The sequence below is a fragment of the Prionailurus bengalensis genome, chromosome A3 (assembly GCF_016509475.1).
Source record: "Prionailurus bengalensis isolate Pbe53 chromosome A3, Fcat_Pben_1.1_paternal_pri, whole genome shotgun sequence".
In the NCBI taxonomy this organism is placed as follows: Eukaryota; Metazoa; Chordata; class Mammalia; order Carnivora; family Felidae; genus Prionailurus; species Prionailurus bengalensis.
The window spans coordinates 38,261,389-38,333,477 of NC_057354.1; positions in this window are offsets into that span (position 1 = coordinate 38,261,389).

A 72,089-nucleotide genomic window follows, 5' to 3' on the forward strand; every position below is an offset into this window, starting at 1 on the left:
TGTGGCCCAACACTGTAATGCCCCCGATTTAGAATCCGAGAGACCACCAAAGAGCCTATACAAACGCACGAGGGTTTATTTGCAAGCTGGAGCTTGGGCCCAAGTATACCCGACACAGCGGAGCAGGGACCTTGGACCCCTAGGTTAAAAGGCATAGCAGTTTTATAGGGGCCAGTGGCCAATGAGATTGTAACACACACAGAAAGTTGCATAGTCATGTCAGTCCACACGCAGGTGGCCAACTGAATTACAATTTACCCTATAGTAACTGTTTGAACTAGCTTATCACTCTGGTCAGAATTGGCGCGCAAGTTTGGCAGGCAAAAGGCGGGGTTTACATTCTTTGGCGGTTAGGGGTTCCGTATTCCTATATGAGCCGGTTTCCAGTAAGGGTGCGCTCAGCGGCTTGACTAGAGTGGGGGAGTGTCTTAAGCAATAAGTAGGTCATGTGGGGGTTATACATGAGATGGTGGGTGTAGCACAAAATGGAGTTAGTCTTGCTCTACTTGTCCAGGGGTAGGGGATTTTTGTTAAATTCCTTGGGTCCCACAACACAAGATTTATCTGGAGAATGTTCTGTGTGTGCTAAAGAGGAATATATGTTCTGCTGCTGTTGGATGGTCTGCATGTATCTGTTAGATCCATTTTGTCAATAGTGTTGTCCAGGTCTACTGTTTTCTTATTGTATATTCTCTCTGGATGACTTATCCAGTGTTGAAAGTGGGATATTGAAGTCCCCTCGTATTACTGAGTTACTATTTGTCCCACCAGTTGTGTTAATATTTCAGGATCTTTGGGGATACAGACAAGAGTATCTCCCACTGGGTCTCTGGATTGGCAGTACTGTTGGTAGACGACAGTTGGGAGGAGCTGGAACCAAGTCCCGGGGATTGTAGACAGCTGAGTCCCTGGATCTGCAGGACATCTGACAGACTATTGCTGTAAAGAGTCTAGAGCTCAGTACAAGGGCACTTTCAGCTGTCTTTTTCTAAGGAGAAATAGAAATTTTCCTACTAATGTATCAGAGCTCTTTTATATTAATAGCTTTAAAAAACATGCCTTAGAGAATGATACATGTTACAAGTATTTTTCTCAGTTTGAATTTCATCTTCCTTGTATTTCATATTGTATTTGTTTTGAACAGATAACACATTTACATATTTCAAATATTGGAACAATATATTCACATTATGGATTAAGAAATCTCACTTCTACACTCACCCGTGTCTACTCCACTGCCAACTCCCTCGTGGGTAGCCATTTTCATCATGTTTTATGTATTCTTTAATTTTTATATAATTGCAAGCAGATACACATATGTATTATTTCCTCTTTCTTAACAAAAAGTAGAATTCACCTGCAATATTCTTGCTTTTTCTTTTTCACTTGGAAAAACATCCTGGATATTTTTCCATATTAATAGAAAGGAGTCTAACTGTTCTTTTTTTATAGCCATGTATTATTCCTCTGCTGGGATGTGACATACTTTATTTCATATAATTTGTAGTGATGGACATTTGTGTTGTTTCTAATCTTTTATTGAAAACAAAGTTGGCAATGAATAACCTTGTAACTATATTATTATTTCATATGTGAGCAGATGTATGTATGTGATAAATTCCTAGATGTGAGATTGTGAGACAAAGAATAAATGGTTTTGTAATTTTGACAAACGTTGCCAAAATTCCTTGCATACTAGCTGTGTATTCCCACTAGCAATGTATGAGACTTCCTGTGTAGTCCAAATTGTGAATTATTACCATATGATGAATAAAAAACGGCATCTTACTGTGGTTTTAATTTGCATCACACTTTTCATGAGAAACGGGTATGCACATGGTTTAAGGACTATTTGTATTTCTTTTATTCTGATTACTGGTATGTATCTTTTCAGAGCTTTGCCTTCTTTTCTGTTGGATTGCTGTCTTCTTTATCAACTTTAACAATTTCTCTATATATGCAGGTTTAAGCTCTTTGTCTTCTATATGAGCTGACAATTTTTAAAAACAGGCTCTGCTTCTTTTGATGTTTCTTATTTTCTCATGTAAGACTACATTTTAAAAAAATTTATTAACACTATTGACTTTGATGTCTGCTGGTTTTTAGGTATATTAAAAAGTTCTTCCCGACTGCAAATTTAGAAACAAATTTACCTATATTTTCTTTTAGTTTTTTCTAAATATATGCTCTTTTTGAAGTTTATTTTAGTGTACTAAATCAAGCATGGAGCTAATGCCATTCTTTTTCTGATAGCTACCCAACTATACTAGTATCATTTGCTTAACAAAAAATAATCTTAGTTAACATACTAACTTCAGACATAATCATATACTAAATACTACCTGTTTCAGATGCTAAATACTACATGTATCATATACCTTAATCATATACTAAATACTACATGTATTTGAAATAATTTCTGGATCTATTATGTTCCATTCAATTGACTCATCATGTGCCAATGTTGTACTCTTTCATTAGTGAGGTTTTATATCACATCTTTATTTTGAGTAGGCTTGGTCCCCTTCACTGCTTTTCAGATTTAGAGATTTCCTGAATATTCTTGCTAGTTTATTTTTTTCATGTAAATTTGGAATCAGTTTGACTTGTACAAAGGAAAAAAACAATCTGTTGGCATTTTTAGTGTGGACATGTTAAATTTATAAATTGACTTAGGGAGAATTGACCTCTTTTATCGATAATTCAGAATCTAAGTATTCCCATTTGCTTATGTCTACTTTTTTTTTTTTTTAAGTCTTATGTTAATGTTTTCCTCCTATATAGTTTACATGTTTCTTACTAAGTTTGAACTTGGTGCTACTGTAAACAGAGCCTTGTCTTTTATTATGTATTCCTACTGATTGTTATTTGTATCTATGAAGGAATTCTATTTCTTACATTTATTTTATAATCTGATATCTATCTACATTCTTTATTGCTTGGTGGTATTTTCAGTTGATTCTCTTAGGTTTCCTAGATATTCAATCATATCACATAAACATAATGATAGATTTACCATCTTCTTTTTTTAAATTTTTTGGAAAGTTTCTTTATTTATTTTCAGAGAGACAGAAACAGTATGACTCAGGGAAGGGCAGAGAGAGAGAGAGAGGGAGAGAAAGAATCCAAAGCAGGCTCCATGCTGCCAGCACAGAGCCTGACATGGGGCTTGAACTCATGAAACTGACATCATGACCTAAGCTGAAATGAAGAGTCAAGAAGTTTAACCCACTGAGCCACCCAGGCACTCCAGTTTCTCACCTTTTTGCATATGGTTTGCTCATCTAAGACAGCAGACAAAATGAGGTGGGGGGATTACATCCCCACCCAGCATATAAGAGAAGTGTCTATGAGAACATACAATAAAACTGAGGAATACCAGAAGCATGGGGAGGTCTGGCAGAAGACCAAAGTCACACACTGGGTAGGATCCAATAATTTTTTTAGTTGTTCTCAGTTAAGGGACAAGTCCTTCAGTACCTGGGTTAGTGTTGGGGTTCATAGAAAGGGCCAGCAAGCTCTATATTTAAGCATTTATTTTCTTTGGAACCTAGTACATAAATATCTTTTAGAAATAATCCATAGATATTTGGGGAAAATATGTATGTAACTTCATTTATTTTACTTTTTATTTTATTTTTTTAATTATTTTACTCAAGTCATATGTTTTCTTATTTGTTTTAGTGTCTGCTTTATCTATCAAAAATTAGAGAAGTGTAATAAATCCTGCCACATCTATTGTGCTTTGGTGTGTATCTCTTCTTTCCTCACTTGGGGCTGTATCTATTTTGATGTCCTGTTCTCCAGCACAGGTAGGCTCATGAGAATTCTGACTTTTATAAATAAGTCTCCTTGTACTGTTTTTATGCTTCCTGCCTTGCATTTTACTTTGCTTAATATTATTATTGTTATTGTAATTCTCTGGTTAGCTTTGTGCATCACCCTTTTTTTTTTAACTGTTTTTGAATTATTGTATTTTATATAGCTATCAGTTGTAGACAGTGAATAGTTGGGCTTTTGCTTCATGACCTATCTGTGAATGCTTAAATTTTAGTATTTATTTGTGTTTTTGTCTCATTTTTGTTAATTGTCAGGATTGACGTGTTTATTATGTTTGGCAGCTTTCTGATTCTTAATTTTCTGCTTCATTGTAGTTTCATGTACTTTCTTTTATTTGCTGTATGCCTTCTGTTTCATTTGACTCTATCTTTTCCTCTTTTTAAAATGTTCATTTTCTATGATATCCCTCAAGGTTACATTTAAGATTTCCAAAAACATTCTTCAACCTAAAGTTTTTTATGCATCAAAGTTGAGAACAAAATAATAAACTCTGATTTCCTTCTATGCGAGAAAAGTAACCAGGCACTTTTACATTGCTCTGTTTCGCATTCTGCAACACTCATGCATTTATTTTTATGACATATACTCTCAGAGCCAGATAATTATAATCAGACCATATTTAAATACTGAAGTATTATCTTCAAGAAGACAAATTTGAAATTGGCATTCAATTGTATGTCCGAGTTTTTCACAACTTTATAAGCTATTCAATTTTAACTTGTCTTGGTAATCAGCACCCGTAATTGTATGCCATGACTTTCCCATTCTTGGATTGTTGATTCTTACTTCTCACTCAGCTCTTTGTTTTTGTGGGGTTTTTTTTGTTTTTTTTTTCAGCCAGCTATTTGAAGCTGATAGTCAAGTCATTTTTTCAAGGAGAGAACATAGGCATTTTGTATTTGAGCACTTCAATAAGTAAGAACATGACTTTTGTAGATTATATGCATTAAATAAAGAGTAGCTCTAAATTATAAATTGGATAACAAACTTTTCCTTACAAATTGTGTAGATGTGATTGCATTACTTTCTGTCATTTGATGTTGCATCGTAGAATCTCCACCTACCCTGAATTTGTCTCTTTGCAGGAACCTATTATGTCTCATTGGTAGTTGCCACAGATATTTCTTGTAACATTTAGTTAATTTTTTCAATATTTGTTGACTTTTTTTTAAATAATTTTTTTAATGTTTATTTATTTTTGAGAAAGAGACAGACAGAGCATGAACGAGGCAGAGAGAGAAGGAGACACAGAATCCAAAGCAAGCTCCAGGCTCCAAGCTGTCAGCACAGAGCCCCACAGAGGGTCAGAACTCACAAACCGGGAGATCATGATCTGAGCCAAAATCAGATGCTTACCCAAAGGGGCCACCCAGGCACCCCTGTTAGTTGACTTTTACCTAATGTGTCTTAACATATTTCAGTGCTTTTAAGCAAGTTGGTTTGTGGGGTAAAAAATATATTTTTATATTATTTTTATTTCTTCGTTTGCTTTGATTGACATTGTTTCATCCTCATGGACACCTTCAATTGTTAGGCTAATTCTCTGTTTTAAGTTCTGTCATTTTTTGTCTTTTCATCTTAATTTCTTTTTCTTCTGCCTCTGTGTTCTTAAAAAGCATCTCCAATTTATCTTCTGTATTACTTGTTTTTTTAAAAAAAAGTTTATTTATTTAGAGAGAGAGAAAGAGAGGGCATGAGTAGGGGAGAGGCAGAGAGAGGGGGAGAGAGAGAATCCCAGTCAGGCTCCACACTGTCAGCACAGAGCCCAACTTGAGGCTCAATCTCACAAAATGTGAGATTGTGATGTGAGCCTAAATCAAGAGTCAGATGCTTAACCAGCTGAGCCACCCACGCACCCCTCCGTATTTCTTGTTTTTAGATTCTAGTCTGGCTTGAAGTCATTCAGGAAATAGTTTCAAATTATGATGTCTACTGGCAGCCTGGAAACAGAAAATGTGGATGTTCATGACTGGGTCAAGGGCATATTCAATATTATAATTCACTTATGTGCCCTTTTCCATTACCAACATATTGTGCATCCTGTAAGCAACAGGTAGAAACCTAGTCAGAAAAATCAAATGGGAAAAGCTTTGTTTATTTTGGGGGATTTTATGCTAAATACATAGACCATCTAACATCTTGTGATACATTCATCTGCAAATGGTTTCTTAATAGCCACACAACACCCTTGGGTGTATCCAGCATTTAGCCTCCTACAATATTATTCATGAAGTTCTCCATGAACCAGTACTTACACATCAAATAAAAGATAAGTATAAATACTGCACAAATTTAGAGAATAGAGAATACAGATGGCAAATCTTATTTCTCACAATTAAGCAAATTCCATTCACAAAAACACCACCAAGAATATGATACAAAGGACATCTTCAGACAGTCCTATCTCTAAGTAAGGAAATGCAATACATAACAAAAGATGCTGTCTTGATAAAGATGCTGTCAGGCTTCTTCATAGCATCGTGGTCCTCTCACTCACATACACCAAAGACAACTTGCAATGAAGCCATATGATTCTTTGCCTGCCTGCCTGCCCACAGGAGTATATTTGACCCCAAATCCGGGCAAGCCTTGAGAGTTAATGACTACAGAAGCAGCCCTCAATCAATGATGGAGGAGGATTTGGTGGACAGATTCCCCAGCTCCCTCACCCTTGGGGAGAAACCCCCTTGGTGTATACGACACTACCTCCCAAGGTTCTCCAACATGAAGTATTAAGATAGTCATAGTAGCAACTTCTTTACAAGCCCACTCTATTAGCTGCCTTCCTTTCTCTGTTTCATTATTTTTTTATTTTTTTAATGTTTATTTATTTTTGAAAGAGAAACAGAGCATGAATGGGGGAGGGGCAGAGACAGATGGAGACACAGAATCCAAAGCAGGCTCCAGGCTTGGAGCTGTCAGCACAGGGCCCCCCTCACGGGGCTCCAACCCACGAACCACTATATCATGACCTGAGCCAATGTGGATGCCCAGTCAACTGAGCCACCCAGGTGCCCCAGATAGATAGATAGAGAGAGAGAGAGAGAGAGAGAATCCCAAGCAGGATCCACAATGTCAGTGCAGAGCCCAATGTGGGACTTTAACTCATAAACCATGAGATCATGACCTAAGCCAAAATCAAGAGTTGGATTGAGCCACCCAGTCACCCCAACCTTTATCTGTTTTAACTCTTCAGTCCTGTACCAATGTTTCCTGAGATCACCACTGCAATAAATTATGTGCCCTGCAATTGTTTCTCAGTCTGATTTTTGGAGAATGCAAACCAAAACAGACTCCAACCAGAAACACAAAAACAAACAGGGGAAATATGGTGATGCCTTTAAACCATATGGTCAGTAAAACTTTCCTTTGAGCTCCACTGATTTAAACATACCTAATAAATAACATTTTTAAGGTTTTCTCCTCCTTTGGTGTTCAGGAAGATATTATAGTTTTGTGATTTTGGGTTTTTTTTTTTCTCTTTCTTCCTTCCCAAAGGAGACATACAGGCCACGTGTGTGAAATTCCCTGAACTCTGCTTCTCCCCTCCTGTTCTCAGGTCCACAGCTATTGGACAGGTTGTTTTGCTCAAATCCCAGCAAAATTCCTCAGGGGTGGTAAGGTAGTCGTGGGGTGATGTTCTTCCTCCACATTGTCTCACCACATTTGAATGTATGTGGTGGTTCCAGAATTTTTCCTCCATTCCTGCTTAACAGTGGGTTCAAAAACATCACATTCACTCTAATATTTGGTCTTTTCTCTCTCTCAAATGGTCTCCATATTCTACTTGCTGAAAATTATTTGTTCCTTCTTCAGAATGCTGCTGCCCACAGGATGCCAAACATTCATGCTTAGTAGCTACTCCTTAGGGTTCCCTATGCTTCTCTTCAGTACTTCCCAAGACTCAATTGTATTTGTTCCCAAATCTGGTATGTCCAGCCATACTTGTTACTGTAATTGCTATAATATGTCTTTCAATTGTTATGTAAAACAGTGAACTATGAATGATAAAAGAAAAATTCTTGTTTCTGTGACAGCAGAGTTGACTCCTTCAGAAAGACACAACGGGAGGGGTGCCTGGGTGGCTCAGTCAGTTAAGCGTCCTACTTCAGCTCAGGTCACGATCTCACGGTCCTTGAGTTCGGGCCCCATGTCTCCGTGAGTTCAGGCCCCGTGTCGGGCTCTGGGCTGATGGCGCAGAGCCTGGAGCCTGGATCCTGCTTCAGATTCTGTGTCTCCCTCTCTCTTTGCCCCTTCCCTGTTCATGCTCTGTCTCTCTCTGTCTCAAAAATAAATAAAACGTTAAAAAAAATTAAAAAAAAAAAAGAAAGACACAAAGGGAAATTGTTTTTTAAAAATGTTCCATTTGAGGGATGCCTGGGTGGCTCAGTCAGTTAAGCATCTAACTTTTGACCTCAGATCAGGTCTTGATCTCGGGGTCTTGATCTCAGGGTTGTTGAGTTCAAGCCCCATGTTGGGCTCCACACTGGGCAGGGAACCTATTGAAAATAAATAAAACAAACAAGCAAACAAACATTACATTTGATTTAGAGATGTGTGAGAAAACTGTAAAAGATTGGAAAATAAAATTAGATATATATGTGTCTGTACATATACACACACATACACATATATGTCTTCTGCGTTCATATTTGCTTTGCAAGTGTTGAGAGTTTCTTTCTTCACCTTAAAGATACAAAAGCTGGAATTCTTAGATTACTGGATAATTGACCTTGGATGCACATTAGAATCACCTTGGAAACAAAAAATGTGTGCGCTTACCCTGAGAGATTCTGACCCTATTCGTCAAGAGTGATGCCAGGAATCAGGCATTAGGACTTTTTTTTTTTTAATATAATTTATTGATGGAGCACCTGGGTGGCTCAGTCAGGTGAGTGTCCGACTTCGGCTCAGGTCATGATCTCACAGCTCATGAGTTCAAGCCCCACATCAGGCTCTGTGCTGACAGTCCAGAGCCTGGAGCCTGCTTCGGATTCTGTGTCTCCCTCTCTGCCCCTAACCCACTCGCATTCTGTCTCTGTCTCTCTCAAAAATAAACACACACACACACACACATATATATATATATATAATTTATTGTCAAGTTGGCTAACATACAATGTATCCAGTGTGCTCTTGGCTTCAGGAGTAGCTTCCCATGATTCTTCTCTTACATACAACACCCAGTGCTCATCCCAACAAGTGCCCTCCTCATGCCCATCACCTATTTTCCCCTTCTCCCACCCCCTTCCCCTATCAACCCTCAGTTTGTTTTCTGTATTTAAAAGTCTCTTATGGTTTGCCTCCCTCTCAGTTTGAAATTATTTTTTCCTCTTCCCTTCCCCCATGGTTTTCTGTTAAGTTTCTTAAGTTCCACATATGAGTGAAAACATATGATATCTGTCCTTCTCTGAGTGATTTATTTCACTTAGGATAATACCATCCAGTTCCATCCATGTTGTTGCAAATGGCAGAATTTCCTTATTTCTCATTGCCAAGTAGTATTCCATTGTATATATAAACCACATCTTTTTTATCCATTCATCAGTTAATGGACATTTGGGCTCTTTCCATAATTTGGCTATTGTTAAAACACTGCTATAAACATTGGAGTGGAGTACATGTGCCCCTATGAATCAGCATTCCTGTACCCTTTGGATAAATTCCTAGTAGTGCTATTGCTGGGTTGTAGGGTAAATCTATTTTTAATTTTTTTGAGGAACCTCCACACTGTTTTTCAGAGTGGCTGCACTAGTTTGCATTCCCATCAACAGTGCAAGAGGGTTCCCATTTCTCCACATCCTCACTGACATCTGTTGTTTCCTGAGTTGTTAATTTTAGCCCACTCTGACTTGTATGAGGTGGTATCTCAATGTGGTTTCGATTTGTATTTCCCTGATGATGAGTGATGTTGAGTATCCTTTTAGTTTGCCTTTTAGTTTTGTTGATTGTTTCCTTGGCAATGCAAAAGGTTTGTCTCAATGAGGTCCCAATAGTTCATTTTTGCTTTTATTTCCCTTGCCTTCGGAGACGTGTCGAGTAAGAAGCTGCTGCGGCTGAGGTCAAAGAGGTTGTTACCTGTTTTCTCCTCTAGGGTTTTGATGGTTTCCTGTCTCAGATTTAGGTCTTTTGTCCATTTTGAGTTTACTTTTGTGTATGGTGTAAGAAAGTGGTCCAGTTTCATTCTTCTGCATGTTGCTGTCCAGATCTCCCAGTACCATTTTCTAAACAGACTGTCTTTTTTCCATTGCATACTCTTTCTTGCTTTGTCAAAGATTAGTTGGCCATGCATTTGTGCATCCAATTCTGGGTTCTTTATTCTATTTCATTGGTCTATGTGTCTGGTTTTGTGCCAATACCATACAGCTTTGTACTGGAGGCTAAAGTCTGGGATTGTGATGCCTCCTGCTTTGTTTTTCTTTTTCAACATTACTTTGGCTATTTGGGGTCTTTTGTGTTTCCATACAAATTTTGTGTTTCCATACAAATTTTAGGATTGTTGTTTTCTAATTTTGAGGAGAATGCAGTGCAATTTTGTTTGGGATTGCATTGAATGTGCAGATTGCTTAGGGTAGTATTGACATTTTAACAATATTTGTTCTTCTAATCCATAAGCATGGAATGTTTTCCATTTCTTTGTATGTTCCTCAATTTCTTTCATAAGTTTTCTATATTTTTCAGCATACAGATCTTTTACATCTTTGGTTAGGTTCGTGGTGCAATTGTAAATGAGACTGATTTCTTGATTTCTCTTTCTGTTGCTTCGTTATTGGTGTTTAGAAATGCAACCAATTTCTGTACATTAATTTTGTATCCTGTGACTTTGCTGAATTCATGTATCAGTTCTAGCAACTTTTGGGTGGGATCTTTTGGGTTTTCCATGTCATCTGCGAAAAATGAAAGTTTGACTTCTTCTTTGCCTATTTGGATGCCTTTTATTTCATTTTGTTGTCTGAATGCTGAGGCTAGGACTTCCAACACTATGTTAAACAACAGCAGTGAGAGTGGACATTCCTGTTGTGTTCCTGATCTCAGGGGGAAAGCTCTCAGTTTTTCCCCGTTGAGGATGATATTAGGTCTGGGCTTTCCAGATATAGCTTTTATGATGTTTGGGTATGTTCCTTCTATCTTGACTTTCTTGAGGGTTTTTGTTAAGAAATGATGCTGTGTTTTGTCAAGTGCTTTTTCTGCATCTACTGACAGGATCATATGGTTCTTATCATTTATTCTATTAATGTGATGTACACATTGATTGATTTGCAAATATTGAACCAGCCCTGTAGGACTTATTTTTTAAGGCTCCCCACAGGATCTAATGTGTAGTAAGGGTGCTAGAGGTATGAAAACTCTTATCATCTCTTGGAAGAGTGTCCACTCTAACATAGGATGCAAAGGACAGGACTCTACTGATCACTTGTCATCAATATTGCTGCATCAGTCAGAAATTACTGGCCATTCTTTCAGATTCTGGCAATAGGTTGTTTGTAGTCTAAGATTCTAGTGAAATTGAGTTTCCATCTTTTGCTTAATTGTTAGAGGAATCTCAGAATAACATTGCAGGAGAAGGGGTCAAATGGTTCTAGCCTGGTGACCTTTTAAATTAATGGCTCAGAATTTTTAGAAGTATGTTGATCCTAACACCTGTAACTAATGCTCCCTTGTTTTTTGCTATTTTTATTTTTCATTGACGTTATTTTTTCAAGGTTTAATTCTTTACAGTGCTTTTTACATCATAATTCATTATTGCTATGAGTACACACAATAATTATTTTTCACAAGTGTAAGAATAATAAGATGAATACATGTGTGCTTGCCATCCAGCTTAAGAAACAGAAAACTGTTGAAACTGCTGAAACCCTTCACCATTCCCTTACTTGTTTCCCTCCCCTAATCCCACCCAGAATTAACTCATTTCCCAAGTTTTGCACTTATGCTTCCCAAGTGAAATAGTTTTCAACATATATTGATGTATCTTTAATTATGCATTGTTTTGTTTTACACCTTTGATCAATGGATACATAGAAACTGATGTACCTTTTCTGGTACATCTGAGCCTTGCTTCTTTTATTCAATATTATGCTTTTAATATCCATCCATGTCAGTATGTTGATCTGTAATTATTTCATTCACACTGCTATATTGAATATCATTATGTGAATATACCTCAATGTATTTATCCATTCTATAGAATGGATGCTATATTAAAGTAGTTTGCAGTGTTTTGCTTTGCTAAACGATATTTCCATAAATACTTTTTAAAATTTTGCCTCGTGTAGTTAAGCAATAGCTTCCCTATTTGCCTAGTAATGAGATTTCTGGATCACAGCATAGTAACACCTTCTACTTTAGTGGATTGGTTCAAGGTGTTTTCTAAATTGGATCTAACAGTTTATACTATCCCAGCCAAATCGTGGTGCACTGTATCTTTTTGCTTTTCACTAAAATATGGGTTGTAAAATATTGCACCATGGATTTAATTTTATTTCCCAAACAATTATTGAAAATTACCATCTTTCCCAATGTTTAGTCCCAATTTATAATTCCTCTTCTATGAAATGTCCACTCATGTCTCTTGAATATTTTTAATTATGCTGGTTTTCTATTTTTAATGGTAAATAAAAGGTATTAGTATCTTGTAGATATTAATTCTTTGGGTTTTTTTTTTTTATATGTGTAAAAGTTTTCACACCAGCTTGTTATTTTCCTTTTTACTCTTATCAAGATGTTTTTGATGAACAGATGGTCTCAGTTTAGTATAATTATAGGGTTTTTCTTTAAGGTTTGCAGATTTATTTTTTGTCTTACTTAAGAAATTGCCCCTAACTCCAGGATAAGAAAGATAGTTTCATATTTTATTCTAAAAGTTTAAAGATGCACCTTTAATTTTAACATCTGTAATTCATACAGAATCAAATTTTGCCCGTGTATGGAGGTAGAAATCTATGAGTATCCGTTTCCAAATGGAGAAGTTGTGCCAGCTCTGTGTACTGAGTGATTCATTTTGTATGATCTGCAGTAACACCTCTGTCATAAAGTAAATTCTGTGCTTTATATCTTATCCTGTTCATCTGTTTGACTATTTTGTACTATCTTAATAACTCTAGTTTTATAGTCTTTGTTTCTGGTAGGATAAGTGACTTTGTCCTTTCCTGGAAATATTTTGATCATTCTTACACCAGTCCTTGGTCATAGAAATGTTAGAATTAGCTTGTTAGTTTACATGCTCACACACACAGACTTCTAGATTTTGATTAGAATTGCACTAAAGATAGATTCTCTAGATCAAGAATTGAAAAACAATAATCCACAAACGAAACTTGGCCTGCCATCTTCTTGCCTCAGTTTGCAAATAAAGTTTTATTGGAACACAGCAACATCTATGGTCAATAACCACTGTCAAGCTACAAAACAAAGTGGAATGGATGTGATTGCAATTACATGTCCCATAAAGTCTAGAATACTGTCTCATCCTTTATAAAGTTTGCATGTCCTTGATATAGATCATTTGAGAAAATAATTTTATTTTTATTTTGAAGTTTTATATCCAGGAACATGGTATAAATCTGGCTTATTAATTCTTCTTAAATACTGAAAGCCTTGTACATATGTATTTTTTATATTAGACAGAGAGAAAGAGAGAGAGCATGGGTGAGTGGGGGAGAGGTACAGAGGGAGAGAGAGAGAGAGAGAGAGAGAGAGAGAGAGAGAGAATCCCAAGCAGTCTCCATGCTCTGATGTGGGACTTTATCCCATGACCCTGGGATCATGACCTGAGCCCAAATCAAGAGTCAAATGCTCCCAGGTGCCTGATGTACATATTTTTTAGACTTATTATCAGATACTTTATATTTTCTGCTAGCAATTATAAATTGTATCTTTTAAAAATCATAATCTGTAATAGCTTATTGCTGGTGAATAGAAATGCAATTATCTTATTTATAATCATGTGCAATGATTTTATAGCCAGAGAATTTGCTAAACTGAATTATTAGTTTTAGTAAACCATCTATACTGTGTGTATTTTCTAGGTTCACAACCATATTAACTGTGCCTAATGCTTTCTCGATTTCTTCTTTTCCAATCCACATATAATTATAGTATCTTTTTCTTAGGGCACATGCTAGGATATATATATAAAACAATATAAAAAAACAAGTACTGATACTGACCAAGTCCATCTTCCTTCTGCTTTAAAAAGAAGTGCTTTAAATGTTCAATATTAACTAATGTGTAGTAGACTTTTTTGTAGATAAATCTAACAGATTAAGGAGTTCCCTTCCATGCTTATTTGCAATGAAATTTTATCATGAATCAATAAGGAAATTTAGCAAGAACATTTCCTGTCTCTGTTGAAATGATCATCAGAGCTTTTTTCCCCTTTCTTGTTTTAACCTTTAATTTGTTGATTAATAGAATTTGGTATGTGTTTGTGTGTGAGGGGTGTGTGTGTGTGTATGTGTGTGTGTGTGTGTGTGTGTGTGTTTGTGTGTTTTCAACATTTCATTTTTTGTTCTAAATTGGAAGGTATAGCATTTATTCATGTTATTTTAGTAGGTACTCTAGACATTTTGTCACTTATGGTTAACTTAAGAATGTCTAATATTAATACTTTTACCTAGTTTCTGAAAAATATAAAGACCTTGAAATATTTGAACCTGAATCAACCCCCATTTCCATTTATATTCTGTTGTAAGAACTCAAATTGGAATGAATTATTTTACTCTGTTCTCATAGATTAAGGTATTGTCATTAGTGTTTTGACACTTTCACGTTCGGTAATATTTACCCATATCTTAAACAATTTATTTATTCATCATATCTTCTTATAATTCCCTTCTTCCCAAAGACAATCTTTCAGAAGATTCATTAGTGAGGGTCTTTTAGTAATATGTTCAATTTTTGTTAGCTTTTAAAAGTTAGTCTTTATTTTGTCATCATTCTCAAAAGGTAATTTCAATGTGTAGAGAATTTTAATTGACAGTTATTCTTCTCTCTCAATGGTGTCTTGAAAATACCATTATTCACTGTATCTGGCTTCCACTGTTAATATTGAACAGTCAACTGCCAATCTAATTTCAACTTCTCTTTTCTCTAAAGTCGCTTTTATTTATTTTTTATTTTTTTTTTCTCTGCAATTTTAGTGTTACAGATCTAGGTAATAATGTGGGGTTTTGTTTGTTTGTTTGTTTGTTTTTAAGTACCCATTCTACCTGGGATTTACTATGTGTCATGAATTTAATGACTACTAGGATTTTATTAATTCTGGAAAATTGTCAGATATTGTATCCCAAATAACACCTTTCCACTATATTCTCTTTCTCCATTGAAAACATCTAACCATATGCATCATGTTAGCTTATTGCTTAACTTCTCTTGAAATTCTGTGCTGAATTCTAGATCATTTCTTCAAATCTGTATTCCAATTCACCAGTTCTCCATTTAGCATTATCTAAATCTATGGTTCCCAAACTGACTTTTGTCAGGTTACTGACTTGCTTTGGGGTGATATATTAAACTCACAGGAGCCACAGAATATTTTAAATATTTGAGGGGAACACAGAAAAACTCAACACTGTAGTAATAAGACACTGTGCTGCTACCTCAAGGTAAGTCAGTTTCAACATTCCATTCTTTGGCAGTTATTGTTATCAAAAGGAAGTACCAGAAACAAGAAATGAATCTGGTTGTGTCCAATCTGAATTACAGTTTGGAAAAGTTATGCAGTTCCCAACTGGTACACTTAATTCATTACTTGAAATGGTTATTTAAGAATGAAATATAATTGTTATTTTTTATTCAATTTATTCTTATTAATTTTGGAATTCCTACTAACTTCTTATGACAAGTACTTATTAAGTGTCTGAACCAAATGTAACTGTTTAACAGATGGAACTGTAGGGAATTTCTTTGGGCCTAGAAACACCTTGATAAAATTACTGAGACACTAAGATACTATTTCACCATGAAATGTGAAACCTGTGTTTAGAAACAGGTTTAGAAACCTGTGTTTATTCTGCTTCTCATTCTTTAGTTTTCAGTCATTATGTTTTGCTTTTCATCTATATAAATTTGATTTGGTTCTTTTTCAAAACTGCTTGTCCATCTAATATAATGTCTTGTTTCTTTCTCACATTTACCTATTCTATTTTTAATGAACTCTCTCTCTCTCTCTCTCTGTGTATATATATATATATATATTCTTCTAAGTACCTTGTAATATTTACATGTATCTAATATTTACATTTTTAGATGTTTAATTGTGCATGTGTGTGTATAGGATAAACATTATATAATATATAATATATATTAGTATATCAGTTATCTATCATTTTTTAAATTATTATTATTTTTTTCTAATGTTTATTTATTTTTGAGAGACTGAGAGAGACAGAGCACGAGCAGGGGAGGAGCAGAAAGAGAGGGAGACACAGAATCTGAAGCAGGCTTCAGGCTCTGAGCTGTCAGAACAGAGCCCAATGCGGGGCTCTAACCCACAAACCATGAGATCATGACCTGAGCCGAAGTCAGATGCTTAACCGACTGATCCACCCAGGTGCCCCTATCTATCATTTTTAAACTGGCTCTTAAGTGTAGTATCCCATTTCCCTGCACATGGTTGAGATTGCTTCACTATGTGCTGGAGTCTTTGGAGTTTATTCTGTGACAGTTGTTTGAGACCTAGCATGAAGTACATTCATCCACAGAGTATTGGTTTTATTCCTGCGTGGCTCAGAGAAGCACTACCATTTCTGGATCCCTTTAAAATAAATTCTTATCTTGGTATTTTTTCAGACAACATAGAGAGTCTGAATTTGGTCCATCAGGCTAGTAAGGAATGGTTTATGGTTAGGATTTCTCAAGGCATTTTTTTCCTCTACTTAGCAGCAAGTTTGAGACAATTTTCCTTACCAGTACTTTTTATGGGAGCATTTTTCTTTTCATACATCTAGTTTACTCTTCAAATGACAATGAGGTTTTTGGAGTTCTGGCCTTATTCTAGATTGAGTGATCTTTAAGTTTATCTTCCTTCCCACGTTAACATTAAGATAAATAGTTAAGATGAACAGAGAGCTGGAGCACCCACCAGTTTCATTATTCACTGATCCCTTTGGATTTCACCTTTTACTGTCTTGACCAATGAGGATTTCCCTTATTTTCCTGATAACTTAGAAATACAATTTAAAATTTTTAATTGGCTTTCCATGAGAAGGTGTTCAATGTGTTAATCCTTTTAAGTCATTATACTTTGGGAGATGGGGGAATGTTGTCTCTTCCTTGAAAGAAGAGGAATCCAGCCTAATGTGTACTAATGATGTTTATATCCCTTTTGGTTATCTTCACTTTCTATGTGGGAGTGGATACGATTCCATTAGCAACTCCTACTTTCCATGTGCATAATACCTGCTTAAATTCTAGACTGTAGTAGGCATTCATCTGTTTGGCGCTGCTGGATCAAGTTTCTCTGGTCATCTCAGAAAGTAATTGCATGTAATAGGGGTGATGATCATATGTTCCCATTGGTATATCCCCTGCATCTCTAAGCTAAAGATGGGAAACGGTGCAGACTGAGCTTCTTATCTAAGTCAAACACTGATAATTTCTTAATTAAATCCTATATAGAATTTCCTTCAGTTAGTGAAATCCTTAAACACAGAAAATATCATAATCTTGTACTTCTAAAACTATTATAATATCATTCCCTTCTTTTCTTTGGGAAGGGGCTATTTTAAAGAGGTTTTAAAAAGGAATTCTGGAGAAACCCATGAAGAATGATTAGCCTGACTTGACATAAACTCATGGGTGTGAATGTCAGTTTTGGGGGCCAACTGAGAGCTGACACCAGTTTTTTACTACATTTCTCTCTTGGCCAAAAGTTTGGGTCTTGTGAAAGGTACAGTGTACCAGCACCATGCTTCAGAGCATGAGATCCAGTCTTTGGTCTCAAATCCATCATCATACACCAAGCCATAGCATGAAAGAAGCTAGTTTCAGACATTTTATTTTATCCCATTAACAGTGCACCTAATGTCCACCTAATGGGACATTAACTCCTGATGAAGTTATGGGCCACAAAAGTATCCCAAATCTCTATGGTCTGGGGCATATCAGTTGGAAAATAGTTCTTTCACTTCTCCCAAATAGCTGAGCTTAACTAAATGTACAACAATTGGTGTACATTGAATATATTTTATTATTGCAAACAAAAGAAGAGTAAATAACTTGTGAGAGTTACTTTCTAGTAAAAATTTCTTCCAGAGCACTACTGAAGGATAGTGCAAAAAGGATAATGGTAGTCATAAATGCTGCATTCTCTTCACTATTAAGATACAAATGAAACAAGAAACAATATTATATCCAAAGCTAATAGGAGAAAAATAAAATTTTGGCAAAATAATGGTTTACGTTTTTACCTGTCTACAGGAAAATACTCAGGTTGCAAAAAAGCACTGTCTGCTAGAAAACACCAGAGTAGAAAGTGTATTTTAGGCACCACGAGTTGGAAAGAAGGGAAAGAGGATATAGTATAGCAAGAAAGCCACTATCTATATGGAGAATAGGATCTAACACCACAGAATCACTATATTTGTGTATACCATAAAAATCACTGGATATTAGATTTTCACACCCATTTTCAGAAGAGGAGATTGGGGCCCACAGATGTTATGTGTTTTGTCCAATTGTCAAGGCACTTTAAAGAATGGTCGTTGTGAATCCTATGCCAGAGGCTAAGACAACCTAGGTTAGAGTGACTGGCCGACTTGTTTGGATGCTTCATGAATGATCAAGAAATTAGCTTGTTGGCTAATCATAAGCTTGTTGTCTCTAATGAATTCAATTTAGCTAAATGAAATGCTGTCTTAGGAAGGAAGCCAGTTCTGTAGCAGCTAAAGTTGGGTGTGAAATAATAAAATAACATGAGAGTGAGTTTTGAAGGATACATAGACAAGGTTCCAAATGGTTTATTTGCTGGAGAAGACAAGAAGGAAGGGCACACAGGGGAATGATTTACACTGAATACAGATCCTAGTTCTGAATTAAATTCTCCTTTCAATGTAACCAAAAAGATATATACATTGAATACTTGAGAGACACATATTTGAACAAATACTGTTAGTGCCCTCAAAACCCTTATATTCTAGTATAATTAATGCTTAATACTTAATAGACTTGAATAGTTCCCCATTTTGTATGAGTGAGATAATACTTCAAAAGTGTTTAAAAGATAGCCAAGACAGTTGTGCTTCAGGAAGTAGGAATATCAATTTCCAAATAGCTCCACAGCACACCGTTTCTTGTATTTCTTTGTACATTTGCAGTGTTAGACAGGTAAATAACTTCTGTTCTTGCTGAGTGGCTAAAGGGAGAACAGCCAAATACAAATTCAATGAAGCTAAACAACTAATTTTACCTCATATTCTTACACCTACTTTGTTTTGCTCCCAAGTTTATAATGGAACTTATCTCTCCCTACCTAAGTGCTTTGACAAGCACTCTATCTAAATATTTTGATCAACACACACACAGCTGGGTTGAAAGACTTCTTATCACAGCACTCAACTCTATTTATTTTATTCTCTTCAATGACATGATGGAGAAAAGTGCATTGTAAATAAAAGTTAGAAACTAAAGAAGGAGAAAGACTATTTTTTTCTGTTGGTAAGAGTAGGGAGGGGTAGAAGGAAGAAGATGCTCCCTACACTGCTGCCTGCAACTTCTCTTTGTTATTGGGTTTTAAATTCCCTGACCAACACCAACCACAATTTCCTGAATTCATCAAGACCCATTCATATTCTGCTTTTCAATAAAACCTTTCCTGGTCATTTTCACCCTCACTTATCTCTCATTCTTTGAAATCTCTTATTAACAAGAAACCCTATGCCACCCATTTCAGCACTTAATTATAGGTCAAATTCTTTTCCCATTCTTTTTTGTTTGAGTTTTTTTCTATTAGTCTGCAATATGGATCGCATGATTCAATATGGAGTTCATCTCACCTTTGTTTGTATCATTACATACCAACATTCTGTCGGTCAAATTAAGTCATGTAGACAAGCCCATAATCAAGGGTCAGGAAAGCCGTTTCTTCCTCAGTGGGGTAGGGGCCTGCGAAGTCACAAGGAAAAGAATGTGAGTACAGGGAAGAGTGAAGAAGTGCAGCCTTCTTATTCAAGCTTCTGTATTTATCTCCTAATTATATAATCTTGGACAAGTCCTTTAACCTCTCCAAATTTCAAATTACTCATCTAAAAAATGGACACTGCCTTCTTCTTAGTCATAAGTTTTGATCAAATAAGATAATGAAGTAAAGCACCCAGCATCAAACCTGGTTCTTTCTCTACTTATAGCACTGTTATGTAAAGTATCTGATTGGTGCTATATTGACCTTTCTAACACTGAGAGCTCTCCAGCCAGAGAACAGGCTGCTTCAAGAGGTATGAAATAGTAACTAGAAATATTGAATCACAGGTTGGGCAGTAGAGGAGGAAAACTGCTCTTTGCCACATCCATGACAATATGATTCTTTCCACGTGATTCTGAGCTCTCTCCCGCCCTAAAAGCACAACATCCCATGTGTATATTTTCCCTTTCCCCCTTGAAGCTGGGGCTCAGATATATTGTGAGGTTCTACCAGTCAACCCCACTCCCCCTGTAGGTCTTTAAAAATAAGAAACACAAAGAGTGCTCTACAGACAGCCATAGCAGCAGTAGCCACTTCTGAAGCATCATTGACAGCAGTCTGAGTCATGGAGGTGGATGCAAGAAAGTCAGCCTGCTGGAAACAGCAATAGCAGCTGCACTAAATGTCAGCAGTGCATGCTTCCATGTTAAGGGCATAGCGGTAGCTGTTTTCTTCCACACTTGTATGGTTTGGGGATCACCCTCACCTACAATGCTCTAACTGGTTGTGCAGGGTTTCACATGCTATCCAGCATTCTCTTCCAAAATGTATTTTCCACCTAACTCATCTAGATTTTATCATAGCTTGCAGCTTAGAACACTTATTGATATGGAATTTGGAAACAAAAGTAGGCAGGTAGCAGAAGCAGGTGGTCATCAGACCCTCTAAGAAATTCAGAAAAGAAGAGATTGGTTTCTTGGCTTGGCTGGGGCTATTGGCAATGAACATCCAGTTAGTATTAAGGGATGGGCTCTGGCAAAGCACAGAGAAAAATTAATTTAATGCTCAAAGATGGTTACTAGGGATGAAGGCACAGCTTTAGGAGATCAATTGGCTACTTCCCTAAAATAGTATAAGAAGATTTAAGGACCAAAGGGTAAGGTATTGTGTCTGATGGTATTGGACTTGAGAAAAGAGATCAACAATGTCACATTTCTTACTTTCACCTCAAAATTTTGGCTGAAAACCAAAAACTTTCTTTCCCTGATAGAATCACCATTATTTCTATGATTTCTTTTCATCTCTTAACTCTTGTTACTCTAAGTCTGAAAATTAAAAGAGAAGTCTAATATTTGTGGTTGTTATATGACAATGCCTACTGAATTTGGGGTTTCATCAGGCCTTTTAGAACATTAGCTAGGGAAAATGAGAACTAGAATAAGGAAATATAGGAAACCTCAGATGATTTGTAAGATCCCAAATCCTCATTCCCTGTGAAGACTGCCTGGCTGACAGAAAGAACCTTGCACATATTTACACATGCTGTGGCCTCTCCAGCAAGTTCCCTTGCAAGGGGAAGTAAATTCTCCTATCATCTTACCCCATCTCTCATGGTCTCTAGATTTCAGGTAGAGTCAGATTCTAACATTTCTCAGGGCAACTTATGAAGCCAAATAAGGAAAGGAATGGCTACAAAGCCAACAAGGTGTAATATGCTAATTTCTATCAACAGAAGCTGGCATATAATTGTAAAAATTTATTACAATGATGTGAGATCAAAGAGAAAGAAAAAAATTTTTTGTTCTGCCTTATTTCATCAACAGTGCTGACTGTTCTGGAGATTCTGATTCACTGTGCTCATGTAGGTGCCAGGGATGCCAACAGTCTAGTGGACTGAAATCTGGACTCAAATGTTAAAGCAGATTTATCGTATGTGACCTATTGAACCCTGCCAAATGATGGCCCTCAGGAGAGCCCAGAAGGTTCTTTTTTCACCCAAGCTATGAAAGCTATAATAGCTTTCACCCAAGCTATTATTGAGGAAGATAACTTGTTTTGTTTGGGGAGGCAAATCATGCTCAGAGACTGAGTTTGTCTTTGCCAACAATTTATTTATTTATTTTTTAATTTTAATTTTTTAAATGTTTTTATTTATTTTTGAGAGAGAGAGAGAGTACTAGTGAGGGATGGGCAGAGAGAGAGAGGGAGACACAGAATCTGAAGCAGGCTCCAGGCTCTGAGCTGTCAGCACAGAGCCTGACATGGGGCTCGAACTCACAAACTGTGAGATCATGACCTGAGCCGAAGTGGGACGCTTAACCAACTGAGCCACCCAGGTGCCCTGCCAATGATTTATTTAATGCAGGTTTACTGTGGGAATTTCACAAGGCAATAGCATGCAAGATGTCTCTTGATAAACTAATAAAGAATATACTCTAAATCAATGATAATCACACTATTTTTCCAGGCAAAGGGAGATGAAAGGAATAAAGTTCAAATTTAGTTGAGGTTTTCCTTTATAATGAGTTGGTACTTGGGAGAGAGAGAAGGCTCAGCCAAATGGGAGAGAGGTGCCATTCACCTGCCAGGCAAAGGTAGAAGTCCCTTGCTGCAAGAGCACATTGCTAGGGAACAGTGGGACTGATGTTGATGCATAAACAGATTGACTTCTGGGGCCACTGCACAGCTTTCACCACTGCTGGTAAAAGATTCACCTTTACTGCACAGAGGGTAATTATCCCAAGGTCATTGTGGAGCTACTTAGAGCAGTAAAGTGCCTCCTTGCCCAAAGCAAACACACTTGGGTAATCCTCACAAACTCTTGGTATTTACAGTCAAAATATCCCCTTGACATAGTTGCTTCTTCATAGGTTTTCATAGATGAGCCCCGAGTGGGGCCCTTAACAGCTGAGCTACTGAGTCCTTAATGGTGAGGATAGATGAAATAATGACATCCTGACCCAGCTTACTTTATTCTTATATCAAAACATTTTTTTTGTCTTTGTCATAAACAATGGGTTAAATAAAACAAACCTCATTTAAGTCAAAACAAGTGGATTTGAAATAGTATCAAACCAATACATGACAGAACTACAGTGGATGAGCTTGAAGCACAGGGAGTTGGTGGAAGGAGCCATGGTTGAAATTGGCTTCCTTGATTCTGTTATATCAAGAGGTCGACTGAACAAAGGTTGAATGGCTACCATGCCAGGCAGCAGGTAATCCATCACTCTGATCCACAGCGCACTTTGAATGGTAGCTGATTCTATCTTGGGCTCCTTGGGTTTCAAACATTTGAACAATCTACCAAATTTGTATTTTTTTTTTGAAGAGAGAGACAGAAGAAGAGAGAGAGAAAGGGAGAGGAAGAAGGAGAGAGAACAGAAGGCTAATTTGATCCACAAATTCAGATTGTCCCACTCAATGCTCCGGCCCAAAATTGGTTGTCTTTCTCCACTTTATTCAACTTCTTCTCCTTTTTCTTCTTCAACAGTCAATAGAAAACAAAACAAAACAAAACATCCTCACAAACCTACAGAATAAGAAGTAAGGTATTCAGTTTTATTGGACTTTGATTTATCTTGAAAAATTGAATTAACAAAGATCTTTCTTTCCTTCAAGTTTCTATCAGCTCAAAGTGGGGCCTCACTACACTTCATCACTCTTAAGGACACAAGCAAGGTTTCCTCTCTGTGGAAGATTCTTTGCCTTATTTTGGAAAGGGAGACATAGAAACTTAGCTACGTTTTCCAGTTTTTATTTCTTTTCCATTTTTAACCCTAAGCGCCTTGAACATTGCCTAACTCAAAATAAATGTTTCTGGATGAATTGGTGCTTTGTAATATTCTGTAATTTTACTTGGGATGTTCCACTGAATTTTGAATGTAGTAGAGATGAACAGTGTACTAGATTGCAGCCTGGGAGCCATTACAGGAACTTTCCACCATACTAACAAATGTTCTTTCCTATAAGAGGAACAAATAGTTTTCCAGCACCCACACAGTTCAAGGCCTTCCAAATATGTTCCATAATCCCAATCTTTTTTTAAAAAAAAATTTTTTTTTTTAATGTTTTTATTTATTTTTGAGACAGAGAGAGACAGAGAGAGACAGAGCATGAACGGGGGAGGGTCAGAGAGAGAGGGAGGCACAGAATCTGAAGCAGGCTCCAGGCTCTGAGCTGTCATCACAGAGCCCGACGCGGGGCCTGAACTCACGGACCATGAGATCATGACCTGAGCCAAAGTCGGCCGCTTAACCGACTGCGCCACCCAGGCGCCCCTATAATCCCAATCTTTAAAACGACCTTCTAAAGTCAAGAGTTTCTAGGGCGCCTGGGTGGCGCAGTCGGTTAAGCGGCCGACTTCAGCCAGGTCACGATCTCGCGGTCCGTGAGTTGGAGCCCCGCGTCAGGCTCTGGGCTGATGGCTCAGAGCCTGGAGCCTGCTTCCAATTCTGTGTCTCCTCTCTCTGCCCCTCCCCCGTTTATGCTCTGTCTCTCTCTGTCTCAAAAATAAAAAACGTTAAAAAAAAATTATAAAGTCAAGAGTTTCTAGAATTTTTACCGTCTGAATAACCTCCTTGTGAGAGTCTTTGAGTTTGTGCCTATTGCCACTTTGGGTGGTGTGCCCAAAACCTAGTGCAGTTTTTCTGGTGCTACAAGACATCCCCCCACTTCCTTCTGGACAAGTCTTTATCAATGCAGAATATTTTAGGCCAGGTTTCTGGTAATCAGAGCCTGAGATGGTAGAATCACCGGTTCTGAAAGAGAACACAGTGGTTGCCCTATGTCCATTTTGACTTCAGTCTGTACTTTCTAAGTAAATTCTTCTTTGCATCTGGCTTATCTTCTAACTCAGGCAAAAGACCCAGCAGGCAAAGCATCCCCTGAAGGGAACCAAAACTACACCCTGAAGCAATAACAACTGTCCTGAAGCCAGCAAGCTGGTGGGTGACTGACCCCAAGACAACGATAGACCTGATCTTTACCACCCAGCTGCACTTACCCACCGGCCTTTGTCCCACATTTTCCTTACACAAATTTAGAAGTATTTTCAGCACATTGGAGACAACCTTTGGGACACTAGTCTGCTGTCTTCCCAGTGTTGGCCTTACTGAAATAAATTTCTTTCTTGTTTTACCACTACTCTCTCTGCATTTGGATTCTGTCAGCAGCTGGTGGCCAAATCTGGTGTGTTTGGAAACCCTGGAGCCAAGTGCTCTTGTGCCTTTGGGCCCCAGTTACAATTCCAGTGTGTGTTGGGGGAGGGCAGGGGGAAGGGGGCAGGGCTTTCTTACACCAATACGCAGTTCTGAGAATTTAACTCAATTTAGATACTCTCCACCTGGAGAGATCAACAGATTCCATAGGTTTGTGGCTCAGTTCCATAAGAATTAAGAATGTCCCCCCAGTCTCCCCACCTCAGACACCAGTTGCAAGCACTGGTTACCTGTATTTCTGACTGACTGACTGACTGACTGACTATAAACCAAAGGTGTCCATGATCTCCTCCTTGGGTTCCATTAATTTGCTAGAGGGGCTCACAGTACTTAGTAGATTGCCAGGTTATTATAAAAGGATATAAATCAGGACCAGCCAGATGGAATGGATGCACAGGGAAAGGTATGGAGAAATGGAGAGAGGCTTCTGTGTCTTCCCAAGGTGCCACTCTCCCAGCACATCCATGAGTTTACCAGCCCAGAAGCTCTGCCCTTTTGGGTTTTTATAAAGGCTTCAGTACATGGGCATGAATGATTAAATCACTGTTCATCCATGACTGAACTCAATCTCTAGCCTTTCTCCCCTCCCCAGAGGTGGGGGAGGGTGTGGATGGATAATGGAAGTTTCCCTCCCTCTAATCACCTGGTTGACAGTCTTGGCAATCTACCCCTATCCTTAGGAGCTTTCCAAAAGTCAACTCCTTAACACAATAGACACCTTCATCTCTCTCATCACTTAGGAAATTCCAAGGATTTAAAGACCTTTGTGCCAGAAGTAGGGATGAAAGCCAAATATAAATCACAATATCACACTTGTGGTCTCAATTGGAGTCCAGACTAATCACACAAGGAGCTCTAGAAGGTGAATTGCAACAGAGTGGTCCCACTCCCAAAACTAGGGGGCTCATCAGCCTCTTGTAATCGTAATTTCCTCAGTTATGGCTGCAGGCTACCTTGAAGAACAGTGTTACTTCTCCAGGCTCCTATCAACTGAAGGCAATTCTTCTCCAATGAAGCCAGGTCTGAGCTAGTAGCAGTCAACACTCACGTGCTAGTGGCGAGGACACAAGCCCAAGAAAGCAGATCTGGGCAGGGCACCACTTTTGTACAGGTTTGTTTTTTTACCCTCAGTGTAAAACATTACACTGCCCTCTATTAGGTGTCCTCTCATTACATTTTTCCCTTTTACCCGGCCTATCTGTATCATTTTAGATGCTACCATCCAGTACTCCCTAACCACCTGATTTCAGGTGAACACATGTTTGAGTTCTCATTAAAAATAGACTGATTCTGTCAGCAACATATGGTCTCTGAGTGTTCAATCCCATCTACTAAAGCCCCAATATCCAGAATGTCAAGATCAAACTCAGCTAATGTCTATTACTTTGAAATCAACGTTTTGCTTTCTTAGAAATTTCATACCTTTGAGGATAAAAGGTTTCATTGGTTCAAAGAAAATGGTTCTGAATTCCTCAGATCAAAAGATTGTCAAAGAAATGTTTGGGTTGCCCTCCCCATTCCCTATTTAAAATTTGCTTCCCAAGCATCTAGTCCATAAGCCGGCACAGGTTTTTTGGCTGACTTTTGTTTCTGATCAACAGCAAAATGAATCATTCCCTTCGTGGAAACCCTGAGTCCTCAATGCCTGAGAGGTTAATGCAGACAGGGTCTGCTTGCCCGAGGTCCACGCTGTACTTTCTGGCCACATGGATGGTTAATGCAATCAAGGATGAGATTAATTAAATTAAAAGTCTGCTTTTATTGCTCAGAAAATACAGCAAATTCAATAGTCTTTGACAGCCTGGAGCTGGAGGCTTGGCTCTAATGTGATCACTGCTACATGGGTGTAGCCAGACACAATGTCATTTAGGGAGGCAGGATGCTTCTGTGCCAGCTATACGCTGCCTCCACCGTAAATTTAGAAGCCTTTAGTGAGTGATCAACATAATCTGAGTTTACCTCCACAGGTACCTACCCAGGACTGAGCCCGGCACCTTCTGTTTTGCTTCTAAAAATACTTCAGTTAACTAGTCACCCTCTGCAATTAGCTTAGAGTCCCTGTTGTTCTGCTATGCTTAGAAAATTTAGGTACAAGCTCTTTTAATCTCGCAAACCCTGTCCCACTATGTCCAACATGAGGAATTGCCTTCCAAAAAGACAGGTGTGTAAAAATCTTTTCCCCTGGATGGTTGCAGGAGACCAGTCTATTCAGTAGCAATCACGAAGCAGATACAATACATGCCCTTTGCTATTACCCTTTGACCTAGGCTTTTGGTGGGGGTAGGGGTGGGGTGTGTGGATAAAGCAAAGACTTAAGAAACAGAGATACAGTTTTGATTTTTGCTTTCATAATTTATTCCTTATAGACTTTTGACAAATTATCTAATCTCTCTATACCTCTAAAGTGGGGCTCAAGATACCCACTTTTAAGACTCTGAAATTAAAAGTAATACAACTTGCAATGTAGCATTCATTGAAAGTCTGTTATGTTTTCTTATTTTTGTGATTAATGATCATCATTAACCCAAGTTACAGAGGCTCTAAATGATCAGGAGATGGTCCCAAGAATGCTCCATCTTTACCCTTTCTCCTATCAAAAATAGCCTCTTATGAAAGTAAATCATATCAGTCACATCCACCTTAGCCTGAATTCAGTCCTAAATGTGACTCCTCTCAGATTTTCAGACACATTTAGCTGGACCCTCAGTTTGGGTTGCACATTGGGATTGTCCAGAATGCCTGAGTTCTACCTCTAGCTGGACTCTAGTGTATTTTAATTTGTTTGGGGTGCTGCTTGGACAGAAGTATATCTAAAGGCTCCCTAGTGATTCTGCTGTGCAGCCAAGATTGAGAGCCACTGTACCAACCTATCCCCAGCCATGGAAGGAAAGTCTTTGGTCAGTGTTAAAGAGTTTCATGAAGGGCTGGAGGACCTGTAGGCTCTGACACAATAAGTATCTTCATGTATCAAAGAAGAAACCATTTTGGCCTGCTTTAAGAGTAGCTGTCATTTCACAAGCACTGAGAGGGAGCCCCATGAAAAAGATGTGTGATCTCCTAGGAAGGCAGCAGGTTAAGAATTCTGTTGTACTGCATGACTGTATCTAATGTGTGTGACCCCTGGCCCAGTGTGCATACACCTTGGTTGCCTAGTCAAAGTATATGGGCTGGCCCCAGGTGAGCTCTCCCTATAGCTCTGTAATTTATCTTTCCTTAGGCCTGTCTCCCAGTTAGGCTCTGAGCTTCCTGGGCACCAGGAATGTGTTTAACTTTTCTCAAACACACTTAAAACTTTTGTGAAATGGATTTGGAAAATTCCACTGAAGTCCAATTCAAAAACACTTGCTTCTAACCAAATTTAGAGTCCGATTAAGGGGAGGAAAGAAAAGTATTCCTCCTTTGAGTGTTTGCAGGATTCCAACCTGTCCCATCTTGCCTTAGGCAGAATGTCCCTACACTAAGAAGTTAGAGCTTAACATATGGATTTATTGAGTAACTGGTTTGTTTGGCTTTTTTAGAAAGAGACATTAAAAGGCTTTTTTAAAACTAGTATCTGTCAAAAGTTTCTTTATTTTCAGTGAAACTGAATCACTTGGGGCTCCTGGGGGGCTCAGTCAGTTAAGCACCCAACTTCTGCTTGGGTCATGATCTCACGGTTTGTGAGTTCAAGCTCCACATCAGGATGTCTGCTGTCAGCATAGAGCCCACTTCAGGTCCTCTGTTCCCATCTCTCGGCCCCTCCTCCCCCACTCAAAAATAAATAAACATTTAAAAAAATTAGAAAAAAAAGAATCTGTCCAACTACATAGGGATTATTGGCATTTTAGAACAAAAAGGGACCTTAGAAGTCTTGTCAATGAAATTGCCTCACTTTGTAGATGCGCAGGCTAAAATCAGAGATGCTGAGGAACTTGCTCAGGGCTGCCCAGGAATCTGCTAACAGAACAGGGCTCTGATAGAAGCCTTCTTGAAACCCTGTTCCTTGCTCACCCCATGGTATATACTGCAGATTATTTTCACATCTTTTGTCTCAAAAGGCAGGGGTTGGGGGAAAGAGAAAGCAGGAGTCCATTTTATTTATGGTATGATGCCAGGTTATTAAATCCCAGATAAACTTCTTTGAGAACTTCTCTTATTTTAAAAGACCTGAATTGTCCAAACTTTTCCCAACCTTCATAGCATACATCTTCTCTTTCCTTTTCTTCCTTGTTATTGCATCTGCCTGCAGAACGTGGCATGAGAGCACATGGGGAGAGAAGGTAGCTGTGATATAAACAGAATGATGGGGCTGGCTGCTTCTGAGCTCAGTGCTGATCTAATTGTGAGGCTGTGTCATTTCTGCCTCATCTCACCCTGTCCCCATCATTCTCTTTGGGTACATGGCCACATGTCCTTCTGAGGCAATTCTTCCAACTCCTGAAACAGATGGGGGTAGACTGGCCAAGGGATCTGCAGAAATTGATAGCCCCCTTGAATCAGGGAGTGAGCAGCAAGGCTCCTTCAGTGCCATCAATCAGCAGTCACTGGGAATAGAGAAAAGATTTTCCCTAGTGACTTAATCAGTCAGAGGGATGTTGCCTAGCTGATTGAGGGCAGCTGGAAAGTGAGCAGTTGTTTCTATTATAACTTGTCATCAGCTATTGGTCTCAATAGAGAAAATTGGGTCACAGCAGCTTGACCAAAGATCAAGGCAGGTGTTTTGTTTAGTTCCTTGGAGAGAAGCTGATTCGGGAAAGAGAGAATGAGGGCTTTCTTGAAGATGATCTGTTATTACATTTAATATGAAATTTATATCCTAGCTTTCACAGAGGATCCGGGGCACTGGGGCAGAGATAAGAACAAGGAATGCTACATTCCTGTATTGGGCGTGGGAGGAGGAAGGTAATCTTTGTCTTTGCCATCCTGTATTCCCAGCTCCTTCTGGCACCATTGCCTGGCCTGCTACCCCACCCATCTCCCCAGAGTTGCCCCCTTCTCATGGGCAGGCAGTCCTTCTCTGACCACTCTGTGCATGTTGCCCTGACCTTAGTCACTCCCCTATCACATCACCCTATTTTCCTTCCTTTGTATTATTGATCATCATTCAGAACCATCTTACTTTTAATTTCTTTACCTGTTCTCCACTTCAAGAAAGTAAACTGCATGAAGAACAGGGACCTGGTCTCACTCCATAGTTATCATCTTATCTTCTACCCATGGTGCCTGGAGGATAGAAGGTACACAATAACTATTTGGTTAATCATGTAATTATTTCATGTGTTAATTCTTTTTATTTTATTTTATTTACAAAAAACAATCTTAGGTAAAGAATGATCTTATTATCTTTTTTTTTTTTTTGAGAGAGAGAGAGAGAGAGAGAGAAGACACAAGTGAATGAAAGGCAAGAGAGAATCCCATGAGGGGCAGAGAGAGAGGGAGAGAATGAGAATCTCATGCAGGCTCCACACCATCAGCACAGAGCCCGAAGCTGGGCTAGAGCTCACCCAATGCCAGGGCTCGAACTCACAAACCATGAGATCATGACCTGAGCTGAAATCAGATGCTTAACCAACTGTGTCAATTCTTTTTAAATAGCTATTATCAGATTTGGTTGTATAAGCAAGGTTGAGATTTGCAGACCTAGGCAGACCTTGGAGTTCAGGTAACAAGAGGTCCATAATGCAGGAGAGCCATCTGGATTCAGACATTGGGGTAAGGAGTGGGCAGGAAACAGTGAGATATGGGGATAGCTTGGCATCAACTGGAAAAAACAAAAACAAAACTGGAAATTAGGCAAACTCATGCTTCTTTTCAGAAGGCTTCTCTCTTTATTTGTCCTTTGACAGCAAGAATGTATCCATAGGATTCACTAGTTTGAGGCTTGTCTTTGCTGTTCAGTGAAAATCCTGACTGGTAAACAAAGGAAGATAAGGAGGGAAGAAGAAATTCCTATAATGGGCCCTTGTTAGTCTTATGGCATTAAATAGGTTTCAGACAGACTTATATGTCCTGGGTTCATTGCCCTTTGTGAATGGTCACTGAAGAGGATTCACGAGAAAAGTTAATTAAAAAGTGTATACAGCACTGTTATTGAAATGAACTTGCACTTTAGAATAGGGCATTCAAGGCATCCAAGCAAATGCTCAACAATGGTGCAGGACCTTCAATGTAACAATGGCATTTCCTTAAATATTAAATACACCCTCCTCACTACCATGTAATAACTGTTAATTGGACACTTAGAATGTGCTACTTAAACCAGGGAAGACAAATCCTTGGGAGGGCATACTGTATGCTGGGAGATATCCAAAACATGAACATGTGTCATCTTTCCAGCATTGAGGGAACACAGCTGAAGTTTTGCATTTTTAAACTCATGAAAAGTTTAATTTTAATGATAAAACATGAAACATTCGAGAAGTACTGTGCTGGTGGCCAGGCCGTTTTAAGCCTCTAGTTCCCCCAACTCTTGCCCAGTACTTTCACTGTCATTTAGAAACAATCCACATTTTCTGTTATCTTTATCTATTTAGCATCTTTTTCCTTATGGATTTGGAATATCTACATATCCACCAATTATGAATGAGATGTTTAGATGCAACAACTATTCCATGTGTTTACTTGATTTCCGAGTGCTTGCCATTGGGATGAGGCCATGAAACAGGTTGGGTCAATGGATCTAAGTAGAAGTGGTGGATGTCCCCTCCCAGATGAGCCAGTTAAGACCTGATGTGTCTCCTCCTTCCCCTCTTTCTTTCTTCAGTAACCTGAGAAGTCACATGTTGAGATGGTGGAAGTAGAACATGCAGGGTGCCTGGATCTCTAACAGTAAGATGGGGGCAAGTCCCTATCAACCTGCCTCAGATTTTGCATAAGCCAGAAATAAATCCTCATTGTGCTAAACTACTGAGATTTCAGGATTTGTTTATTTTCATAGCGTAGTATAAGCTGTCTTTGTCTTATACTCCTTTCATAATCATTTCAAAGTCAAGGTGTCAGTTGAATGTGGTAATATTTGTTTTCTGACTGATCATGATTTTGGATGTTAGGTTGTTTGTAAAGTCAAACCTGTAAGATCCTGGTTCTGGACACAGGAGACTAGTGAGGTATGTTCATATGGTGCCCTGGTAGGAGTTTCAGTAGACCCTCAAACTAAACTAAGCTATTCTTTGCTTAACTTCTCAAACTAGACATTGCAATTCTTAAACGTTAATTTGAAATTTTATGGGTATTAAAGTTCTGGAGCTTTTTTTTTTCCCCTAAAAGAACAAAAGGAATTGACTGCAGTCACTGTTTGAACGCCCCATCTCAATGGAGTTGAAAGAACATGCAGACCTTACCCAATAACAAAGGGACCTAAATCATGCTCACATTGGTGAGAGTTCCAATCCATTCTATCGAACGCCTGCTATCCCCAACAAGAATATTATATTGCCTCTCATTTTAAATTGCATTGCAGGAGGCTGGCAAGAAACTCAGTGTACAAATCAAGGTTCAGATGAATACACTTGATAGAATGAAACTGAAATGGGGCAAAGGTCGGCAATTGTTAAGAGTGCAGCAGTGGTTTGGAAACCCAAGACCTTCAAAGATTTCACTATTCCTCAGACGTGATAATGCTAAATTATACACTTTAGGAAATGAACACAATGCAATAAAGCTTCCTATTGAGAAGTGAATTACTTGCTCATCTTCAGATGCTGTATTAACTCTTCTCAGATATAAGAATCCTCTTATAAACAAGGGCTGTGTCTTAAAAATTTATCTTTGCAGACTTTAACCCAATACCAGGAGTATACTAATAACAACAACTAGTATTTATAACCCTTAATACAAGTCAGTTTTACCATATACATCTTATGCATATTGGCTTATTTAATCCTCAGAATAAACTAATGGAGTAGGGGTTATTATTAGCTGCTGTTTATCAACAGAGAAACTAGAAACCTCAAGTATGGGGACTTAAAGTGAATTACCCAAGGACATATGTCTAGTGAACACTGGACCTGGATTTGAACCAGCTAGCCTGACTTTAGAGTGTGACATTAAACCATCATGTCCCAGTGTCACTCTTAAGAGTATTCATGAATGGAAGAAAGAAAGAATGAAGGAAGCCTGGATGATAAAGGGTGATGGAAGAATGATGGAGGGCAGTGAGGAGGATGAAGGGATATAAGAAGGGGGGGTTGGGTGGGTGAATGGAAAGAGGTATGGAGAGAGGACTGGATGGAAGGATGAAAAGTTCAGATGAAAGAAGGAATGGAAAACAGGATAGAAGCATGACAGATGGATGGAAAGGTGGCTGGCTGGATGGATGGGAGGAATAGATTTAACTAGAAGGATAGTTGGAGCAAATAGTAGTCATTTCCCCTCCATAATGGAATTTCCAATGTTGCTGTTAAGAAACTTCCTGACACCCACAAAATAAGATTCATGGGAAAGATGATCTGGCTTTTCTGAGAGCGATGCAGTTTGATTAGCATCTTTTCTCTCCCTCTCCCTTCATGTGCATATTGAACTGGTGCACTTTCTCCTGCCCAGGATTTCTTCCTTTAAGGTTACCCTGGATTTTCTTTTAATGGGTATTACCTTCATAAGTAGCATTTGCAGCCCCCAGGGTCTTGCCTTTTTGGTTTTCTGCAAGGATGTAGAAAAAGTATCTTCCAACACATCAGTCCAGGTTGTTTCAGAGTAAGATTGTACACCCCTCTGGACAGAGGTGTTGCTACTGAAATTTTCTTGTGAGAAAGGATTCTGCACTTAACACCCAGGCCCTTTGAATCCCAATTCAGTCTTTACTCCATCACCTGACACCACATGCTCAATAAATAGGTATACATTTTTATGAATGATATGGTATATCGTAGCCTGAACTACACCAGCACCCTACATGCTGCTTCCTCCAGTGAAACCAGCCCCAGAACTGCAAAGCTCATGCCCATGTTTGCTCACTCCTTGGAGCCCAGATGGACTCTAAACACTTCCAAAGCCATTCCAGAAACAGAGGGAATTCTGTAATTATGAAGTGAAATTTCTTGTCTTAGTTTTGGGGGGTGGAGAGAGCCTGAACAGCATTGAGGACCCAGAAGGCCTGATCATTCCTCCAAAGAAACTTTGATTTTCCTCCACAGAGCTGCCTGGAAGCAATAATGCAGGCATGCTCTGCCCGTCAGGTTTCTGCACTGTGAGTCCTCCAGGGACACCTCAAGCAGAGGAGGGAACCTGTGTGCACTTGTGGGGCGGGGGTTACAGATGATGTGGGCTTCTTAACTTTTTTTTTGTGCCTTGGAGCCCTTGACTGTGTGGTGAAGAATATGAACGCCCTCTTAGAGTCATCCTCTTAAATGTATAAAAAAAAATTCAAAGCACTGCAAAGGAAACCAATCATACTGAAATACAGTTATCAAAATATTTCTTAAAATTTGTGATGGAGCAAAAGATGACTTTTTCACTGCATGAATAACAAGATCCAGCTATAGATCTGATAACCACCATAACTTTGGAGTAGTGAAAAATGTAATGATTTCCTGAGATATGTCCAATTATGGGAAAGGGATATGAAAACATCTGTGATTTCTATTGGTGACAGAGTTACAGACACAGGCCTGCAGCATTGCCCTTGGTCATCATTGAAGGAAATGCTACACGGTTATAGGTTTCAGTTAAAGGTCATAGGTTAGTGACCATAAAGATGTCATTTTCTTTTTCACATCCAAGTTCATAGATCCCCTGAATTCCATTAATGGACTGAGGATGAGAAATCCTGGGAGTAGAAGCTTTCTTTTTTTTAAAAATTTATTTTTAATTTAAAAAATTGAATTATTTTTATTAAATTAAAAAATTATTTAAATTTATTTAAATTTATTTTTATTTAAATTTAATTTTAAAAATTAAATAATATACAATGTTATAGGAGTTCAACAACTCTATATATTACACAGTACTTACCACAACAAGTGTAATCATCTGTCACCGTCGTTATTACAGTATTACTGACTATATTCCCTATGCTATACTTTTCATCACTGTGAGTTATTTATTTTATAACTGGAAGTTTGTACGTCTGAATCCTCTTCCCCTATTTCACCCATTCTCCCACTCCCCTCCCCTCTGGCAACTACCAGTTTGTTCTCTATATTTAAGAATCTGGTTTTTTGTTTATTTTTTTGTTCATTTGTTTTGTTTTTTAGATTCCACATATAACTGAAGTCAGGAGCTTTCTTTTTGTTCATTTTATTTTATTTCTGATGATAAAATGTTCTCTGCGTCTATGTATATACCCAACTGAATTGAAATTTGAAAGCAAGGGCTCAAAAAAAAAGTAAACAGACATAATACCTATGTACTGAGAGATTTGTAGAAAAGAGGGAGGGACACCTTGATGGCTCAGTCTGTTTAGCATTTGACTCTTGATCTTGGTGCATGTCATGATCCAGGGGTTGTGGGATCGAGCCCTATGTCAGTCTCCATGCTGAGCATGGAGCCTACTTAAGATTCTCTCTCTCTCTCTCTCTCTCTCTCTCTCCCTCTCCCTCTCTCTCTTAAAAAGGAAGAAAAAAGAGGGAAACAGAGAATATGTTGGTTATCAAGTAAAGCTGCTTAGATTGATTGAGTTGGGTATTAAAGGACAGTGGTGTGTCTAGATAAATGTAATGATCAAATGAATAGTGTCTCAGGTTGTATTCTCTAAGAAGCAGACCATGAGACAAGAATCCAAGGACCAAGAGGACATTTGGAAGATTATCCCAGATGACATAGCAGGGAGGTAGGTAAAGTGAGACAGTGAAAGGGAGGAAGACAACAAAGGGTAGGCTATCAGCCAGCTACACTATGGGTGACCGGAGCTTAATCCTCCTGGGGGACTTTGAAACCCTGTGTAGACGTGCATCCAGGGCCATCTCCCCTGAGTGGTGAGAGAGCTGGTGTATTTACATAGCAATTTCCATTAGTCATCATTTGAAGGCTGCTCTGGTGGAAAGAGTGCATTCCTTCTAGTACGTCCCGTGTGCTGCGCAGGTGCCAAGGTAGGCTCCAGCAGGCAGAGAAGGTCTGGGGCAAGAGGTACAGGTGTTAAGGGTGGTAGTTAGACCATGTACCGTGAAGTTCTAAGGGCATATGGGCACATGTAAGCTGATGGGTGGGACAATGAGTGACGCAAACAGAGCTTCCCAGCTCCATTTACAACTGAGCCAAGAAGAGGAGTACAGTTGACTGTGGGAGTTAGGGCACCAACTCCCTTCATGCAATTGAAAACCCACATAGATCTTTGACTCCCCCAAAACTTAACTACTAGCAGCCTACTGTTGACTGGATGCCTTACTGATAACATAGACTATTGATTAACACATATATTGTATGTTATATGTATGAAATACTGTATGATTACAAGAAAGTAAACTAAAGAAAATGTTATTAAGAAAGTCATAAGGGAAAGAAAACACATTTACAGTACTGTATTGTATTTATTGAAAAAGATCACGTATAAGTGGACCAGCACATTTCAAACTTCTGTTGTTCAGGGATGACTGTAATTATGCCTTTTGTTTCTGTTGACCAAGAGGAGGAGGAGGCTGTAAAGCAACCCAAAGCACTTATTTGGGGTCTTAGGGATTGCAGTCTGGGGATCACAGAGTAGACTGAAATTGACTGAAATCTAAAGGGTGCTCTGAATTGCCAGCAGGGAGTGAAGGCTTACAGAGGCAAAAACCACAAGGTTACCTAAATTGTTCTAAAAGAATTAGGCTGGCAGTGTTAAGCTGGCTATCTAACACAGGATTGACTATTTAGCTAACAGGTATTACATTATCTCTATTTAGTCCAAAATAGGAGGCGGAGGAGGGCCAGTTGTAATTGACTAGTTGCAATTGACAAAAGTCAGAAGTCTATGGTGTTGGAATTCAAATGTGAGGGGGTTACATAGGCCCTGCTTCCTCAGTGTCCTCTGAACCCTATTTTCAATGACTTTGTTAGCAATGCCTACTTCATGTTGGAATTTTTTTTCATATTTCCAGTAGTGCCTTTGAAACATTTAATTTCAACAGAGCATTAGCACAGCACCTGAGCTCTAATAATTAAATCCATTTTAAACATGGGGACACTGAGTCTTTGAGAAGTTAGTTGCCTCGCCTGAAGGCACGTAACTGTGTAGTGGTGAGTTCAAAACTGTGGCTTAAATCTTATGCTTTTGCACCCAGGACTCCTTATATTATATTTATATTCTATTGTACAGTATTCATGTCAAAATCAACTGAAAGGCAGACCAGAGCTTTCTGCCGTTCCTTAAAATATCTAAATGTAGAAAAGGAAAAAGAGTGTTATTCCAGACTCCCAGGCATTTGCTGTAATTACTCAAGGTGCACTGAGGATGTGGTAATGCTTTTCTGGATTGTTCCATCTCGATGGTGATCGATTTACCATCTCTTAGTATAACATCCTCTTACAGCTCTAAGCTCTTTCAGGGAAAGATTTAATTTCAGTTTACATTTTAGACAGAAAGGAAAAGAAAAACGCTGTGAAAATGAGACATGAGCCACACTATATCTGCAGCTATTTATTGGTGTATTTCTGGAGGACATTAAGCAGGGTAGCTAACATACAATAAGTGATAAGGCAGGTTGGACACAGGGTCGTGGAATTGAACCCAAAGACAGAGAAGCTGCTATATTAGTGGCCTATGTTACTATCCCTACTCTCTTTTGCCTACCCACAGCCATTTCCCCAACAGTCCATTGAGGGCCCCCTGTTTTCTTGCCAACCTTCCTCCAAACCCATCCACTGATTTCCTTCAGAGACCCTGATTTTTGCTTGCTTACTGGAGCACCAGCCCATGTGCATCACTTACTGCTGGGTTCCCCTTGCCAAGATATTCATTAGCCTTTCCTGACACCTTCTAGATATACAGCTTCACACCAAACAAGGAGCTGGTCAAGACCTCAGGCACAGGAGAGATTTTCTGAGGCAGGTAATCTTTGTCTATTTTGAAATCAAATCACCTCCCAGACTGTAGGAATTCATTGTATATGGCAACTTAATCTCTTGTCTCCAAACTCTTGCAACATTCCAAATCTTGGCTTATTGTGCTGTTTCAATTAAAGTGATTTGTTTCATATATAATGTAATGAATTGATCTGTATACTTTTGTAAGCCTTCTGATGAACACATCTTGATTTAGATTTGTGGAAAATCATTTCAGATAGTCAGGTCAACACACCTGGACATACTCCTCTTCTCATCTTTCAGATTTAATTGCATGACTCAGCTTTCCGTTGGCCCACATGTTAACAGAAATCATAAAATCCTGGCAGGTGGAAGGAACTCCAGCCTATTGCCTATTTTGGGCACAGACTTCCAGAAGCCTATCTTTACAGCTTATAGATGTTAAGACTGGCAAAACACATAGTGTTTCTTTGTTTCTTATACTCAGCAACTCCTAACTACTGAAGAGTAAGACACATACATGAGCAATGTTTCTCTAGGAAGAAAAGAAGGGAGAAAGGGAGAGAGAGGACCTGTTCCTATGACAATCCTCATATACCAATTCTTAACACACAGGATTTGCCTTACTTGTTTCCTAAGGCCTGACTTTTTTTGTAACTCCCTTTATGTTTTCTTTTGAGAGGTTTGACTTGAGGACGGGATGGTACTTCCGCATTATGACTGCCTGCCAGGTGTCATAAATAGGAGAGTCAAGTGCACCTTACCTGGGTGCTGAGAGGCACGCCTCTTATGTTTAGTTTTCATTCTAATACCTAACTCATTGAGTCTGTCTGTGACTGTTTTCTTTTAGGCCACACCTTCCCTTCTTAGTGAAAGGAAGATTGGTAAAGAGTATGCCCATGCAAACCTTAGAATAATAACAGGCTTGTAAAACAAATCCATTTACAGGAATGTACTTTCCAGTGATCTGATGTTGTACATGCCATTAAGGGTACTGTTTGGCAATAGTTGTTGTTGAGACAGTCCTGTTAATGGTCACCTACGACGGTTCTTGGCTGCCTACAAACAAATATGGCATAGGTCTTCCTTTTTTCCCTTTAGATAGCACAGTCTTGGTGATTCTTTGTAAGTGTGCAGTCAAGAGAGATCAGGGTGCCTTGGGACAGGTGCTGAAGCCAGGTGAGAAGGTGGCCATCTTTTTCAAAGGCCAGGTCCCTGCCCTGTCCCATTTCTTTTCCTCCCACTGGAGGGCTTCAGGATATTTGTGTTCCTGTCAGAAGCAGGTGAGAGAGGAAGGGAGGAAGCCAGCAACATGGAAACACCACGAGCAATGAGGACTGCCCACATAACTCTGGGCCACGATGATGGAGGACCTGCAGTACCCATAGCAGGGAGGCAGTGTCCTGGCTCTGTGTCTGTGTTCCTATCATTCCAGATCTGTTGATGAGCAGGAAGACAGTACAGGTTACCAGGGGAAAGTGGAGGACTGTAGCCAGTTAAGGAATCCAACACAGGTTGTTAAATAAAAGAGAATGGTACTTCTTCTCTATCATCTCATAAAAGCACCAGAAGTAAAGTGAGAGGGACAGCAGGGGAAGAAGCAGAGAACCATGGGTGGGGACTGTTCCGGGCTCACAACTTTAACCACCAGGAACAAGCCAGGGGTGTCCAGACCATGCGAGCTGCAAAAGTTACTGCACTTGATTCTTTCACTTGAAACACAGAGGGGAGATGTTAAAAATTGAGATGACCTTTGAGTTGACTAAGACACTGATAAAACTACCAACCAAGACTCTACTTAAAACTTGCCAAATCCACAAGCAATTGTAGTAAACTGAGTAGCAGTGAGACTGGAGTATGATTTTTCTGAAAAAATGAAAAATAAAGGCTGATTGCCTATTTGGGGTTATTAAAAGTCCCATGGAATTTGAGAAGAGTTAGACTTAGCACCATTTGCTGTCTTAATTTGGAATTTAGGGGTTAATTTAAAGGCTTTTTGAAACCCAGTATTTAAACAACTTGAGCTGAGTAAAAAATTATAGAAGTGCCAATATTTTATTAAAATTTTTTTAAATATTTATTTTTGAAAAAGAGAGAGTGTTTGTGAGAGTTGGAGGGGCAGAGAGAGAAAGAGATATAGAATCCAAAGGAGGCTCCAGGCTCTGAGCTGTCAGCACAGAGCCAGACACGGGGCTCAAACCCACAGACCATGATATCATGACCTGAGCCAAAGTCGGATGCCTAACCGACTGAGCCACGCAGGCGCCCCATGAGTGCTGGTATTTTAAACCCAAGTGCTATATTTGCCTTCATTCTGCAATGATTTAGGTAATGAGGGTGAACTAAATCACCAAGTTGACATTCCAATCCAGTGCATGTGGTCGGGGGACCCTGGGAGGTTCCAAAACCTGCAGCTGCTATTAGTATCTGATCTGCCTCATGTGCAATGGTGGATATTTGCTCAAACTCATAAAAATTTCTCTGCAAGGTCTATTGAATGTCGCTGGTATTTGTAACATAATAATCAAAATGAATTGTTGCTCTGGTGGTAGAGTGAATACACAAGGGCTGATTAATCCATTTGCAGAAACTCTGAAATGAAGATGAAAAACACAATAACAACTACCCTTAATATTAACCCCATGGGGACTCAGTTATTAATTGGTCTGGATTTAAGCACAGCTTTTAATCAACTTGCAGGGTTTTAAGCTTACACCCCAGAACTGCTCATTCATCTCCAAGAACTGTGAATTAAATGTTGAGCAAATGTCAGTGAAGGCCCTTTTGAGAGCTCATCATAGGACATTTCTTCTACATCCATATCTTGCAACAAAGCAATACAGGTTTGCACCTGACCGAGCCCACATCTGGAAAGAATTTGTCTTCAGTTTGTCATAGAAGGATGAAAGGGTAGCTCTATGCTGCAGAGTAAACAGATTTTTGAATCTATACTCAGGTAATTCAGGCCAAAGTAATTATTCCTAGGGGAAGAGGGGAAAAGGGATCTCATAAATGAAGATAATGTATTCAAACACTGGGATAATAAACTGGCCTGCAATGTTGATCTCAGTAGGGGTCCCTAAAGATTTGGATTTCAAGGAATTCTTTGAAAACTCTCTCCAGAACAATTAAACTATGAACATATATTTCTCCCAATGAACAAAATCCAAGGGGTTCATAGAGCCCATAATGTCCATCCTCTGACTCATAGGTAACAGCCCCAGTTTAGATGTTTTCACAGCACTTAATGACTCTTCTGTAATCTTTGCCACATCTGTTATGATCGGTTTATTGCCTGTCTTTCCTGGTGTCCTAGAAACTCTCTGAAGGCAGGAGCCATGTAGATTTTCATCGCTGAACCCCCTGCATAAAAGGCAAGGCCTGGAACACAGGTAGAACTCAATTAAATATTTATGAAATTAAAAGGCAGAATCCTCATCTACTGAATGCTTAATGTTCTTGTCCAAGTCCAAATAATGGTAAGTAAAAAAGAGAGAGAGAGAGAGAGAGAGAGAGAGAGAGAGAGAGAGAAAGAAAAATTTTTCCACAATTTGGATGACACTAATTGTTCCCAGGCCTCCAGTCTGCCTGGTTAACCTTTTACTGTGTGTGATTGACTTAATGATAATGGATTTGTAGAAATCAGCATTTGTAATTATATTTGATTCATTGAGTTTTCTAAAGCAATGCTGCTCAAACTTCAGCATGCATGAGAGTCACTTGGAGGGCTTGTGAAAACAGATTGCTAGGTTCCACTCTCAGATATTCTGATTCTTAGAGGACTGGCTTGGGGCCTGAAATTCTGCATTTCTTATAAGCCCCAGGTGATGCTGATGCTATTGGTCCATGGACCACTCTTTGAGGAACAAGGCTCTAAAATCTCCATGAAGTGATTCTCTGAATCTCATTTCCATGGGAGGAATCTTGAGAGTCAAATCAGTCCCAGCTAACACAACAGAGCTAGGATCCTGAAGGTGGATCTTCAGACCTCAGTTTCTGTTTGTGTGTTATTATTTTATGATGCCATCCCACACATGGGCCAGAATAAATAACATCCTTATCATACCTCCATGTCATATTCCTCATAGGGTTCTTCTTCAGGAGATATGACTATGAAATAATCAAGCTCTTAATTTGTCTTACTGTATAAAGACTGTTATACCAGCATTAATCAAACTTTTTAGGAAGAAAAATCTCTAATGCCTCCATTTTATTGGAGGTTTTTTTTTAGCATTTCTTTTGTTTTGTTTTTTGTTTGTATTTGTTGTTGTTATGAGCAGAGTGATTTTCAAATAGCTGTAATCATGATGAATGTAAAATTTGTGTTCAGTTTTTACTTACTATTCTGGGTATTTTTCATTAAGGTTTATTGTTTTCATTATTTTAACAATGGTTAAGTAAATATACTACAATGTATATGTGCCACTGAATGTTATTCCTTCCATGCGGTGACCCTGAGAAGCTGTTAAGTCTACTCCGTTGTGAGGGATTTACTTAAATATACTTGGGATGCTTCTTTTGGGAAAATTCTCTGAACTAATTTTAAAAAGATACAAGGGGAGCAGTCTTCTTTTTTAATGTTTTTTAATGTTTATTTATATTTGAGAGAGATGGAGACAGAGTGCGAGCTGGGGAGGAGCAGAGAGAGGGGGAGACACAGGATGTAAAGCAGGCTCCAGGCTCTGAGCTGTCAGCACAGAGCCTGATGTGGGCCTCGAACTCATGAACTGTGAGATTCTGAGCCAAAGTCAGGTGCTAATCCGACTAAGCCACCCAGACACCCCAGGGAGCAGTGTTATTCAGCCTCAGTCTGGTTTTGATCAGAGGAGAGTTACCCAACATCATCCCTTATTGTTAACCTTGCTTGATTCCACAAGGCTCTTCCCATTAAACACACACACACACACACACACACACACAAATGTGTCTTTAAAGGATCAATATTGGCCACTATTGGGGAACATGAAGAAGATTACAAGTCCTGGTGATGGAGTCTTGTTATTTTGTAATATCATTCAATTCTTCCTAAAATGACCTATAATTTTTGTAAAAATATACTTTTTGTGGACTAGTCTTTACTTCTTATGGAAACACAAATATGTGAGAATAATAAATACAATTCTGAGGAGAAATGAGTATTTAAGAGACTGAAGTTTATCAGATTTTATAACACAATTAAATATAATACTACAACAATTATATCAATTTGTGACAGGGCCATGAATAGAAGAAGTGATAATAGAAAAGAGTCCAAAACTGGACTTGAACTCTATATTTCATATGAGCAATATTTTAAAGCAATGTGAATTGATGGATTTTTTTAATGCACGGAATTGAGACAAATTAGTTAGATACTTGAAAACATAGTTTAGTGGATCTCTATCTAAATTGCTGCACCCCCCCCAAAAAAAACAGATGGAAGAAAGATTTAAGTATTTAAATAAAGCTAAACTATAAAATTACCCAAGGGAAATATGGAAGACTGATTAATTTGACTATGCAAAATTCACGTATGACTGCAATACCATATTGTAAACAAAGGTCATAAGAAAAATGATCAACCTGAAAAAAAATTCTTAGCACCTAAGAAAAAAGGGTAATTTCCTCAATTTATAAAGTACTCTTTCAAATCAGTAATAAAAGACCAGAGTCACAACAGAAAAATGTACAACACATCTGACCAGAACACAGAACTTTAAGTAGTGTGTTGACGTGAATAGTTGTGCAACATCATTCCTACTAAGTAAAGGTACATTGAAACAAACATAATTTTTCACTTATCAGATTGAAAGCTACCAAAGATTTAATAGTTTATAATATTATTAACAATGATTAAAGGAAACAGGCAGCTCATATACTCTTGATGAAAGTGTGAATTGCTGCAGCCTCACTGTATATCCATGTGATAGATAAATGATCTACCACAAAATAAAATGTATATACTCCTTTAAACCATGATTTTTACTTCTAGGAATTTATGCCACAATTATACTCACAAATGTGCACTGAAATATATGAATAAATATATTCATTATAAAATGATCTGTAATAGTTTAAAAAATAAGGAGCAACCTAGACAGGGGAATGGCTACATAAATTATGAAACATCCATTCAATAGAACAGTAGATAATTACAAAGAATGGGGTAGAACTCTGTGTGCTGACAGGGAAAAATCCCCAAGTGATATATTGTCAAATTAAAAAAGCAGAGAAAGAAAAGGCAAATTGTAGAATAGCATATAGACTGTATATATTATGCTTCTGTCTTCTTTTAAACTGAATCCTCAAAGTTAAAAAATATCTAATGTTTATTTAGTTTCCCTGTAAGTACATATCTTGTAAGAATATCATGGAGATGAAGTGAGATAATGTACATAACAGCCTATGAGTTATGTTCCGGTTATCTATTGCCACATAACAAAACACGCTAACATTCAGTGGTTTTAAACAGTAAGGGTTTGGGGAGCCTGGGTGGCTCAGTTATCTGAGCTCAGTTGTTTTTGCTCAGGTCATGATCTCGTGGTCTGTGAACCCAAGCCCTGCATCAGGCTCTGCGCTGACAGTGTGAGTCTGCTTGGGCTTCTCTCCCTCCCTCCCTCTCTCTCTCTTTCTCTCTCTTTCTCTCTCTGCCCCTCTCCCACTCATGCCCTCACTCTCTCAAAATAAATAAATAAGTAAACTTTAAAAAATAAAATAAAATAAAACAAAATAAAACAAAACAAAATAAAACAGTAAGGGTTCTCTTACAACAATAAAAAAAGCCCAACTTTATTCCTGTTTGTTGTTGGGTGCCATTCCACTGTATGAACATGCTACAATTTGTTTGCCTCTTCACCAGTTGACAGAAATTTGTATTGTTTCCAGTTTTTGGTTATGGATGATGGTTATTTGATTATGGATAAAGCTGCTGTGAAGAATGAAAAGGCATGCCATGGATGAAGAAAACAATAATTGTGGAGCATCTGAAAGGACTTGTATCCAGAATACATAGAAGACCTTTAAAATTCAGTAACAGAAAAAAAACAATAAATAAATGGGAAAAAGATTTGAACAGATACTTCACAAGATATAGGGATAATAAGCACATGAAAAGATGTTCATCAGTCATTTGGGAAAATTAAAATAAAAATGAGTTTTTACAACATACCTATTATAAAATTGTTAGAAACCTTAAAAAGTTAAAACACACCTACCATGTGATTTAGCTTTTCCACTCCTAGGTAGTTATTCAAACTGAACTTTGATTTCTGATTATTTGAATGTTTCTTTGACTAGAGCTTAAGTGTAAACACCTTGAGTTTAGGAACTTGGCAAGATTCTGCTTGTATGATATTTGCAAGTCAGGTGACTAAGTAGCAGAGTCAATGTGGCTCAATATAAAGACATGTAAAGCAGGAGGTGAAATTGTTGGGAACCATTATTGTAAGAAACTCCCACAAGGTATGTGTAATCACCCTTATTTTACCAGTGAAGAAATTGAAGCTTAGAAAGTATTGAATGACTTGCCAAAGGTCACACAGCTACTAAGTAGCAGAGGAGAAAATTCTCTCTTGTTCCCTTGATTCCAGAGCCTAAGCTCTTGACCACCACTGTATGTGGAATACCATTGTTTTCCCTACCTCAAAACATTTCTACATTCTTTTCCTATCTTTAATTTTAACTTTAGTTCTCCTTATGCACATTTTAAACTAACTAGTTTCAAAGGATAGTCCAACATCTGCTTCCTCTCACATTTGGTTAGTCCAGTTACACTTTTCCCTGAGGCTTTTTTCTTTTTCTTTTCTTTTCTCTTTTCTTTTCTTTCTTTCTCTTTTCTTTACTTTTCTTTTCTTCTCTTTTCTTTTCTTTTTTTTGAATATGCCCTGCCTTTTCCCAACTATCTGCATTGAGCTACCCCCTGGAATGTCTTCTTACTTCAGAGCTGTTTCTGGAATCTCAGAAATATTTCAAAGTCTAGTCTGCATATCACATGAGCTTTCCTCATTCACCCCAAGGTAAAATTGATTGTTGCTAATGATAAATCATTACTTAACATTAACTCCCTTATCATATACTGTAATATTTGGGTATAAAGGTTCTATATGACTTTCAGACTACTAGTTTGAAGTTACCTCGATATAGGAGACCTAGAGTAATACATCTCTGTATTAACTACTTTGCAGACCATAGCATCTTATAAATGTAAGGCACTGACTAACTGAAGCTTTTTTTCTAATTTGTATTTCTTCTTTCAATATCCTAACAGTGCTTCTAAGACTTTAGTGAGCATGGGAATCATCCAATGATCTTATTAAAATGCTACTAGTTGCTAATCCCATAGGTCTAAATTAGGGCCCAAGATTCTGTGTCTTTGGAAGACTTCTAAGTGATACTGATGCATCTCATCCAAGGACCATACACTGAGCAGTTATATCCTATAAGACACAGTTTTGAGGGCTCCACACTTAGAATAATAGAGCAAATGTTTTGTAGAGCGAAATAATACCTATAAAATTAAAAAATAGAGTATCCAGAATAATATGATCCATTTCCTATCACCAATTTCAAATCAATGTATTTGGCTTTTGAACTTTCCACTAATCTTGGTTTCTGTTTTAATCTGTTAAACTAAAGAAGTAAAAAATAGTAATGTAGGCTAGGATGTCTCTGCAGCTTATATATTTTCTTAATTTATTGGAGAAGGTTTCAAAGGTGATTCTGTCCCCCCAGTACCTTTCCTTTATTTGCCTCAGCATCAGTCTTGCTCTGTTCTAATCTGTTATCTTAACTGCAACAATAGGATCAAATTAAAATACAAATATGATTGTCTCTTCTCATTTAAAACCATATGTGGATGAAGGCCGAACTTTGTGAGTGGTTCATAGGGCCCCTGCCTATCTCTCCAGTTCTTTATAATCTGTATAATCCAGACATACTATATGCAATAGTTTAGGTTTATGTTCAGTATATATCCACATACTCTCTTCCAACGAGAGCCAGGTGTTTTTCTTCATCTTGTCACTTTGGGCTTGCCCATGTAGTTTGCTTTGGCCAATGGGATGTTGGTATTCATAACATGAGCAGGGACTTTAAATATGCTTGGGTAGTTTGACTTGATTTTTTTGCTTCAATGATCTGTCATGAGAAGTATATACCTGGGTAACTTCTTCCCCTCCAGCATGATCTTTGGAATAAACACATTGACGAATACTGAATTTAACCCACATCTTCTATCTAGACCCAGATTAACCACAACCTGAAACCAAACTAACCTTCTGAGGTTATTGTAAGTGAGCCAAACTATAGTCACTCTATAGACTCATGAGTAGGAGAAAAAATCCTTATAGTAGAAAGTCACTGAATTGTGGTGGCTTGTTACACAGCATTTTTATAGAAATAGCTGACTGATGCATTGCAAATCTTTCAGTTCTTCTGATTCCCCTCTCCTTTTCTTCTCTAGACTTTTGCACAAATGGTAACTTTGGTCTGAGCCACTCTCTTCCTCATCATCCCTCCTGGTTTGGCTACCTTCTACTTATCATCAGGGTCTCAGTGCAGAAGAAACTTCCTCTTGGGAAAAGACTTTCTGGCTCCCAGATTTGGATAACATACCCTCCTACATACTTCAGTGTCATGGTACATTTTCCTAATATTGTTTATCAATTAGAATTGCATAATTAATTTTCTTTATATCCCATCTAACTTTAAATTCTCAGAGATCAGGAAGAATATCTGCTTAATTCATTTTGGAGCCCCAGTACCTACCATGGGGCTGGGACATTTTGGAACTCTCAATGAACTTTTGTTGAAACAATTTCATTTTGAGTATCAGCATTTCATTGTGTGGGCTTATTTATATTTCGCGATGCCTTTGCTCTTCCCTGAGGCCAAAGCTAGGCTGATGACTGCTAACAGAGAGCAAAGTTGTTTGTGCTAAAAACAAAAACACACTAAAGAGGAAAAAAAAAACCACAACACACAAGCAATGCATTTGAATAATTCCATACTGTATGCCGTATACTTTCACATGAGCTGGGAAAGAGAGATATCAGCTACACCATAAATAAGATAACAGACTGCATTGGAGGTACTCATATTTCATGACTGTGAGAGGTGCATTTTGAGCAATAAGGTTCATGGAGACAAGAGTTAATTTAATTCCTGTCAAAAGATGGTAAGATGAGAACACTAGAATGTCTAGGAAAGAGATGGTGACACCTTTAGAGGAGACAGCAATAGATTAAAACATCCCATATTCTGTATTTGCTTGAGAGAATCTTCTCTTTAGGAAGTTAACTTTTCACTGGAACTTGCACTGTTACATGATTGCATGATATATCAAAGATCTTGGACATTTTCTGCTCCAATTTTAGACCTATTCTTTGTGTTGAATTTCTTTCTCTTAAGTCCCTTTGGAGCTGTGATCACACCCATGAAACATGCCATATAACCAATAACAAAAAAAGACAACAACCTTAAATTGCCTATATTTTCCAAAACTGTCAGTGTTACAAAAGGCAAAGAAAGACTGAATAGCTGTCTCAGATTAAGATTTGAAAAGAAATAAAACAAAAACTGTGCATAATGCCTAACTAGCTCCTACACAAAAAAATAAGAGTGTCTTATGAACGGTATTAATAGGAGAATTGATGATATTAGATATGGACTGTAGATAATAATGAAGTATTACATCTAAAGTTAAATATCCCGATTTTGATAACTGTTTAACAATTATATTAGAAATCATCCCTGATTTTAGTAAATAAATATTCAAGCACTGGGGAATAAAGGAGCATATGTAATAGTTTAGGGGAAAAATAGGATGATACAATAAATGTAACATAATATTAAAAATTGATGAATTTGGGTAGAAAGTACATAAAAACTCTTTGTATTATTATTGTAAATCTTCTGTAAATGTAAAGTTATTACACAATTTTTAGAGTTAAAAAAATCAAAATATAGGATTTGTAAACAGGTCTCTCAGAGCCCATTCTAGTGGACCTCCTGCATGTAGAGATCACTGGACCACAAGGGGGCACTAAACCCTATGTTCTAACTCAACTACAAACTCCAAGGAGACTCATAACAACTTCAATAATTACATGCCTGATGTACTACTGGGATAGCTTGATTATTCTCAACAAGGGGAAGCATAGCAGGAAAGTTGCTGTGGATCCCAGAGTTTATCCTGGAACCATAAAGAATAGATCCAGAAAAGCAGTAGTTCCAGAGTTTCTGTATGATGGGAGTTTAAGGGCCACACTCTGGCTGGGCAGGGCTGATGTTGAACTGTGGGCACATAAACTGTTTTTTTACTTACAGTGGCTATTTAGCAGTACCTTAGGAGGCAATGAGATAATACAGAGGATAAAGCCCCTGAAGACTACTTCTTAGTGCTTCCACTGGTTCATACATCAGACTGGATGTTATTTCCTTTGCTCAGATACTGCTGCAAGGCCCAGAATAAAGAGCAGGTGCAGCATCATGTTCAGAGTAAGGAACAAGCTGAGACTGTCTGAAATAGAGTCAGCATCTCAGAAGCAATTTAATAAAATGAAACCAATAGAACAAAACATTTCTCCTAAATGAACAATAAAATATCAAATAACTTTAGCTCTCATTTTTTATATATGCAAATGCCCCTCCCCATCACACAATACTCTAAAAGCCATATGCAAATCTGTTAGTGAGTATGTCACTTTTTTTGTGAAACTGATCTGAAAAATTGTTTAGCTCTCAACCCTAACTGTTTACTTTTCTAGGGCCTTTCAGAAAATAAACATTTTCCTTTATAGCACTTGGCCTATAATTTTAGGGATACATTATCTATTAACATAAAAAATTCTATGCTGCCTTTATATATCATTCATTTTGTTTTTTCTTTATGATGATTTATTTATTCATTCAACATTTACTCAATACCTACTGTAGTAGATATGTCAAAGCCATATCCCTTTAGCCTTCCTGGGGATTATCTACAGATTCATTAAACAGTTCCCACTTAAACATCTGGGACCCTCTGCCTAAAGGCTTTATTTTGCTGTTGGCAGAGGGTGAAAGATAGACCAGAAGTGCTGAGGAATTAATGTTCCCTGTAAGAAACATCAACAAATGAGAGTTGGGAGCTAGTAGATAAATACCTCAGATTCTCTTCACCCTTGGTGGAATAATTCTGAGGGAGTTCCACACAGGATCTCAGAAGGTTCTCACGGGGTTAAGCTCCAGTTGCACCCAAAGGTAACCTACTCAATGACACAGTCTTTACTGGCTGCCTTCTCTTTGCTCTCTCTCTTTCCTGATCCCTCACCTGTGTTTCTTGGGATATAGCCAAAGAAATTACTTCTGTATATTCAAACGAAGACGTCTACTCTGCTTGAGACACTGGTCTACACACTGGGTAGTCAGTGGTTCATGAGGCAGAAAAATGTTCTCCTTTCATGGAGCTTACCTTCTAGTGGAAGCAGCAGAGATGAACCAAGTAAAATTCAGAACTAGGATGTATCAGGAGTTCTAAAGAATAAATATGTATACAGGCTAATGAGACAGAACATGGTTACACAGAGTCTTTTGGAAGAAATATTTGAACAAAAGTAGAAAATGGAGAAGGGGTGAGCTTTGCTATGGGGGAAGCAGACCAGGTGGAGAACCTAGCAAGAGCAAAATCCTGTGTCAGAAAGAGGTAGAGCAATTCAGGGAGAAGTAAGGTTAGTTTGGTTGGACAATAGAAAACAAAAAAGAAAATGCAGGAGTTTAGACCCAGAAACACGAGAAGCACTGATATATACCAAAATGTTTATCTTTAATATTTGTATCTACACTTTAATTGGTTCTCATGTTTCTATACACAGTTAGTACAATAGTAATTCACTGTGGAATGTATTTTCATTCATTCAACAAAATTTACTACACATTTACTAGGCATAGGCCCTGTTTTAGAATTGCTGGAAAAGGAACTAAGCAAAGTAGAATCATTGTTTTCATGAGGCTAATATTCTAGAGCATAGGAAAACGCAAAAACCCTCCCCTTACATTTTAGATGACTGTTATTAACCATGATCCTTTAAGTCATCTTTTCCTTTACCAGTGAACTTTTAGCTCAATTTCATATCTTCTAATAAGTTTCAGTTATTACAACTCAATATAATCCTGTTTAATATTTCAAATTCATCACCTATCTAAAGCTCTCTCCTTCTCCTAACTCTTCTAGATTCTAATTCTTCCAGTGGAAAAAGAAAATATGTGCTGACTAGATATAATAATTATGATTATTGCTCTCAGTGGATCCATTTCTGTCTGATCAAATTGTCTTCCCGTAGACATCTGTGGTTTTCCTAAAGTGATGGTCAACGTTTCCCTGACCCTTCTATGGAACACTCTCTTAGAGGCAGCTGAGTCTTCTTTTGGCTTTGCCAGTGGTCTAGGCTTCCAAACCTTTCTTCATGTTAGGGATCCCAGTACTTGGCTAGGAACCCCACAACTCCTGGATTCTATTAACCTTCATTATCCTACACATGTGGAGTCATCAGAACCATTAAAGTCTTTGTCTTCACTCTCCGTGGGTTGCAGGTAACAACACAATTACACAATGCTTTCAAGCCTGCTCTATCGACCACTTTAGAGAAATCTGTGCCTTTGGAAATTATTGGACTACAAGAAGACACTAGACCTTATGTTCAGACACCACTTCCAACTCCAGGAAACCTGTGTCAAAAACTTCCAAGAACTAAGACAAAATTCTATAATCAGAAAGTTTGCAGATTCTAAACCTTGGTAAATATCCATCCTGAGATGATAGCCCCCTTTTCTTAAAGCAGCACAAGGTATCACAGGTCATCTTCTCTTGGAGGGCTACAAAATTTGGCCTTGGAGCTCAAGAGATCATACCTCCTCTCTTAGCCATGATAGGAGAATTGTAGCTGATCCTGTAAGCATCCCAGTGTCATTCCCTCACACTTACCACACTCACTACACACTCAGCATTCTAGTGCATGCAGCTATGAGTCTCAGCTAAGGGTTTTCAGCCACATGAAGTGCCACCAGAAATGCTGAGGGGTTTACATTGCTGAGAAATGAGGGATTGGAGTTGGTGTACAGATACCCCAGTTTCCACATCCTCCTGATGGGACAACTCTGAGATGGGTTCTATACTGCCTCCTAGTATTCCCCAGCAGGACTGAGATTCAATTGTTTCAGTAACTACCTGCTCCATAATACACTCTTTATTGGATTTCTTTCCCTTTCTCACTCCCTCACAGCCTATTGGGATTTCCTGAAATCATATCCCAAATAAGTCACTTACATGCAAAAGTCACTCCTGCTTTAGGAGGAACCCAAACCAAAATGAAAAGAAAAAAACTTCTATCATGAACCCAGTTACTCCCCCAAGAAACCAACAGAGTACTATATTTTATTTGTCCTTCTCAGCTTGGGGAATTACCTATAATTATGGTTCATCAGGAAAAACTCCACTCAATACTAGATAGGTTAATTTCTATTCATACCTATATTTATATTTCTATACTTATGTAAATATACAAATATCTAACACATATTTGGACACTTAAGTCATAATAAAATATCTTAGAGCTTTTCAGTCTCAAGGGTCTTACAAATATTTCCCAGCAGTTTTACATCATGCTGTCCTCATCTCTAAAAGCATTTGGATTTCGTCATGCTCAATGCTTCTTCCCACAGAAGTCTCTTCAGCTCTATGAAGGTTCTGGAACTCCCACCATAAGGGGCCGAACATCAGAGTGTTTTTTCTTCTGCAACATTCCTCTAAGGATTAATGAATGAAAGAACTGGGGAAGGAAGAGAGCTAGATGCCCCCCTTCCAGCTCCAGTGACAAAGCAAAGCCAACCATATGTACCAGTGGACAGATGGTCTTTGAAGCATTTCTAATGCCAGGAATGATTAGGCAAATGTTCTCTGTGCCTCAGCTTTTCATGTAGGATACACTTTTAATCTTTGACTTCATAGGATAAGTGATACTCATGGCACCAATTTAAAGACATAGTTTAAGGAATTTATCAGGAAGCAAAGAAGCATATACTAGGATCTTATTTTGCAGTATTCTTTTGGCCCTTCAGGGCACCAATAGCAATGACTGAGCTGTGCTCACATATTCTCAACCTTGAAAAGAAATTCAGGAAAATATCAGTGCCAGTTTCACTTTCACCTGAAAAGACAAAGGCAAAAACACTCGATTTAATTGGAGAAGCCCCAAGATGGAGGGCATCTGCTCATCTCAGGATCAAGGATTCTTGCTTTATTCTGCATCTTCAACTTCATTCTCACAAACTGATTACTTTTTCCTGCCTATGGAGAGCCTTGGCTCAAAATCAGAGTTTCTAACTCCCAAAACTCTCTGTATTCATAGTGATTTTTACGACCAATCTCACAGACACTGGGAATTATCCATAGGAATCTCACCTGCCCCTGGTACAATGAAGATTATCAGAGCAGTGCCTCATTAGCCAAAATCCTTATTTTCAGAATCAGAGCTCATAATCTTGCCATTTTGTACAGACTGGATTTCATATTTAGTATTTTTTCTAATGGAAATTCCCAATATTTATCTACTTCATAGCAATTGACTTTGCTCTGGGACTAGGTATTTAACCAAAACAATCAAACAACCATGATTATACTAAGGAAATAGTAAAAGGAGGGATGATAGCAACTCTTTCAACTAAATGATATGGCAGTTATATTTCCCTTTGGTTTTTGAGTGGTTCATTTTATCTGGCCTAGATAGTGGCAAGCTAGGATCAAAATATCTCAAAATGTTCCAAGACATTTAAGTCAGAAGAAAATATTGTATAGATCTTCTACCCCAGGGGCTTCACAAGTATAGATTTTAGTTCCCAGAAATAGTGAAACTTGATGTTTTGGTGAGGAAACAGACAAATAGGCAAATAAAAACCCCAGACTTAATTATCAACCAGATGGGAAAAATATTTAGTGAGGCAGTAGGGAAAGAGAAACTAGTGTTTTTATTCCTCAGTCTTTCTTAGGGTGGTTCTGATATGAAGATTCTCTATTTGGCTTTCATCTACTCTTTCAGCCTTCTTGCGACATTAGAGCTAGAGCCCCTCATTCAAGGTCTCATCAATTAATACTTTCCATAGACACAGTTTCCCCTGCTATTGGTGCCAGTGTCCTGTTTCTGCTCCTCAAGGAATTTAAGTTCCCAATTAAAAAATAAGAGGTACAAGTTTACTAAGTGTTTTGCACCAACCTTCACGTTCAGGTAGTGATGGATCCATCAGCATCAATGTCCAGTCTTCCTGCCTTTCAGTTGATCACATATTGTTCCTCGTGGCATTAGCACCTAATGTAAGAAAGATTAGGGTCCAGGGAACATGCACGCAGAGCTCTGTTTCTAACATTTGCATCCTGGCTATATCTTTCTCCAGACCTGTCCAAGGCAACGGTATCCTTGAGCACAGAAATGGCTCTAGGCTGGAAATACCAGAATGTGATGGTGGAATACAGTTAGTTTTCACTGACCTGGAAGTTGTTCTTCCCCCAGGGGGAGAAAAAAACAACATTTTTTCTTATTCTGAGCAACCCAAACTGAAATTGACCATTTAGGATCATATCATGCAGGAAACAGAATCTTCCCTGTGAGTTTTGGCAATCACTAGGGTCTTGGCCCTGGTACCTGGGTGGTACTTGACCATCCCACCTGAGACCATTGATGGTAACCTCGGCTTGGAGAAAGCCACCTCAGGGACTGAACTATGACCCTTTCAAAAGCAGGGCAAAGCCCAGGTCAGTAGCAGTAGCTGCCTTAGAGTGCAGCTGTGTGTAGAGAAATGGGGAAACTGGAAACAGAGGACACTCTACCAGGGATGCTTAGGTGCAGGTAGTGGGCTCATTACCAAGAATGTGCCACCCACAGCTTCAGTCATCGAACAACTTCAGTCATCAAACGATAGCGCTGAGTAGAGAGCAATGCAGTGTCTATCAATAGCATGAAACAAAAGAGCCATAAAGCCCAGAGAATTAGACGCCTGCGCTGACACCCAACAGAGAAGGCAGCTGGTAAGCCACCACGTCAGCAATTTTGGTGAATGCTGTCATTAGCGGTATTCTGTTTACCCTTATCTGGCCTTTGTTAAAGAATGAACCCTGTCCAGACCCTGAAGCAATTGGAACTTCCAGAACAGAACTGGGGCAATCAATAAACTGCCTAAGTACTCCTTTATTAAACAGAGTCTACTAAAGAGAAGGGGGTGCATGGCAAACTCTCTGAAATTGCCTCAGATTTGCTAATGGTCTGGGCTAGAGAACACCCCTCTTGGATGCCCCATACTTTTATTCCGTTGGCAGACCTGATTTAGGTTTGGGGAAAGCTCAGGAGTGGAACAAAAAATTAAAGCAATTCTTTCTGTGGGGTAATTCTTTTTGTTTGCTAAATATATTAATGGGAAGCATAGGGCTGACACCTTACTTAAAGGAATAAATTATGCTAACATGCTTCAAAAGCCTTTATTACGGCATGTTAATTGTTATTCATCTGTTTTTCTTAAGGAATCAGCTTTAAATAAGTCCTTCAATGTCCTGTGTTTATTTTATTTTATATACTTGAAATGTCATTAAACTGTCTTTCTAGAGAGACTTATCCATAAGTCAGATGCTACTCTGCCACAGTAAAACAAAGTTTTATTATAGACTTCTGGCTCAGAGGGACACTGGTTATTTTAGGAACCACATCCCAGCACACCAACCAGAATGCTCTAGTCTTGACAAGTATACAATTCACCAAAAAGGGGTCATTGCCCCCTTTCTTACCAGCAATTTAAGGTGAGTCCCAATCCCCACTTTTCTGTGTTCTGACAGAAAAAAAAAATTACCCGCAAACATCTCTGGCTCAGGTGGTTCAGTGTTTCAGAATTAGAGAGTTATAGAAAATAAGAATCAAGTTCATTAAATGTTTCCTCTGGTATATAAAGTCTACTACCAATCCGTCCTGAGGCAAAGAAGCAGTATTTGAGATTCTATGGAATGTAAATACTAAGCGCCAGGCAAAGGTGCCTAACCACATGCCCAGGCTGTAAAGGGGTCCAGATGAGCTGGCTCAGATCATTGCTCAGATCGCCTGTGCAAGATTGCAACTAATAATTAGGATCACATTAAAAAGCTCCTGTCGGAAAAAGAAAGGAATGCATGCCCCCGTGACTTAACATGATTGTGTTCTAACACTGTGCTCCCAGGAGTCCCTTCTTTCATAAGGTCTGTTGGTAGGAAAATCTATACTTCTCTATGGAGGCTCATGTTTTACTAAATGAATATATTTTCTTTGATAAAACACCTATGTTGTTTTCCAGAAAGACACTGTCATTTCTTTAAGTGAGTAAACATTCTGCAACCTTTCTCATTGCCTTGATCTTTTATTCTGGTCACCCCCTCAAAATAGACATTTTAAGTGGTGAACTCTAAGGGTGGCATTTTCCCTGCTGCTAAGGAGCATGCCTTTTTCATTTACAGCTGGCAATGGTCCACTATGAGATTGTAGGAGATTCCACAAAAACATCCACAAAAATTACAGACCCAGAGATTTCTGTTTCTCTGTCTATAAAAATGAGGATGGGCTAAGGTAGAATAAATTTTAAAATCACTTTTGATTTGAATAGATTAAAAATGATCTTTGGGGGGGTGCCTGAGTGGCTAAGTCAGCTGAGCATCCAACTCTTGATTTCGGCCCAGGTCACGATCCCAGGGTGGTGGGATCGAGCCTCACTCCACTCAGCGTGGAGCCTGCTTAGGAGTCTCTCTCTGTCTCCCTCTGCACCTCTCCCTCACTTGTGCATTCTCTTTCTCAAAAAAAAAATGTTTTTTAATAAAAATAAATTAAAAATATAGAATTAACATGATCTCTGGTAAGGCAAAGAGCTCCTCTGTTCTCCAATCCATTATGCATCTTCTTGGGAATGTAACCTAAGACAGATAAAGAATTTTTTTGAAGAATTTTATTCCAAAACCTTACTCAGAAACCCTCCCCAATTATGTTATCAAGGAGGTTGCCCTATAGGGAAGGAAAAATTCGTCCCCTACCCATAAAGGTCTTCCAGCTGGACGAAGAATTAAACTGACATAAGACAGATTAGTGGGAGAAAAAGCCAAAATTTTATTATGTACACATGGAGGCCTAGTAATGAAATTCAGACCCAAACAAATGACCAAAGCAGGCAGTTTATGTATGCAGTTTAGACAAAGAGACAATAAATTTGTGAGGGATTGACAGGAGAAAAAAATGTTTGGGAGTTTTAATTAGTAAGGAATTCTAAGTGGAATTTGTGCTGAGGTAGTTGGCTAGTAAAAAAAAAGTAATAGGGGTTGTTTCTATAGCATTCTTGGCTCTAAGTTTCTCATCTGTGGTGTTAAAGATGTCTCTTTACCTCCCGGTACAGGAAAGGTGCCTTCCACTTGGGAAATTTATTTCTTGCTTCCAGGGGGACAAAGGAGAGCCAAGTGTTCTTCTTACACAGGTTGTCTCTTAAGTAACTTGAATTTAAAATAATCGATATGCCAAAGTGGCACATTTGGGGGCAGCCAGCCCTTGGCCCCTACAGCCCATTTTTTTGGGCTGAAGTTTTCTATGCATGGTTTCAGGCTAAATACCTTTTTGTTAGGTCATTAGAGAAGGAGATGGGAAACAAATGATACTGTCTAGAAATTTCTGTTGGAAATGAGAACACTAAAATGCAGAAAGAGTAAGTGAATTTCTCAACTTCACACAGGTAGAGAACTGTGTTGGGGCTTTTGACCACACATCTGTGTACTTCTCAGTGAATGCCTATCTCATGCAGGCACAGTGCATGGTGGTAGGAATCTTAGGGATGTAGAAGACAATATCCTGCTTGGAATCATGTTATGTAGGTAAAGAGACTTCTAACAACAACAACAACATAAGGGGCAATTGTCATAGGGTGTATCTTATAAGCATATTGGCATAGGTGGCCCCATGGTGTGGTGTTGCACATTAGAGATTGCCTGTAGGGCCAGGGAAGATTCCTCAAAGAGGGTAATATCTGAGCTGAGTCCTGAAGGAAGAATAGGATTTAAAGAGCTGAAGATAAGAACTCCAGACAGAGAATACACAAGTCGAAGGGAACCTGAAGCCATGGCAAGCCTGACAGAGAAGAGCAATGCCAGCAGGTGGCCATAGGTGGGCTATCGTGCACAGGATGAAGGGGCTGGCAAACGACACCGCTGGAGAGGTACACTGCCCAGAACATGAGTAGCTTTGCTTAACAGATGAACTGAAGGACTTCTCATCCCCTTGGCCTAACTTCTGCCATACCTGATACCTCTCTATTGATATCCATGGTCTCAATGAGAGGGTTGGCAGCAGCAGGGAAATTCCAGAAATGCTAAGAGATTTTCTAGGCCTGGGTGAATAGTGAGATGGAAGAAATAAGGAACAGGGGGTATAATTAAAGAAATCACCTGAGCAGATACAAAAAGGTAAGATATCTTTGTTTCTACACCAACTTAAATTTTCTCACTAAAATGAGACTCCCCGGTGAATTAGCCTGGGTGCTGGAGGAGAATGGAGAAGGCTAACATAGCTATTTTGGGTCATACTAGGGAGAACCACGCAGAGACATAAAAACACTGAATAGCCTGATTAGGATGGGATCTATAAATATAACCCCTGATGCAGTATTTCAGGGAAGGTCACTTGAATGTACATGTGTTGAGTACCGTGGGAGCAGAGACTAGCGGGCAAGGCCAGTGTTCATGCCTCTACACTAGGAAGTAGCCTGCCCCATCCTAGGCCATGAAGGTAATAGTACCTGCAACATCTATTCGCAGGGTGGTGGGGAAATTAGGAGTGCCATTGTTCAATGGGAAGTATTTTTGTTGATTATGTATATGTTTATATATGTAAATATATATATTTATATATTTACATGTTTATATATATTTAATAAGATGATAAACACCAGCTACAAAATCCGGGTCCTCTTCCAAACTTACTATTAATCACATTCTGGAAACCAACCCCTAGTACTTCACTGTACCAGGAATGTGTAGGAATAATTCCTGGAAAAATTTTTACAAGAAACATATCTTCCTCCTCATTGAATAAGGACTGTGAGTGACAGAATATTTACTCAGCAGAGAAGGTGGTATGCATTTCTCCAGAAAGTTCTGGCCACAGCACAGACTTCTGGTAGCAAAGCCGTGACTGACATCCTACGGGGTGGTTTTTGTGGGGTTCATGCAAATGAAGCAGGAGCAGTGACTGTGGCAGGCTTCTCATCAACAAAGTGATATGCCAGTAATTAGGTTTCAACTGACTCACATCCCATTCTAAGCATTAATTGGGGGAAAATATGCAGATTGCTAGTTAATAATAGAACAGTTTTAGTTCCAGAGTCATTTTCTTCCTGTTCATCAATTTGTTTGATTGCTTGTGTGGCAAACACTTGATCTTCCCTGTGTGTGTTTAGCTATTTGAGACTTTTTTAAAAACCAGCTATTTATTAATTAGAGATGTCTTTAAAGCACAATGGTAGGTCCTTTATGGCCCATGGAAGATTATTTTGAAAATTGGAAGCCAGGGGTGACATGGGGTTTCAGAGAATAGAGTGGGTGTGGGAGAATAATGTGTGTCTTCCATTTGTGTGAAGGGGAAGAGGAGACAAGACTCAGATTCTTGAAATAAATATGCGTTAACGATTCAAAGTATAATGTACCCTACTATTTACCCACTTCTAGATAAAAATATCTGCCTGGTCAGGTTATAGAAAATTCTGTCCACCCTCAAATCTCACATATGTCTTCTGTCCACATTTGTAATTCTGATTGATTTTATTCACTAGGTTTTTCTCTTCTAACTTTCCAGCACTTTTGCTTCCTAAGAGAGGTCAAACAGGCATTTCTGCCCATCTGCATTTGGATGAATTGGTCTACTATGACTCCTGGCTGGATTGGAGACTATTTTAGTGCCTGGCCCTGTGCTAGGGATATGTATATAGTAGGTACATGTCATAAAGCCAACTGCCTGTCAGAAACAGGCAGAAACAGACCGTCAAAGAGTAGAAGGTGAAATAATAGAGCAAAAGACAATAGTGGTTCTCAAATTTAAGTGTGCATCTGAATGAGGGAGAGACCCAGATAGAGTGCAGGCCCTGGGCCCACCCTTAGTGATTCTGCTTTTGTAGGTCTGGGTGGGCCAGGAATTTGCCTGCCTACAAGTTTCAAGAGATTCTACTGCTACTGGTCACTGGACCACACTTTGAGTAGAACTAGAGACTACACGTGTCACAAAAGCATTTAATTCACAAAACTGAAAGTTTTAAACAAAGTGCATTTCTGAAACACGCACACTCCCACAGTATCTGCAGAGATTACACTCCAGTTTGCAAATACTGATATAGGGGCATATCAGTATGGGTGGCTCAGTCAGGTAAGTGTCAGACTCTTGGTTTCAGTTTGGGTCATGACTCACAGTGAGATCAAGCCTCACATTGGGCTCTGTGCTGACAGGGCAGAGCCTGCTTGGGATTCTCTCTCTCCTCTCTCTTTGCCCCTCCCCCCTCTCTCTTTCAAAATAAATAAATAAACATTCAAATACCTCTATAAACAAAATTAGGCAAGGGTGGGTATGAAGAAGCTTGCAGTGAGCCTAGGACAAATCAATGTTACTTTGAAACTGCCTTCCTTTGCCATTGCCTGGTTCCCAGGGAAGCCCCACTGAGAGATTTAAGAGTTGGTGTTGTCAGCCTGCATAACAAAGGAGTCCAGGACCAGTGCAAGGGATATTATGAAACCTGCTCCATTCTCCAGTATTTAAAAAAAAATGACTCCAGGTCAAGCCAAACATTGATCATGAAGAAGGTGCTAGGAAACATTACCAAAGGCAAATCTCAGGGATTTAAAGAAAGGGGAGGAGGGGAGTCCATCATTTCCTGGAAACAAGAGGATAAAAGGCTAATTCTAGCAGAAGCACCTCTTTGTCGGGAAATAATTCTGATTTCGTAATGCCATCATAAATGTGTGTTATGGCCCAGGTATTGTATTAAGAACGTAACTTCATTTAACCCTAACAATATCCAAATAATGCAAGCATTACTGTTATTTCCACTTCATGGAGGAGAAAATTGAGGCTCACAGAGGTAAAAAAAAAAATGCCTAAAATAAAAAAGATAGTATGTGACCTAGCTAGGATTACAATGTTGCCGTCTTTCCTACCATCTCAAATACTTGACCGCCGGGTGTAGTCCTCTCTCCTCTCATGTGTTCACAATGATTTTGAGATTCCTTGGCAGCATCCCTTCCCCTTGCCTCATTTTCTATCTTCTAGTAACATAACAATCTTCCCAAAATAAGCTTAAGAATGATGGGCTCTACTAACTGTATCCTGGGGAGAATATAAACACACCAGCTAAAATTTTCCAGTGCTGAGCAATTGCCCCAGACCTGAAGAGCTAATGCAGGGGGTTTAATCCATCGAGTGTCAGTCAGACTGTTGATTTCAGCTCAGGTCATAATCTCTGGGTTCACAGGATGGAGCCTGCATTAGGCTCTGTGCTGAGAATTCTCTCTCTCCCTCACTCTCTGCCCCTCCCCCATTTGTGTGCACACACATGCACACACTCCCTCTCTCAAAATAAATAAATAAACTTAAAAAAAAAAGAGAGAGAACAGCTAATTCAGGTTTCAGGTTCCTAAAAACCTGTGAGAGCTACATAACTTGAATATATAACTCTTATCCACATTTCTTGAATATTGATTTTACTAAAAATCTTATTTGTACATTTAGAGCAGTATTGTGTCCCCTAGGATATGCTTGACCGTAAGTAACATTAAATTTGATTAAAGTGGCTTCAAGTGAAAAGTCAAGAGGTGGAGTCCTGGGTGGCCCAGTCAGTTGAGCATCCAACTTCAGCTCAGGTTGTAATATCGTGGTTCGTGAGATTGAGGCTCAAGTTGGCTCTGCACTGACAGAGTGAAGCCTGCTTGGGATTCACTCTTACTCTCTCTCTGTCCTGCTACTGCTCATACTCTCTCTCTCTCTCTCTTTCTCTTTCAAAATAAAAATAAATAAACATTAAAAAAAAATTAAAGAGGTGGAAAACAAGATGTCCAGAGATAGGTGGTTAAGGGAAAGATAATTACCTCAGTGATGCCATCCAGGACCCAGGTTCTTTCTAACTGTTAATGTTCTTCCAGCCCACTGCCGTTACCTCTCAGGCTTTCTCCACATGGTTACAAGATGGCTGCTGCAGTACCTCCTTGCCACAGGATGCCAAGAGGGAAGGAGGAACTGTATAAGAAGAAAAGGGTTGTATTTTATCTAAGGGTAGAATCTTTCCTGGATGTCTTCTGATATTGGTAGTTTCAGTGGAGAACAGAATTGGCTCTACTAAATCAAGATCTGTTTCCTAGCTTTGGGTGCATAGTTGATTTGGGGGAAAAATGCATTCTGTTAGAGGGGTGAAGGAGAGCATGGCTGTGGGTAAAAATGGTTATCGTATATACCACCATCACTACTCCCCCTAATATCGAGCCCTTCTCCATATGGTCCTTGGTTGAGAGCTGTAGAGAATATATTAAGTTGGACAGCACTTGCCTCCTGGGAGTTCACAGTGTAATCCAAATCCAAATGGTGCTGCAGAGATCAAACACAGGTGATGATAGAGGAGACCAGAAATCACAATCAAGGGAAAGTTAAAAAAAAAAAAAGCTGCATATATTGTAGAGAGAAAATTCTTATCCCCTCTTCCCAGATTTCATCTTGCAGTAAATGCTAATTCATGAGAAGGCTTTGATTTGTCAGATGAATATCTGATAGAATCAGAACGTGGGCAAGCCGCATATTTGCATCTGTTTTAATTTTTGAGAGTTGCTCTACTAAATGAAAGAAAGAATTTTATCCTAGCCCTGAAGATTATTATGAGTGACTCACAATGAATGTTGCATCACTGGATATTAATAATAACGTTTTAAAAGTAGGCCTGAAGGCTGGATCTTTATTGGATTCTTTTCCAGTGCTATTCAAAGTTAGTGAGGATGTCGGCTTAGGATAAAAGGATATTTGTGAGTAATTGCTTATGTGCCACATAGACTCTCTGTGATTTGGAGCACTTGGGTTTGATTCACAATCTACACTGTGATTCCTGTTATATTCCCAACTGCTTCTCTGGTTATGGGGCTTTTGATGACGTACCTACTTACTTCTACTCTGCATTGTCTTACGTAGTTTCTAAAACTCATAACTAAGGAAAAGTAATTTTTCCAACCTGTCTTTTTGCCCCAAATAAAGAGCCCATTTCAGGCCACTGGGCTCAGTTATACTCCTAGCCAGCTATCCTACCTGCATTGCCTGGTAAGATAATTCATCGAAAGCCCTTAAAATGGCACATGGGAGAGAGTCTGAAAAAATACTAGTTATCGGTTTCAGCGCTAAGATCCCCACTACCTTCAGGCCTTCACTTGGATACTCCAGTAGTTAGTGTGCCAACTCTGAAGCCAGACTGCTCGGAGCCAGCTCTCTCCACCACTTTCAGGCACCTTGCACAAGTTTCTTCCATCTCTTTACACTTCATCTCTCCCCTCTGAGAAATTGAGATAAGCAACACACTCTCCCCATTTTCATTTTTTACGGATTAGATAAAAGAAGAGATCTAAGATACTGAAATTCAACGTGTTAGCTACTTAACTAGTTCTACTACCACCATCAAGGTTCTTGCTACTGTAACTAGTACTGTAGATACTACTTCTACTAATGATATTCTGCATCACTTCTACTTTTGTTGGACACATATTTCCATCTTTTCTGTCAACCCATGTTCTCCTGAGCCCCAGAATCCTTAAAGGCTGTGTAATAAATTATCCAAACACTCAGTGATGTAAAGCAAGGTTCTAACATTTTCATGGATTCTATGGATCAGGAATTTGGGCAGAATACTGTAAGGATAGCTTGTCTCTGCCCAACAGGGTCTGAGTCCTGAGCTAAAAGACTGGAAAGCCTGGGTCCATGGGACATGAACTGGGGTACCCAAGACTGGGGCTACAATCACCCAGGCATACTTCACTTACATGTCAGCACCTGGACTCAGAAAACAAACAGTCGAGGACTGGAACAGGTGAAGCTCTCTGGGCATCTATATCTAATGCTATGGTCTCCCTACATGTCTGTTCAGTATGACAGCTTCAGGCAGGTGGGCTTTTAACATAGCAACTTAGGGATTCCAAAGTGTGTGTCTGGAGAGAGAGAGCAAGACAGAAACTGTACTGCCTTCTATGACCTTGCTTTAGAAGTCACACAACATCCATTCTGTCAGAGTTTCCTGCCTACTAGTTTTAAGGAGAGAGAGCATGGATCCCACCTCTTCAGAAAGGAGTGCCAATGTCTCATTGTACGAAGAGCATGTGACATAAGTGTGGGCATAGATGTAGATGTCTTGGAAGCTAAAATCTGTCATGCCCTAATCAAACCCGATCATAAACATGAAGAACAACCATTCTTACCTCATGAAGATCTTATTTCTATTACACAATATGTTATTTTAGGGAAAAGAGGGTCTCTTCCTTCATCATTGGTCTCTTAGCCCTGCCCTTCCTCAAAGAGAAGAGAGGCTATATTTTCAGGAGTGTGGCCCACAGAGCTTGGTCCTGAGTTGAGAGCACTGGAGGAACTCAGTGTCACTTGCTGGTTGTTTGATGGCAAGTTCTTTCTGCTTAATGACTTGCGAATGCTTACTTTTCTGTTTCATAGTCACATCCATAGGGTCCTTATTTTTCTCATTAATGGGAATTTTGTTTTTTTTTTTTCACTGTTTTTTATTTAATTTTCTATTTTGGCCCCTCAAGAGTTCCCTCTTTTCTTTTTTTTTTTTTTATGAAATTTATTGACAAATTGGTTTCCATACAACACCCAGTGCTCATCCCAAAAGGTGCCCTCCTCAATACCCATCACCCACCCTCTCCTCCCTCCCACCCCCCATCAACCCTCAGTTTGTTCTCAGTTTTTAACAGTCTCTTATGCTTTGGCTGTCTCCCACTCTAACCTCTTTTTTTTTTTTTTTCCTTCCCCTTCCCCATGGGTTCCTGTTAAGTTTCTCAGGATCCACATAAGAGTGAAACGATATGGTATCTGTCTTTCTCTGTATGGCTTATTTCACTTAGCATCACACTCTCCAGTTTCATCCACGTTGCTACAAAAGGCCATATTTCATTTTTTCTCATTGCCACGTAATATTCCATTGTGTATATAAACCACAATTTCTTTATCCATTCATCAGTTGATGGACATTTAGGCTCTTTCCATCATTTGGCTATTGTTGAGAGTGCTGCTATGAACATTGGGGTACAAGTGGCCCTATGCATCCGTGCTCCTGTATCCCTTGGATAAATTCCTAGCAGCGCTATTGCTGGCTCATAGGGTAGGTCTATTTTTAATTTTCTGAGGAACCTCCACACTGCTTTCCAGAGCGGCTGCACCAGTTTGCATTCCCACCAACAGTGCAAGAGGGTTCCCGTTTCTCCACATCCTCGCCAGCATCTATAGTCTCCTGATTTGTTCATTTTGGCCACTCTGACTGGCGTGAGGTGATACCTGAGTGTGGTTTTGATTTGTATTTCCCTGATAAGGAGCGACGCTGAACATCTTTTCATGTGCCTGTTGGCCATCCGGATGTCTTCTTTAGAGAAGTGTCTATTCATGTTTTCTGCCCATTTCTTCACTGGGTTATTTGTTTTTCGGGTGTGGAGTTTGGTGAGCTCTTTATAGATTTTGGATACTAGCCCTTTGTCCGATATGTCATTTGCGAATATCTTTTCCCATTCCGTTGGTTGCCTTTTAGTTTTGTTGGTTGTTTCCTTTGCTGTGCAGAAGCTTTTTATCTTCATAAGGTCCCAGTAATTCACTTTTGCTTTTAATTCCCTTGCCTTTGGGGATGTGTCGAGTAAGAGATTGCTACGGCTGAGGTCAGAGAGGTCTTTTCCTGCTTTCTCCTCTAAGGTTTTGATGGTTTCCTGTCTCACATTCAGGTCCTTTATCCATTTTGAGTTTATTTTTGTGAATGGTGTGAGAAAGTGGTCTAGTTTCAACCTTCTGCATGTTGCTGTCCACTTCTCCCAGCACCATTTGTTAAAGAGACTGTCTTTTTTCCATTGGATGTTCTTTCCTGCTTTGTCAAAGATGAGTTGGCCATACGTTTGTGGATCTAGTTCTGGGGTTTCTATTCTATTCCATTGGTCTATGTGTCTGTTTTGGTGCCAATACCATGCTGTCTTGATGATGACAGCTTTGTAGTAGAGGCTAAAGTCTGGGATTGTGATGCCTCCTGCTTTGGTCTTCTTCTTCAAAATTCCTTTGGCTATTCGGGGCCTTTTGTGGTTCCATATGAATTTTAGGATTGCTTGTTCTAGTTTCAAGAAGAATGCTGGTGCAATTTTGATTGGGATTGCATTGAATGTGTAGATAGCTTTGGGTAGTATTGACATTTTGACAATATTTATTTTTCCAATCCATGAGCAGGGAATGTCTTTCCATTTCTTTAAATCTTCTTCAATTTCCTTCATAAGCTTTCTATAGTTTTCAGCATACAGATCCTTTGCATCTTTGGTTAGATTTATTCCTAGGTATTTTATGCTTCTTGGTGCAATTGTGAATGGGATCAGTTTCTTTATTTGTCTTTCTGTTGCTTCATTGTTAGTGTATAAGAATGCAACTGATTTCTGTACATTGATTTTGTATCCTGCAACTTTGCTGAATTCCTGTATCAGTTCTAGCAGACTTTTGGTGAAGTCTATCGGATTTTCCATGTATAATATCATGTCATCTGCAAAAAGCAAAAGCTTGACTTCATCTTTGCCAATTTTGATGCCTTTGATTTCCTTTTGTTGTCTGATTGCTGATGCTAGAACTTCCAGCACTATGTTAAACAGCAGCGGTGAGAGTGGGCATCCTTGTCGTGTTCCTGATCTCAGGGAAAAAGCTCTCAGTTTTTCCCCGTTGAGGATGATGTTAGCTGTGGGCTTTTCATAAACGGCTTTTATGATCTTTAAGTATGTTCCTTCTATCCCGACTTTCTCAAGGGTTTTTATTAAGAAAGGGTGCTGGATTTTGTCAAAGGCCTTTTCTGCATCGATTGACAGGATCATATGGTTCTTCTCTTTTTTTTTGTTAATGTGATGTATCACGTTGATTGATTTGCGAATGTTGAACCAGCCCTGCATCCCAGGAATGAATCCCACTTGATCATGGTGAATAATTCTTTTTATATGCCATTGAATTCGAGTTGCTAGTATCTTATTGAGAATTTTTGCATCCATATTCATCAGGGATATTGGCCTGTAGTTCTCTTTTTTTACTGGGTCTCTGTCTGGTTTAGGAATCAAAGTAATACTGGCTTCATAGAATGAGTCTGGCAGTTTTCCTTCCCTTTCTATTTCTTGGAATAGCTTGAGAAGGATAGGTATTATCTCTGCTTTAAACGTCTGGTAGAACTCCCCTGGGAAGCCATCTGGTCCTGGACTCTTATTTGTTGGGAGATTTTTGATAACCGATTCAATTTCTTCGCTGGTTATGGGTCTGTTCAAGCTTTCTATTTCCTCCTGATTGAGTTTTGGAAGAGTGTGGGTGTTCAGGAATTTGTCCATTTCTTCCAGGTTGTCCAATTTGTTGGCATATAATTTTTCATAGTATTCCCTGATAATTGTTTGTATCTCTGAGGGGTTGGTTGTAATCATTCCATTTTCATTCATGATTTTATCTATTTGGGTCATCTCCCTTTTCTTTTTGAGAAGCCTGGCTAGAGGTTTGTCAATTTTGTTTATTTTTTCAAAAAACCAACTCTTGGTTTCGTTGATCTGCTCTACAGTTTTTTTAGATTCCATATTGTTTATTTCTGCTCTGATCTTTATTATTTCTCTTCTTCTGCTGGGCTTAGGCTGCCTTTGCTGTTCTGCTTCTAGTTCCTTTAGGTGTGCTGTTAGATTTTGTATTTGGGATTTTTCTTGTTTCTTGAGATAGGCCTGGATTGCAATGTATTTTCCTCTCAGGACTGCCTTTGCTGCGTCCCAAAGCGTTTGGATTGTTGTATTTTCATTTTCGTTTGTTTCCATATATTTTTTAATTTCTTCTCTAATTGTCTGGTTGACCCACTCATTCGTTAGTAGGGTGTTCTTTAACCTCCATGCTTTTGGAGGTTTTCCAGACTTTTTTCTGTGGTTGATTTCAAGCTTCATAGCATTGTGGTCTGAAAGTAAGCATGGTATAATTTCAATTCTGGTAAACTTATGAAGGGCTGTTTTGTGACCCAGTATATGATCTATCTTGGAGAATGTTCCATGTGCACTCGAGAAGAAAGTATATTCTGTTACTTTGGGATGCAGAGTTCTAAATATATCTGTCAAGTCCATCTGATCCAATGTCTCATTCAGGGCCCTTGTTTCTTTATGGACCGTGTGTCTAGATGATCTATCCATTTCTGTAAGTGGTGTATTAAAGTCCCCTGCAATTACCACATTCTTATCAATAAGGTTGCTTGTGTTTATGAGTAATTGTTTTATATATTTGGGGGCTCCGGTATTCGGCGCATAGACATTTATAATTGTTAGCTCTTCCTGATGGATAGACCCTGTAACTATTATATAATGTCCTTCTTCATCTCTTGTTACAGCCTTTAATTTAAAGTCTAGTTTGTCTGATATAAGTATGGCTACTCCAGCTTTCTTTTGGCTTCCAGTAGCATGATAAATAGTTTTCCATCCCCTCACTCTCAATCTAAAGGTGTCCTCAGGTCTAAAATGAGTCTCTTGTAGACAGCAAATAGATGGGTCTTGTTTTTTTATCCATTCTGATACCCTATGTCTTTTGGTTGGCGCATTTAATCCATTTACATTCAGTGTTATTATAGAAAGATATGGGTTTAGAGTCATTGTGATGTCTGTATGTTTTATGCTTGTAGTGATGTCTCTGGGACTTTGTCTCACAGGGTCCCCCTTAGGATCTCTTGTAGGGCTGGTTTAGTGGTGACAAATTCCTTCAGTTTTTGTTTGTTTGGGAAGACCTTTATCTCTCCTTCTATTCTAAATGACAGACTTGCTGGATAGAGGATTCTTGGCTGCATGTTTTTTCTGTCTAGCACCCTGAAAATCTTGTGCCAATTCTTTCTGGCCTGCCAAGTTTCAAAAGAGAGATCAGTCACGAGTCTTATAGGTCTCCCTTTATATATGAGGGCACGTTTACCCCTTGCTGCTTTCAGAATTTTCTCTTTATCCTTGTATTTTGCCAGTTTCACTATGATATGTCGTGCAGAAGATCGATTCAAGTTACGTCTGAAGGGAGTTCTCTGTGCCTCTTGGATTTCAATGCCTTTTTCCTTCCCCAGTTCAGGGAAGTTCTCAGCTATGATTTCTTCAAGTACCCCTTCAGCACCTTTCCCTCTCTCTTCCTCCTCTGGGATACCAATTATGCGTATATTATTTCTTTTTAGTGTATCACTTAGTTCTCTAATTTTCCCCTCATACTCCTGGATTTTTTTATCTCTCTTTTTCTCAGCTTCCTCTTTTTCCATAACTTTATCTTCTAGTTCACCTATTCTCTCCTCTGCCTCTTCAAGCCGAGCTGTGGTGGTTTCCATTTTGTTATGCATTTCGTTTAAAGCGTTTTTCAGCTCCTCGTGACTGTTCCTTAGTCCCTTGATCTCTGTAGCAAGAGATTCTCTGCTGTCCTGTATACTGTTTTCAAGCCCAGCGATTAATTTTATGACTATTATTCTAAATTCACTTTCTGTTATGTTATTTAAGTCCTTTTTGATCAGCTCATTAGCTGTTGTTATTTCCTGGAGATTCTTCTGAGGGGAATTCTTCCGCTTGGTCATTTTGGATAGTCCCTGGCGTGTGAGGACCTGCAGGGCACTTCCCCTGTGCTATGGTGTATAACTGGAGTTGGTGGGCGGGGCCGCAATCGGACCTGATGTCTGCCCCCAGCCAACCGCTGGGGCCACAGTCAGACTGGTGTGTGCCTTCTCTTCCCCTCTCCTAGGGGTGGGATTCACTGTGGGGTGGTGTGGCTCGTCTGGGCTACTTGCACCCTGCCAGGCTTGTGATGCTGGGGATCTGGCGTATTAGCTGGGGTGGGTAGGCAAGTTGCTCGGGGGCAGGAGGGGCAGGCTTAGATCGCTTCTCCTTAGGTGATCCACTTCATGAGGGGCCCTGTGGCAGCGGGAGGGAGTCAGATCCGCTGCGGGAGGTTTGGCTCCGCAGAAGGGCAGAGTTGGGTGTTTGCGAGGAGCGAGCAAGTTCCCTGGCAGGAACCGGTTCCCTTTGGGATTTTGGCTGGGGGATGGGCGGGGGAGATGGCGCTGGCGAGCGCCTTTGTTCCCCACCAAACTGAGCTCTGTTGTCAGGGGGCTCAGCAGCTCTCCCTCCCTTCGTCCTCCAGCCTTCCCGCTTTCCGAGCAGAGCTGTTAACTTATGACTTCCCAGACGCTAAGTCGCGCTTGTTGTGGGAACACAGTCCGTCAGGCCCCTCCGCTTTTGCAAGCCAGACTCGGGGGCTCTGCTTGGCCGGCGAGCCGCCCCTCCGCCCCGGCTCCCTTCCGCCAGTCCGTGGAGCGCGCACCGCCTCGCCGCCCTTCCTACCCTCTTCCGTGGGCCTCTCGTCTGCGTTTGGCTCCGGCGACTCCGTTCTGCTAATCCTCTGGCGGTTTTCTGGGTTATTTAGGCAGGTGTAGATGGAATCTAAGTGATCAGTAGGACGTGCGGTGAGCCCAGTGTCCTCCTAAGCCGCCATCTTGCCGCCAGTCGAGTTCCCTCTCATTAATGGGAATTTTGTACCAGCTCTTAAGTTTTGAGTTTTTTGGAATTTCTCTTCTATCACCCATCTGATATATACAACTGACATTTTCATCAAATCATTTCCAACCCCACAAATGGCTCCTTATTGTATCATATACAACTCAGATTTCTTAGCCTGTTTGTAAGAAGGGTCATTTATTCATTTATCCCAGCTACTCAACAGCCTAGATTCTTTTTTTTTTTAGTTTATTTATTTATTTTGAGAGAGTGCATAAGCAGGGGAGAGGCTGAAAGAGAGGGAAAATCCCAAACAGGCTCTGTGCTGCCAGCACAGAGCCCAACAAGGCTCAAACCCACAAAACCGTGAGATCGTGACCAGAGCTGGTCGCTTAACTGACTGAGTCACCCAGGTTCCCCCGGCCTAGAATCTTAATTCACCATTAAGATTTTCTACAATCACTCACTTTATCTTTATTCACACTATAATAATGCCCCACCTGGTGACTTCTTTTACATTTTCAAGTTTTTTGTCACTTTCAAACCAGGTTCAAACTCTTACCCTCCTGAAGAAATTCTTTTCATTCATTTGTACACTCACTGACACTAACAACACTGACACATACCTAACATACAACACCAACACATACACATACCTAAGACAAAATCATTTTGTGAGATAGTTTTAAATTATTGAAATGTTGCATCATAACTGCAGCTATGTTACCTACAAATACTCGTCCTGTCAAACCTAACTATAGGATTCTTTATTTCTAAGGCAGCTTTGGTATTTTCATGCTACAGTCACCTCAGATTACATCCTATATTATATATTAAGTATATTTACTGCCCAGTGGATTATATTGCTTGACAGAGAGTCTGGGTTATGAATGGACACTATTGAAAAACACACACACACAGACTCCAAATTGATTGATATAAACATTTTACTGGAGGAGGAACCCAGAACTTGGTCTAATCATAAACTACATGTCACTAGAGAAAAAAGAACTTGTCATGTCTCAGAGAACTTGGATATGTTTTCTCTCCTTCCTTATTCCTTATATTGGCCTACTCTGTGTGTGTTTGACAATGGCTAATGGTATGCATTTTCCCCTTGCTTTAGGGGAGAAAACTTTGGAAGAATTCTCAAGAAAGGAGGCACAGTGGAGTTTGATAACAATTGTGTGGAGGTTATGGCCTGATGAAACTGTGGATCTGTGTTGGATTTGGCCATGCCACC